The sequence below is a fragment of the Lissotriton vulgaris genome, unplaced genomic scaffold, assembly GCF_964263255.1.
Source record: "Lissotriton vulgaris unplaced genomic scaffold, aLisVul1.2 SCAFFOLD_3215, whole genome shotgun sequence".
NCBI lineage: Eukaryota > Metazoa > Chordata > Amphibia > Caudata > Salamandridae > Lissotriton > Lissotriton vulgaris.
In genome coordinates, this window is record NW_028242155.1 from 47,866 (window position 1) to 119,954 (window position 72,089).

The 72,089-nt window shown below is 44.5% G+C and overlaps 1 protein-coding gene and 1 long non-coding RNA gene across 2 annotated transcripts; both read left to right on the forward strand.

The window, feature by feature from the left end:
• Positions 1-24,875: 24,875 nt before the first annotated feature.
• On the forward strand, positions 24,876-37,301 carry LOC147669032 (uncharacterized). The gene is made up of 3 exons (XR_015303755.1): positions 24,876-25,519; positions 30,916-30,951; positions 37,154-37,301. It is a non-coding gene; the product is annotated as an uncharacterized LOC147669032 (long non-coding RNA).
• A 33-nt stretch (positions 37,302-37,334) lies between these two features.
• LOC147669033 (uncharacterized) lies at positions 37,335-42,756 on the forward strand. The gene is made up of 3 exons (XM_086948269.1): positions 37,335-37,591; positions 40,804-41,019; positions 42,460-42,756. Exons 1-3 carry the CDS (start codon positions 37,457-37,459, stop codon positions 42,742-42,744), a joined length of 636 nt encoding a protein of 211 aa, XP_086804395.1. The 5' UTR covers positions 37,335-37,456; the 3' UTR covers positions 42,745-42,756.
• Positions 42,757-72,089: the final 29,333 nt, after the last annotated feature.

Below are 72,089 nucleotides of genomic sequence, written 5' to 3' on the forward strand. Positions count from 1 at the left end.
TCCTCGCAGTTAAAGGGCCAGTCCATAGTGTCCGACTCGGTCCACGTTGTTGCCGGTTCCTGTGGGTGAGACATAGAGAGGGGAGGGGAGGGGACAAAGGTTAAGTCGGACCTCCCCTGGTTCGTTCCCTCGTTGATGGGTAGTCCCGTACCGATATCCTGATGACCCCGTCGGTACACCCCGTTACACACCTCCCCCCTAGGACGCTCCCGATCGGGGAGCGGATGGCGGGATAGGAAGTCCGCATTAATGTTCTCAGTCCCTTTTCTATGGTGTACTGTAAATGAAAACGGCTGGAGCGCCAGGAACCAGCGCATGACCCTGGCATTGTTGGACTTGTTCCTAGACATCCACAAGAGGGGAGCATGGTCAGTGTACAGGTGGAATGGTCTACCCTCGAGGTAGTTTGCCAGTTTCTCAATAGCCCAACGCACAGCCAAACACTCCTTTTCTATGGTAGCATATTTCAGTTCTCTGGGGAAGAGTTTCCGGCTGACATAAACTACAGGGTGCTCTAGCCCATCTTTGCCTACCTGTGACAGAACGGCGCCTATGCCGTATTCGGAGGCATCGGTATGGAGGAGAAACGGGACTGAAAAGTCCGGTGAGGCGAGGACAGGGGTCGTGGTAATGATGCGTTTTAGGTGGGAGAAGGCATCTGTCATACTCTCTGTGGGCTTAATGGGAGTGTTGGAGTTCCCTGTATGGCGTAGAGCGTCGGTAAGGGGGCGGCTATGTCTGCAAAGAGGGGGATAAACCTTCTGTAATACCCCACCAAACCTAGGAAGGCCCTCATCTCTTTCCTGGTGGAGGGGAAAGGGGTGTCCGCGATAGCCCTGACTTTCTCAATCTGGGGCTCGATCATGCCATGCCCCAGTACATAACCGAGGTACTTCACCTTCTGGTATGCCAGTCTCGATTTCTTGGAGTTTACCCTTAGCCCTGCCTTCTCTAGTTCCTGAAACACCAGATGGATGTGTATTAGATGTTCCTCCCAGGTCTTGCTGTGGATGACTATATCGTCTAGATAGGCAGATGCCATGGAAGCTACAGGGGCGAGAACGGCGTTCATCAGTCTCTGAAAGGTGGCGGGCGCCCCGTGTAGCCCGAACGGGAGGACTGTAAACTCGTAATGCCCTTCATGGGTGCTAAATGCGGTCTTTTTCTTGTCCTCCTCCCGTAATGGCACCTGCCAATAGCCTTTTGTAAGGTCGAGTGTCGTGATATACCGGGCTTCTCCCAGGCGTTCTATAAGTTCGTCCACTCGTGGAATCGGGTAGGCGTCGAATTCCGAAATTTCATTGAGGGCTCGGAAGTCCATACAAAAACGCCGACTTCCGTCCGGCTTTGGAATCATGACGATCGGACTCGACCATTGGCTGGTGGAAGGTCGTATCACCCCGAGTCCCAACATGTCCTGTACTTCCTTCTTTATGGCTTGTCTTCGGGCTTCAGGAACTCTGTAAGGTTTAATGTTAATGACTTTTCCGGGGGGAGTGTTTATTCTATGTTCGGCCAGGTTGGTCAGTCCGGGCTGGTCTGAGAACAGTCCCTCATGCTGGTGGAGGACGGTTTGCACATCCTTCCTTTGTGCTTGGGTTAACTCATCGTTGATGTTCAGTTGGTCGTGAGTGGAAGGCGACGTGTTACTGCCAGTCAGGACTCGTACGTCGGAGGCGGGTGGAGCTCCCAACCATTTTTTTAAGGAATTGATGTGGTAGGTTTGTGTTTTCCGGGGTCCGAGTTGCAGCTCATAGGTGGTTTTTCCAATGGTACGTACGACTTGAAAAGGTCCTGTCCAACTGGCACGAAACTTTTGAGTGGAGGAGGGCAACAATACGAGAGCCCATTCCCCTATCTTCAACTGTCTCCACTTCTTGCCTTTGTCGTAGCATAGTTTTTGTTTCTGTTGACTGTTTCCCATGTTCGCATAGGCCAGATCTCGGAGTTTCCCTAATTTGGATTTCAGGTTCTGGGCATACTCCAGGGTGGCTGAGGTTTCTTCTGGAACCTCGTTCTCCCACGCTTCCTTTGTCATCTCCATCAGGGAGCGTGGTTGTCGCCCATACAAAAGTTCAAACGATGACACGCCGAGACTGCTTTGGCGTTGCCCTCTTATCACGTATAGGGCCAACGGCAGTATCTGGTCCCATTCACTCCCATTCACTTCCATCATCTTCCTCAATGTAGTCTTCAAGGTGCGATTATAGCGCTCTACGAGGCCATCTGTCTGCGGATGGTAGGCGGAGGTCCTAATTTGGTGTACGTCCAGACACTTGCACACTTCTTTCATCAACCGGGATACAAATGGCGTCCCCTGATCCGTTAACAATTCCTTTGGGAATCCCACACGGCTAAATAGTTCGATCATTCGGTCCGCGACTTGCTTCGTCGTGGTAGCCGTGAGGGGGAAAGCCTCGGGGAACCTCGTGGCGTAATCCACCAGGACTAGTACATACTGGTGTCCCTTTCGGGTTTTGGGTAATGGTCCAATGATGTCCATACCGACTCGTTCAAAAGGTTTCCCTATAATGGGGAGCGGTTGCAGAGGTACTGCCGGTGGTCGTGTCATGTTCATGGTTTGGCATATGGTGCACTCCTGACAATAGCGTAGAGCGTCTTTATAGATACCGGGCCAGTAGAAAAAACGTAAGATCAGCTGCGTGGTTTTTTCGCTCCCGGTGTGTCCCGCCACTAGATGGGTGTGGGCGAAAAAGAGAATTTGCTCCCGGTAAGATACCGGCACCAACAGTTGCTCGGGTTCGTCCTCCTTCGCCTGCCGGTATAGTAGCTCATTGGAGATGAGAAAACGGGGGTATCTGGGATGAGGTTCGTCCATCTCACGGTGGGCCTGCTCCCAGGCATTAAGGAGGGTGGTGTCATTGATTTGTGCAAATTTGAAACTTCGGTCCATTACCCATGGTTCCGGGGTCAGTAGGGCCGTCTTCACTGACTGCATGCGGGGTTCCCCTGTACCCATACTCTGCCTGAACCAGTGAAGAAAACTCGGATTGTCAGTACCAATGATCAAGGGCTCGGGGAGGGTATTGAGTACACCTACTCTCACTCGCTGTTGGGGCCCTCCCTTGGGAACTATGGGAACTAAGGCAAGGGGGTATGTCCTCACATCCCCATGCACACATCTTATAGCCACGCTTTGGTTCTCTAGATATTGAGACTTTAGCACATGTGGGGCTTGAATAACCGACTGCCGGCACCCTGAGTCTAAGAGGGCCTGTACGACCGCTCCATTCACCTGCACACTCACCCTATAAGTGCTCCCCATCTCCGCGGAGTAAAGCACAGTCCGGGGCAGGTATCCCACCTCCATCGGCTCCTCTTGGGTTTTCTTCGTGGGGCAGAATCGAGCGATGTGGCCCCAGTTACCACAGTCAAAGCATTGGGGCCCAGAGCTAGATGGTCCCTCAGGTTTCCAGCTACGGGGCTTTGGAGGGTCGATTGGTCGCTGGACGGGGCGTCTCTCTGGTTTCATGGGCGGCTTTGGGTGACGCTCACTTTCCCACCCTGTGGAGCGGGGTTGGGCTCTGGAAAAGGTAGTGGCCATCTCGACGGCTTCCGCAGTTGTCAGATTGTGGTGTTGGCGAAGCCAGCGCTGCGTTGCATAGGGAAGGGCTTCCAGGAATTGTTCGAGATATATTCGGTCCATAATCTCGGTCTTGGTGCTAGTGTTAGGCGTCAGCCATTTATCGGCGGCCATTTTCAGCCGCACGAATAGGGTTTTAGGGGTCTCACCGGCGGAGCCCCGTTCTTTCCTAAATCTTATTCGGTAGGCCTCGGTGTCCAACCCTAGGTGATCGAGAATTATTTTTTTGATCTCTGTGTATGACGTATCCCCGTTAGGATTGGCAACCTGGTAGGCTGCTTGCGCCTCCCCTGACAGGAGGGGTGCCAAGAAGAAGGGCCATTTGACTATGGGCCAGCCACAGGCCCTGGCGGCCCTTTCAAAGTTTAATAAGAAAGCATCTGGGTCGTCTCCGGTATGATACTTCTGTAGAGCCACTGCAGAAGAGCCATGTGGGATGGTTACTTCACCTCTAGTACTCCCGGTGGCGACGGGATCCACCCAGGGCTGTTGAGACTCCTCTCTGGCGGCTAGGGCTTTCTTTAGGATCTCCCGGTCAGCCTGGGCGGAAGTCAGTTGCTGTTCCGCCACCCAGCCAAGTTTCTCCTGTCCTTTCACTAGCTCCTGAAGAATTGTTTCCATCTCTGTGTCGAGAGTTAGCCTGCCCGCATTCTCCACCACTGTTACAATGGGAGCGGGCGGCGGCGCAGGAGAGATAGGCAATAGGCGTGCTCTTGGAAGTTTAGGCTTTAATGTGGCAAACAATTGGTCCGTACAGCTTTTGCGGGCGGGGTATTTTCTTGGTGACCGGCTTCTGCTCCGGCGTCGGTGTACGGTCTTTTCTTTCGTCCTGGTCCCTTCCGGTCTTCGGACAGGCAGCTCCTCCTCCTCCTCCGAGTCCGTCCCGACTGTTGGAGTGGCTCTCCAGCGATCACCCAGTCCGAGGGAAAGATAGAAAGACAGAAGTGTCAGGTGCTGTACAACTTCGGGCACGGTGCAATTAGGGGGGGGAAAGTGAGGGGACTCCCGGTGCTCAGTTTAGCGCGTGAACGGCAGTGAAGGGTGATTTCCTTATCCCGTTAAACTAAACGTCCCTCGGGGTTGTACCTAAAGTACGCGGCCCTCCTACCCAGCCCCTGAAACGATCACGTACCTGGAGGAGCCACGCACCTCCCCTGGGTGAGTGGCTGGGCGGCTCGTGGAAACGGTGGCCTCCTGGCTTTCCTCCGTCCTGGGCAGGCGCCGACTCTGCTCGCTTTTCGTCTCCTGACGTCCGACTCTCCACCTCCTCTCCTGCTCCTCGAGGCTCAAGACCTTCCGAGTCGTCTCGCTCTCTCTCTTTCTGCTCCTTGATCTTCCTCCGTTCGAATCCTTCCTCCTTCCGAATCTCCGTCCTCCTTCCTCCTTCGCCTTCCGTCCTCCAGGTGAACAAGCACACCTGAGAGGCTTCTGGTTCTCCTTTTGATGGGCCGGGCGGCCAGGCTGACTCCTCCCACTCTGTATTCTCCTCGCAGTTAAAGGGCCAGTCCATAGTGTCCGACTCGGTCCACGTTGTTGCCGGTTCCTGTGGGTGAGACATAGAGAGGGGAGGGGAGGGGACAAAGGTTAAGTCGGACCTCCCCTGGTTCGTTCCCTCGTTGATGGGTAGTCCCGTACCGATATCCTGATGACCCCGTCGGTACACCCCGTTACACTCTTCTTCACTGAAAGAGTTCAGGCGTTCCACTCCCACATTTCCAGCCATCATTTCTTCTATTTCTATTCTCAATTTATATATTTCTAATGCTTTGGGTTGGGGAGTGGTCTCTTTCTCCAGCTCCTTGGTCCATCTGTCTAATTCTTCTGGGGATACTACTGTGGCACTCCTAATTCCCGACGTGCTCCCAATCAGAACCTCTTTTGCCTTATTCTGACTTCTGGATCCTGACATGCTAGTTCTGTTTTCCCTGATGGGCATATCCATCAGAACCACGGATTCACATTCACTTTCTTGATCATCATCTATGAGCATTTCTTTTCTCGGGAGTGGAATGCTAGGAGTTGGCATAATTGGGGTGATAACAGGAGGACGAGGACTAGTCAGGTCATCCCTATACAGTGGAATAGCAGGACCAATAGTTACTGGAATAGTCAGGGAATCAGGATGGGGATGTATCTGGGCAATGGTTCGAACTAAATCATCTCGCTGCCTAGCCAGGGCCTCTTTTTCCTTCTCTCGTAAAGCCTTTTTTTCCGCGGAATTGTCATGCAATACCTGAGGTACCAAGGGAGGATAAATACTTGGAGCAGTCGGAGTGACCAACCGAGGTGGATCTTCTCCGAACGGCTGATAATTTGGGACTGTAGATTTTGGTCTGCAAAACCCATCCCCATTGCTTGTTTTACTGTCTGTACCCGTTCCATCTGTATCACTATCCCTCCGACATCTGGGATATTTCGAAAATGGGTTTGGAGATTGCACAGGTTCTGATTCGGCAACATAGGGAGGTGGATTTTTCATTAACAAATCTTCTAAGTGCTCATCCTCTGAGTCTCCTACAGGCATTAAATGATGGGTCTTTTCTATACATTTTCCTTTCCTTTCTTCTAACACCCCCATCATTGGAAACAATCCCTCAGTCATCATATTTTGCCTCCACTGTTTCATTTTCTGCTCTTTGGTTTGCGCTTGAACCCTCGGATACCATTTACTTACTCCCTTGTCCATCCGGGGTCTATCTCTTTCTAGAGCCTCAATCTCCCATTCTTCCAGAGCTTCATACTGGGTCAACCTAGGTCTAGGGTGTAATTCATTCATGCGGGTCCTTAGGTTAAACAGGATCCGACAATTAAATGTACCGTCAACAGGGAATGCTAGGACTCCGTCATCAGCAGTATACTTTGCCCAGTTTTCTAGCCATACACAGGTATGGTAACCTTTATCAAACATCATGAAAGAGGCAGGAGTATTTGGCGGGGGAATGAGCACACCTTCCCTCGTTCTAATGGGTTTATCAGTTTTGAAAAAATTCTTTATTTTATCAGTAAATGACATTTTCCTTTTTATTCCATACATCATGTGTGGTCTACCTCGTAAAATCTGATCCTTATGAAATCCTAGGTACTTTGGATTTGGTATAAAATCTGGATACCACATATAATTTTCCAGACTCTCTTCAAACTCGGCCTGATTAATTTTGTTTACCTTTGTGCTTCCAATGCTAGCGCGACTTTTATTTCGCAGTACCCAATCAATTTGGAGAATACAAAATCCTTAACCAATGGGTGCGCGGCCTTTTCGCAAGACAGAGTCTCACGCTTCGGCACTCACCCCTCCTTCACAAATTCGGCTTCACTACACACCCGCTGTTTCGACCAATACCAGCGCGGCACGGAGTGACGTCAGAGCAGTCTTCCGACCGACTCCCTCCTTCACAAGGTAACGGAAACTTTTTACTCTCTCTAAAGTGCGAATGCAAATCTTAGTCAACAACACGCAACGTTTGCCACTATGTCTGAGTGTTCTAAAGAGATAAAAGAATTTTCTTTCGCTGCTAGTAAACCACTTCTGTCTACTTTTCATTCACTCTAGGTAGACTTCTTTGCCTAACCTTTCACATACGTAAAATAGAACCTGTTATTCCCCTGACTTATCCACTTCTTCCTGGGATATATACTAAGTCAGGCTTTCACCAGCGGACTAATTTACTTACCATTCAAGCCTCGGAGACCCTACTACTCCTTCCGTCTGCGACCCTTACTAGGTGATATCGCAATGAAAGTTTTATAACGGACTCGTAGCTATCATTTTCTCAGATGCAAACAAAAGGTCCTAATTAGTGCTTCCAGTTATTCCTAACCCTGCACTAATGACTCAAACCAGTGACTTCAACAGCTAACCGGATTCTGCTCACCATTAGCTAAATACCTCCCCGGGGATTCGGACTACACTGAACACTTACAAACAATTCCTTTGTTAATATAGCATACACACTAATAGCAGCAATGCAAAATTCATATACATAGACATATATATTCTTAAAACATTTTCGAAATCTTTAAATCAATGTAATAATAAAAAAAAAATCAGCAGCATAGAAATTTCAGCAGCACGTTTTATTTTCACGGTTTATTTATCAGCTATCCTGTCTACCTAATCTAACTAGTCCAAACCATCCTCTGGTTACCAGAAAATTACTGATAGAGCGCGCAGTTCACCCAGGTCACCGAGTTTACCAATTACCTACACGCACTGGGCCCTGGCGTGCAAATTTTAATGCACCACTGACATTTGGGGTGAACCGGGTGATGGTTTCTGTTTATCCACCTGCACGCTTCTATGAGCAATTAAGGTTTGGTTTTACACCTCTGCTTACCATGTACCTGACTTACCACAGGCACAAATACTTATGACAGATCTGGAGCTATCAGGGAAAAAATAGACAGGGAACCTAGAAAAATACCCTTTATACTTCAGAACATACTTATCCACAATTTTCTGTAAAATGACCACAGACACCTGATGAAGTTAAAAGCTTTATGTAGAAGTTCAAAGAGAATATGCCAAGGCAATAAGCGATATGCAGAATAACACGTCAAACATCAAAATCGAAAACACAAGATAACTGTGAATTAAGACTAGGACCATATGAGTATATGGGAAGACTAAAGGTAGGAATTTTTTAGAACAAGACTAGTCACTGCAACTCAATACTAGGACATAGGATATGAATGGGACCTAAAACATGTACTTAACCTAAGTTCTTTAGACTATTCTTGCTAAGTTCACTGCAATCGTACTAAAGGAAAGGGAAAAATTGGAACATACTAATAAATTCGACAGTTCAGCAAAGTTCTAAAGGAAGGGAGAGAAGTGGAACAAGTCTAATAAGCAAAACATATATGGTTTGGCATTTCAAGAACAAAGATCAAAGTCAAGAATATTTCCCTTTAAGAGGAAGGAACGGACATGAGATTTAGTGAGAGAAGACTATAAGAAAACGCAAACCCACACCTTATATTTACCTAAATAGGAGTGAAGACTAACCCTGGCCACGGGTCAGTTTGGGAAGACGGGGACAGGACCCTCAAGGAATTGGAATACCAGAATGTGAGCAGGTACAGCCCACGGACAGTTCAGGACAGGATACCCCTCAGGTTTCGGGTCAAGACTGGGCCTCCCAGGGTACGACCAACACCTACAGCTTCGGACAGCAACGCCTGCGTTACCCCCTCTCCTGCAAGTAATCCGCCAGTAACCCCGATTGGGTTTTCGAATCTCCCAGCAAAGTGCCTCGCCAGCACTTAGGATTATTTCCACCCCTTAGGAGTTTGTGGAAAGTATGGACAGAGTGCTCCGCAGCACTCTCAGATTGAGCACCTATAGAGTTCGTAGGGTCAGTGACAGGTCTGCTACTCGGACAAGTCGGACAATTTTCCTAAGCTAAACCAGGGCAGTTATACTGTTTTTGGGGTACCTCAGACCACCCACTAATGTTGCAAGTGACAGTTTCCCACATTATGATTGGTCAGGAGAGGTGGTGCGGTCATTACCACCTCCTAGAATTCAACTTTCTCACCCTAAATATTATAATTTTCCTACCCGCCCCTTGGGTTCACGTTCCCATGCATAGGCATACAGAATACAATACAAGAATATGAAGTGTAGCAACAATGTAAATCAATCTCAAGGTAAGTTCTAGTCCCTTGCGAGGAGTTCTCAGGCGCATCAGGCTTCAGGAGCCAGCTGGCTTGTTTCAGCTTCTGCGCGGTAGAATTTCTCCCCGGTCACATGATGTTGCCCAGCAGAGCTTCAAGTATGGCTCCGCTCCCGATTTCCCAGAGACGCGGTACATGAAAAGTAAGCGAAAACAAATTAAAATCACATATAAAATGATCACACTGTATACCATGATAAATTCTAAACATCCCTTATTTTATAATAACTATAGCGTTACGTTTTAGTGCGAAAGGACAGATAGGCTGAAGCAGCTGCAGCAAGCACAGAGCGTGGTAAAAGGACAAGCGGCCATGTTTGCAACAGTGCGCATGTGCCATAGATTCCCTCCAGAATGCGAGTGCGTCACATCACATGGGTATGACCGACGCATGCGCAGACTGAATTTCAGCGAAGCAGCCGATTCTTTAGTGCAAGCTTCGTTAGTATGGAAAAGACATACGAGCAAGCATCCTGGGGACACCCGCGTGTTTGGGAAAACGTATAATAAATGACGAACAACTAGGTTAATAGGATTATACATTAGGCGAGGTTCTTGTATGAGAGCAAGGCGCTTTACATGCGAATCCTTGCTCCATCAGTCCTACTGCCTTCAAAAATGTCTTTTGTTGCACGTTTAACAAATGATGTCAGATTGAACGCAAGTTTATTTACCGGATTTGACATTAGGGGGCGAAGGCTCTTTCTGTGCAAACAGTCTTCTCTTAATTGCAGGATTAGAGACTCAGATAAGCCACCACAAGGCAGAGATGTTTTGTTTTTCGCAAGAAGTAAAGATCACCAGACGTACATTGCTCAATTCAAGGATTAAACATGATTCGGGACACCCTGGTGCTTGTAAACCAGTGCTTTCTGGAAGAGGTCTTCTTGGTTCAGTTAAAAAAATAAACCACTGGAGGAAGGCACCTGAAAATAATGCTTTGAAAAAGTAAAAACCTTGTTTGCAAAAGTTGTGTTATGGTGATAGGGGGTCTTATGGTGACCCTAGTACTGGTTCCTGCCAATAGAAATCTAGTACAGTTGGGACTGATATCGCCTTTGCGCTTTAAGCAGGACATTTCATATCATAAATGCAAGCCAAGCATGAATTCAAACTGCTTCCAAAACGCAAGCCGGATATCGCGTTAGACAAAAAGTACAGTAAAAAATATATAGCAAATATCTCATGAAATACGTTAAGAACAATCGGGGTACGTGCTGGGCGTGACAAAAGGGTCTACTGGAAGTTGGAAAATATTGCTTACATTTGGTCCAATACTGCAGTTGGGTACTGCAGTTTTATTAGAAAAAAAGTATCAGTACAAGCAGCTGTGACTATTCCATATTTTTGAATGCACAGATGTCAGTGTATGTATGGAGTAACACCGGAGGAGTTTCGGAATGGGCTGGCACAGGTGTTAAGACGTTCCCTAAGAAATGAGGCTGCTGAAGGATGGGTGGGGTTTTGAGTGTTGAAACGTGTCGAGAGCATTTAAGAGCGATAGGGTTAAGTGTGGCGGCGAGGACTTAACGAGAGTACACATATAAAGTTGCCATTTAAAAATAATTTTCTCTTGCCTTTGAAAAAAACGTTCGCATATCCCCTAGTTTTACTTCCTCTCGCGAAAAATATCCATCTCTTCACTGCAAGTCAAATGGAAAATAAAAGTCATGCATTTCCTGCAGTAAGATCTCTTTTCTGTGGTGACTGAAGCCGTAGTATATTTTGGGGTGTTGGGGGTGGAATATTCATCGGTTTGACACTGAATCTCAGTTCTAAGGTGTAGCTGTGCGAGCGTCTGATGAGTGCTTAGTAAAACTGCTGAAAGTTAGTGCTGGGACACATTTTGTTGGAGAGGAGGGGTGCTGGCTTGAGGCGGACGCTGAAGGCAGCCAATGGAGTGGTTAAGTGCCAGAACAGGGGTGCAAAACAGGATGAGTGCTGAAACAAGGCTGTGGAAATGTATATAAAACAGGTGGCAGCTGAAACGACTGTGGATAGCGCCGAAACAACAGTTTAAGAAGAAAGAGGCACTGAACGGGAGAAACAAAGTTGGGGCTGCTGGGGTAAAGGATTGAAAATTGAAAGCAGGCGGGTCCTTGGTGGAGTAGGGCATACTTGAATGGGGCTTCAAAGAGGAATAAGTAGATTTGTGAATATTGGGGTTGTGGGCTGAAGTACAAGGATGGAACACGCTGCAAAGAGCAGGTTGGCTGCTGGAATATAGCACCACTGGTAAAATGGTATCAAACAAGGGGATTGGGGGTGGACGATTTTTGACTGGGGTCCAATGTACTCGTCCTGAGAAGTAGCAACAATCGGGTTGTACAGAGTTCCCCAGGGAGAGCTAAGGAATTTTAGCTCAGCCTCTCTTCTTTCTCACTCAATAAAAAAGTGGGGGTTAAGTGCATGGTGTAGACCCTTTTCAGAATGTAAGGATACCTCACACAGGCTAACGGCAGGACCACAACTGTTGTCCCAGCCGATGACCGTCCAGCGTCATCATCGGTATCCTGCTCCTACGACAGGCTGGCGGTGCAATGCCCGTCGGGCAGCAAGATAAGCTGCACTTTGGCGGAGATCTTCTATTCCGAGCCAATGGGTGTGTGGGTGTGAGGGGCCTATATAAGGTGCAATAGTGAGCGTGGTGGTGTATCTTAAAAAAAGTCAGTAGAGTCCTAAAAAGAGAAGACTTTATTGGTCAGGCTCACTGCTTTATTAAAAAGTAAAGGGGTATTAAGGAGTGGTAAACAATGAGACCAAACCTTTATTCAACCCTTTTGTGAAAACGGTCAACATGTTTCTCGCCCTAAGGGCGATTCATCAGGACCTTGTGCTCATATGATTGCTAGCATCCCCCAGGGTATGGGAGGACACTGGTATACGACCTGTATAGTGTCGTTCGGAGTTGATTCCTTATGATGGACCTCCTAAAGAAAAGAGATAAGTAACCAAACAGCGATGTCAAAAGTAAATATGGACCGTAGTACATCATTATGGTGCCTATATCCAGGGTGTCAGAGGATACGTGCCCAGTGGTTAACGTTCTGTTTAGTGACAGGGTCGGGTGGTGCTGTGAGTGAGAACTGTTATACAATGTATAAAACCAAAATTAATTATATATACAGTGCGCCTAGGTGAGCTGCTCTGCATAGTGCTGCCATGCTGCGTCGCTATAGCATGCATCTAAGTGAAGGCGTCATATTCTCGCCTATGCATTTATGCAGGGAAGTGGTGCATCCGCATTGGTCAAGCAGTGGATTGCGCCAGTGATAGAGTATCAGATGAGCATTTGTAGGCTATGGTTTAAGCCACAAACGCTGAAGAAACCGCACAGTTGGAAACCATTAGAGAGATTATCAAATAATTTGACACTCTTTATACAGGTAAGTTCAACGCTGGGGGAGAGCCTTTATCCCAGCGAGGAAAAAATACTGATAATAATAAAGTAAGTCAACATGCCATGCTGAGCGCGTGCGTTTAACGAGACGCTAGTATACGAGTCACTGTTCTGCTTACCCAAAGGAAATCCTGCTTAGAGCCTCACAAGCTGTCCAGGTGGGGCCAGCAGCGATTGAGGATTCCTACGAGGAAAGTAGCGTGTTATAGCAGGATCACAGGAAAAAGTGCCAAGCCGGTCAGTCAACAACATGAAAGGGCTGGCTGCGTGTAACGGAATAATGCAGGCTGCCCAACAGTGCTCGGATCCCCACCTTACCTCTGATCTTGCTGATGGCAGGCTGGTCTGCACCTACCCCTCCCACTCGAACTCCGGTGACTGGACAGCCGGCACCATGATAACGCAGAATCCAGTGTAGATAAGGGAGAGTAAAGCGCGCGAAGGGGGAGTGTCACTCCAGTTGCTGGATTGGTGACGCGCGCGAGTGGAAACCAACGAAGGGTTCGTTGAAGGTAGCGCGCACCGAGTTACCATATGCAGGGGCCATCTTGGAGTGGGTTAGGAAAGGTACTCGGAGCATTTGTGGAGCGCTGGAGAGTGGACAACTGGTCCAGATAAATAATAATAGTAATAACTCTCTAGCTGGTTGCACCTAGATAGCGCGAGTATGGAGCAGTGGGGGCATCGCTGGAAAATTTACCGAGGCCATCTCAGAATGAGTTGAGAAATTATATACAGTGAGGCATGTATTAAGGCACTTAGGAAAGGACATCTAGTCCAGATAAATCGTGGCTGACTGGCGTGTATCGCCCTCGCCCGCGTGAGTCATGAGCCCGGGCTGGGCTAGAGATAGCTTTGCCCAGGACAATAAGCCCAGAGGCCATCTATAGAAGGGTATGGAAGTACAGCCAGGCATGTTAAGTCCAGAGGCCATTCATAGAAGGGTATAGAAGTACAGCCAGGCATTTTGACACACTAGTAATTGGACAACTGGTCCAGATTGATCACTATCTGGCGAGTATCGCCCAGGGCACCCCATCATTCAATCCCAAGTCGTCGCTCTGAAGACGATGTATCCATCTCTGTTCATATCTGAACAGGGCTTGTTGGTTCAGGTTCGGTAAAGACTCGATGACAGTCCAGCGCATGTTCTCTGGAAAGTGATTGTTGTCATTGCAGTGTTCGTACAGCTTGGTTTGTGTTTTGTGGCATCGGATATTAATGTTGTGCTCCATTATTCGTTGCTTAACAGGACGCATTGTCATCCCGATGTACAATAAATCGCAGGGGCAGATCAAAGCATAAATGCATTTGGAGCTGTTGCAGTTGGTATGTCTGCTCATTGTCCACGTAAAGTTTTTAGGTCTCGCCTGTCGATGCGCATGCGCATCGAGCTTGCGAGACTATGGGGGCTTATCCACTCTTTATCCAACGTGCAAGGAATCGTGGCGATTCCTTGCAGTGCACGAGACATTTAAGGTCAATGCGCATGCGCAAACAGCTTCAAAGCGCGTGCACAAGCCCCCATCCGCCTGCATTGCCTTCTTTCTCTCTGACAGCCTCCCCCAGCTCCGCCTCCTCACTTTTTGATTGCACGGCTGTTAGGCTGTGCCTCCCCTACTCTACTCCCCCCTCCTTCTCCACTCCTCCTCACGACGCACCTCCGGATCCGCCCCCTCCCCATTTTGTCTACCACCGTGAAAGTGTTTGGCACATGAAAGTCTTATCATTCCCACGGCCTATTTCCTTTCCGAAAACATTTTCCTCTTCAACTCTAAGTTCGGCAAATTTATTTTACGGGACAATCAAACATACTTATTTGTTACCAAACATTTGTACAGCCTTCCACATTTCTTCTACAACCCACTAACGCCCGAACCACCCCCCTCTGTTCCCGTACACAGCCATGCTCGCATTTCAACTCCCCCTCTCCAGACGCACCTCTGGATCCGCCCCCTCCCCATTTTGTCTACCACCGTGAAACTGTTTGGCACACGAAAGTATTACCATTAGCACGACTTATTTTCTTTCAGAAAACATTTTCCTCTTCAACTCTAAGTTCCGCAAATTTATTTTAGTTGACAATGAAACATACTTATTTGTTGCTAAACATTTGTACAGCCTTCGACATGTCTTCCACAACCCACTAACGGCCGAACCACCCCCCTCTGTCCCCGTACACAGCCATGCTCGCATTTCAACTCCCCCTCTCCAGACGCCAGGACCTCCCCTCTGTGTTCCTGCACCCATCCAGTCTCTCCGAACACAAAAAAAGACTTTAAACTCAAATGGTCGACAAAAAGAAATCATGAGAGACGCATTACAAGCTACATCGTAGCATTGGACCTAAAAAAGTTAAGCTTACATCCCACAAACGCACGAACCTCCCCCCTTTGTTCCCGTACACAGCCATGCTCGCATTTCATCTCCCCCTCTCCAGACGCCAGGACCTCCCCTCTGTGTTCCTGCACCCATCCAGGCTCTCCGAACACAAAAAAAAGACTTTAAACTGAAATGGTCTACCAAAAAAAATCATGACAGACGCATTACAAGCTACATCGTAGCATTGCACCTAAAAAAGTTAAGCTTACATCCCACAAACGCACCAACCTCCCCCCTCTGTTCCCGTACACAGCCAGGCTCGCAAATCAACTCCCCCTCTCCAGACGCCAGTACTTCCCCTCTCTGTCCCTGCACCCATCTATGCTCTCCGAATACAAAAAGACTTTAAACTGAAATCGTCTACACCACGAAATAAAGCGTGCTACGTTAAAAATACCGATTGTATCTGTAGCATTGCACCTAAAAAAAAAAAAATCTTTATTCCCATTTACATGAACACAAAGTCAGGCCACAGACTGCAAGGCTTTCGTCACGAAAACTACAGGATGCTAGACTACTTTAAGCGCTGTCGCCAAGATTGTAATCACATGTGAAGTTTCTTTGGGGATGTGCTAATTTAGAACAGCAGGATGCGACCCGGGTGTTAGCTCGATAACAACAACAAAGGCCCCCCCCCAACAAAGGCCCTACTTACACTAGAAACGTGAATCTTTTTTGCAGAACGTAAGCAATGTGACTGTACGCAAATATTAACACTAGAAACGTGTAGTTATTTTAACAATACTTATTTACTTTACATAACCACGATTATTATTTGACAACTTTCCTCGACAGCGTGGCATGTAAAATCGTCTTATTTTACGTTTACGCTTTTACAGACTAAAGATTTTCTATGTTGCCTCAGCGAAACATTTCCGATTTTTCCTTCTTTTGGATAATCACCATATTTCTTATACACACACATTAAGGGAGCCATCCGCAGCAGCCTCACTCTCACTCACCCTCAACCTCTTATTTTCTATTTAGTTAAGGGTAACTTGCAGACAACCTCTCTTGCTATTTTGTTAAGGGTCACTTGCAGCACACATTTCAATACGAATTACAGTAAGGCAGAACATGGCGTCTGGAAACGTTATGTTTTATTATATCAAAACTCCTATACTTTAAAGACAAACTACCACTGTATTTTAACATTTCGCCACACCTACTCACCATCAACCTCTCTTTCTATTTTCTTAAGGGTAACTTGCAGCCAACCTCTATTCCTAGTTTCTTGACTATGGCGCTTTTACAGACTAAAGTTTTTCTATGTTGCCTCACTGAAACATTTCCTATTTTGCCTTCTTTTGTATAATCACCACTGTATTTTAACGTTCCCACACACACATTAATGTAGGCATGCTAGAACAAAAAACAACACAACTTTGGTGGGAAATACATCAGCTCAAAACATTTCGCCACACCTGTCTCTAGATTTATTTTTTGCCATAAAAAAATATGTACCATCTTCTAAATACCCCACTCTATTTTAACGGTCCCACACACACATTAACCACTCACCCTCAACCACTCACCCTCAACCACTCACCCTCAACCAGTCACCCTCAACCACTCACCCTCAACCACTCACCCTCAAGCACTCACCCTCAACCAGTCACCCTCAACCACTCACCCTCAACCAGTCACCCTCAACCACTCACCCTCAATCACTCACCCTCAACCACTCACCCTCAACCACTCACTCTCAACTACTCACCCTCAACTACTCACCCTCAACCACTCACCCTCAACCACTCACCCTCAACCACTCACCCTCAACCACTCACCCTCAACCCCTCACCCCCAACCCTCACCCGCAACCCCTCACCTTCCACCCCTCACCCTCACTCACCCTCCATCACCCTCAACCCCTCACCTACATCCTCAACACTTCACCCTAAACACCTCACTCACCCTCAACACCTCCCACTCACCCTCACTCACCCTCATCCTCACTCACCCTCAACACCTCACCATCACTAACACTCAACCCCTCACCCTCACTAACTCTCAATTACTCAATCACCCTTACCCTCACTCGCATTCAATATCTCACCCATACTAACACTGAACGCCTCACTCACCCTCACTTTTACCCTCACTCACACTCAACACTTCAACCTCACCCTCACTCACATTCACCCTCTCCCTCAACTACTCATGCCATTTGTTAAGCGTAACTTGGATCAGACAGTTACAGTCAAATTACAGTAAGGTTGAAATTGGCGACTGTAAAGTTTATCGTTTTTTATCAAAACTCCTCCACTCACCCTCAACCACTCACTCTCAACTACTCACCCTCAACTACTCACCCTCAACCACTCATCCTCAACCACTCACCCTCAACCACTCACCCTCAACCACTCACCCTCAACCCCTCACCCCCAACCCTCACCCGCAACCCCTCACCTTCCACCCCTCACCCTCACTCACCCTCCATCACCCTCAACCCCTCACCTACATCCTCAACACTTCACCCTAAACACCTCACTCACCCTCAACACCTCCCACTCACCCTCACTCACCCTCATCCTCACTCACCCTCAACACCTCACCATCACTAACACTCAACCCCTCACCCTCACTAACTCTCAATTACTCAATCACCCTTACCCTCACTCGCATTCAATATCTCACCCATACTAACACTGAACGCCTCACTCACCCTGACCTTTACCCTCACTCACACTCAACACTTCAACCTCACCCTCACTCACATTCACCCTCTCCCTCAACTACTCATGCCATTTGTTAAGCGTAACTTGGATCAGACAGTTACAGTCAAATTACAGTAAGGTTGAAATTGGCGACTGTAAAGTTTATCGTTTTTTATCAAAACTCCTCCACTCACCCTCAACCACTCACTCTCAACTACTCACCCTCAACTACTCACCCTCAACCACTCATCCTCAACCACTCACCCTCAACCACTCACCCTCAACCACTCACCCTCAACCACTCACCCTCAACCACTCACCCTCAACCACTCACCCTCAACCACTCACCCTCAACCACTCACCCTCAACCACTCACCCTCAACCACTCACCCTCAACCACTCACCCTCAAACACTCACCCTCAACCACTCACCCTCAACCACTCACCCTCAAACACTCACCCTCAAACACTCACCCTCAACCACTCACCCTCAACCACTCACCCTCAACCACTCACCCTCAACATCTCCCCCTCACTCACCCTCAATACCTTACCCTCAACCCCTCACCCCCAACCACTCACCCTCAACCACTCACCCTCAACCACTCACCCTCAACCACTCACCCTCAACCACTCACCCTCAACATCTCCCCCTCACTCACCCTCAATACCTTACCCTCAACCCCTCACCCCCAACCCTCACCCGCAACCCCTCACCTTCCACCCCTCACCCTCACTCACCCTCCATCACCCTCAACCCCTCACTTACATCCTCAACACTTCACCCTAAACACCTCACTCACCCTCAACCCCTCCCACTCACCCTCACTCACCCTCACCATCACTCACCCTCACTCAACATCAAGCCCTCACCCTCAGTCACACACACTCACCCTCAACATCTCACCCGCACTCACGCTCAACTTCAATCAACCTCAACAACTCACCCTCCATCACCCTCAACCCTCACCTACATCCTCAACACTTCACCCTAAACACTTCACTCACCCTCAATCCCTCCCACTCACCCTCACTCACCCTCACCTTCACTCACCCTCAACACCTCAACATCACTAACACTCAACCCCTCACCCTCACTAACTCTCAATTACTCAATCACCCTTACCCTCACTTGCATTCAATATCTCACCCACACTAACACTGAACGCCTCACTCACCCTCACTTTTACCCTCACTCACACTCAACACTTCAACCTCACCCTCACTCACATTCACCCTCTCCCTCAACTCCTCATGCCATTTGTTAAGCGTAACTTGGATCACACAGTTACAGTCAAATTACAGTAAGGTTGAAATTGGCGTCTGTAAACTTTATGGTTTTTATCAAAACTCCTCCACTCACCCTCAACCACTCACCCTCAACCACTCACCCTCAACCACTCACCCTCAACCACTCACCCTCAACCACTCACCCTCAACCACTCACCCTCAACCACTCACCCTCAACCACTCACCCTCAACCACTCACCCTCAACCACTCACCCTCAACCACTCACCCTCAACAACTCACCCTCAACCACTCACCCTCAACCACTCGCCCTCAACCACTCGCCCTCAACCACTCGCCCTCAACCACTCACCCTCAACCACTCACCCTCAACCACTCTCCCTCAACCACTCTCCCTCAACCACTCACCCTCAACCACTCACCCTCAACCACTCACCCTCAACCACTCACCCTCACCCACTCACCCTCACCCACTCACCCTCAACCACTAACCCTCTTCCACTCACCCTCAACCACTCACCCTCAACCACTCACCCTCACCCTCAACCCTCACCTACCCTCACCCTCACCCTCAACACTCACCTACCCTCACCCACCCTAAACCCCTCACCCTCACTCAACACCTCAGCCTCGCCCTCACTCGCCCTCACCCTCAACCCCTCATGCTATTTTTAAGGGTAACTTTGCGCTCACACTTCAAGTCGAATGACAGTAAGGTAGAAAAATTCTATAGTCACTCACCCTCAACGCCTCACCCAACATCTCACCTTGACTCACCATCAACATCTCACCCTCTCTCAACCTCAAAACATCAGCCTCAATTCCTCACCTCAACCCCTCACCCTCAAACATTCACCCTCACTCACCCTCCCTCACCCTCACTCACCCTCCCTCACCCTCAACCCCTCACCCACACCCTCAACACTTCACCCTACACACCTCACCCTCAGTAACTCTCAATCCCTCTATCACCCTTCCCCTCACTCACCCTCAATACCTCACCCTCACTAACACTCAACCCCTCACTCTTACTTTCACTTACACTCAAGACCTCAGCCTCACCCTCACTCATCCTCACTCTCAACCCCTCATGCCATTTTTAAGTGTAACTTTGAGTACACAGTTCAAGTTGATTTACATTAAAGGAGAAAATGGTGTCTGGAAACGTTAAAAAAACTCCTATAGTTTACATACCACGCCGTACACACACACCAACATAATTGCTAGCATTTAAAATTACCAACAGACACATTCAAGGGCCGCATCCTCAGCAATGCTCACGATTTTTATACAACAAATAACAACCCAACTTTGATGGCAAATAAATCAGCTCTGAACATTTCGCCACACTTATCGCTACATTTATCTATTGACAAACAAAATCATCGACCAACTTTCTCAGTGTCCTACTGTATTTTTATGCTGACACTCACACATATTAATGGAGGCATCTGCATCAATGTCTTGTCTTTTCATACTAAACATAAACGCCACAACTTTGAGCCTGTATATTACAAAACTTACATTAAGGGACTCACCCGCAGCCAAATTCTGTATTTACAACACGTACACACACAGTCAAAATTATCCTAGCATTTAAAAATACCCACAGACACATCTTTCTCATTCGCCCACTGGACGGCTCCACAGCAATGTTCAGTATTTGCATACTAAACATAAACGCCACAACTTCTGCACATCTTTCAGGCTGTATATTACAAGAGTTCTATTTTTAAAAATGAAACTTTGTATACTTTACAAGCTTTAGATATTCCATTTTTAAGGGTACCTTCGAGTAAACCGTTGAACTTCAATGACACAAACGTTAAATAAAACAAACGAAAAATAAAAAAAGTTTACTTTGTCAGTTCCCAGCTAACTCTTATGTGCGCTTAAGCGAGTTGGCCAGGGAAGTCTACTGGCGCGCCAATGTCGAAACTCCATTTGCATACACATTCAAACATTCACACTTCCAATTCGCGCACATCAGCTAGTGTGACTTTTCCTTGGGGCAAGGGAAGGACTGCAAGCCGGGTGTTAGCTCGAGAACAACAACAGACATCCCCCCCCCACCCCAAATTCCAGTAGAAACGTGAAGTTTTTTCGCGAAACTTAAACAATCCCACTGAACGTAAATACGAACATTAGAAACGTTATTTGTTTTAACAAAACTTATTTAGTTTACATAACCAGGCCTAGTATTTCACAATTTTGAGGTACAACGTAGTATGTAACATCGGCCTATTCTACTTCGACGCTTGTACAGACTACAGATTTTCAATGTTGCCTTCAGTGAAAAAATTATGATGTTGCCTTCTTTTGGATAACAACCAAATTTCTGATACACACACATTAAGGGACGCATCCGCAGCAGCCTCACTCTCACTCACCCTAAACCGCTTTTTTTTTCTATTTAGTTAAGGGTAACATGCAGCCAACCTCTCTTGCTATTTTGTTAAGGGTCACTTGCAGCACACATTTCAAGACGAATTACAGTAAGGCAGAAAATGGCGTCTGGAAACGTTTTTTTTTTTACATCAAAACTCCTATACTTTAAATACAATCTACCACTGTATTTTAACATTTCATTACACCTACTCACCATCAACCTCTCTTTCTATTTTCTTAAGGGTAACTTGCAGCCAACCTCGATTCCTACTTTTTTGACTATGGCGCTTTTACAGACTAAAGATTTTCTATGTTGCCTCACTCAAACATTCCCGATTTTGCCTTCTTTTGGATAATCACTACTGTATTTTAACGTTACCACACACACATTAATGTAGGCATGCTATAACAAAAAAAAACACAACTTCGATGGCAAATACATCAGCTCAAAACATTTCGCCACACCTGTCTCTAGATTTATTTATTGCCATAAAAAATTATGTAACATCTTCTAAATCCCCCACTCTATTTTAACGTTCCCACACACACATCAACCACTCACCCTCAACCACTCACCCTCAACCACTCACCCTCAACCACTCACCCTCAACCACTCACCCTCAACCACTCACACTCAACCACTCACCCTCAGCCACTCACCCTCAACCACTCACCCTCAACCACTCACCCTCAACCACTCACCCTCAACGCCTCACCCTCAGCCACTCACCCTCAACGCCTCACCCTCAACCACTCACCCTCAACCACTCACCCTCAACCACTCACCCTCAACCACTCACCCTCAACCACTCACCCTCAACCACTCACCCTCAACCACTCACCCTCAACCACTCACCCTCAACCACTCACCCTCAACCACTCACCCTCAACCACAGCCTCACTCACCCTCAACACCTCACCCTCAACCCCTCACCCCCAACCCTCACCCGCAACCCCTCACCTTCCACCCCTCACTCTCACTCACCCTCCATCACCCTCAACCCCTCACCTACATCCTCAACACTTCACCCTAAACACCTCACTCACCCTCAACCCCTCCCACTCACCCTCACTCACCCTCACCTTCACTCACCCTCAACACCTCAACATCACTAACACTCAACTCCTCACCCTCACTAACTGTCAATTACTCAGTCACCCTTACCGTCACTCGCATTCAATATCTCACCCACACTAACACTGAACGCCTCACTCACCCTCACTTTTACCCTCACTCACACTCAACACTTCAACCTCACCCTCACTCACATTCACCCTCTCCCTCAACTCCTCATGCCATTTGTTAAGCGTAACTTGGATCAGACAGTTACAGTCATATTACAGTAAGGTTGAAATTGGCGTCTGTAAACTTTATGGTTTTTTATCAAAACTCCTCCACTCACCCTCAACCACTCACCCTCAACCACTCACCCTCAACCACTCACCCTCACCCACTCACCCTCACCCACTCACCCTCACCCACTCACCCTCACCCACTCACCCTCACCCACTCACCCTCAACCACTCACCCTCAACCACTCACCCTCAACCACTCACCCTCAACCACTCACCCTCAACCACTCACCCTCAACCACTCACCCTCAACCACTCACCCTCAACCACTCACCCTCAACCAATCACCCTCAACCACTCACCCTCAAACACTCACCCTCAACAACTCACCCAACACATCACTCACTCACCATCAACATCTCACCCTCAACACCTCACCCTCAACGACTCACCCTCAACGACTCACCCTCAACACTTCACCCTCAACACTTCACCCTCAACAACTCACCCTCAACAACTCACCATCAACACTCACCCTCAACCACTCACCCTCAATCACTCACCCTCAACAACTCACCCTCAACAACTCACCCTCAACCACTCACCCTCAACCACTCACCCTCAACCACTCACCCTCAACCACTCACCCTCAACCACTCACCCTCAACCACTCACCCTCAACCACTCACCCTCAACCACTCACCCTCAACCACTCACTCTCAACCACTCACCCTCAACCACTCACCCTCAACCACTCACCCTCAAACAATCACTCTCACCCTCAACCCTCACCCTCAACACTCACCTACCCTCACCCACCCTCAACACCTCACCCTCACTCAACACCTCAGACTCGCCCTCACTCGCCCTCACCCTCAACGTCTCATGCTATTTTTAAGGGTAACTTGGCGCTAACAGTTCAAGTCAAATGACAGTAAGGTAGAAAAATTCTATAGTCACTCACCCTCAACGCCTCACCCAACATCTCACCTTCACTCACCATCAACATCTCACCCTCACTCACCCTCAAAACATCAGCCTCAATTCCTCACCTCAACCCCTCACCCTCAACCATTCAACCTCACTCACCCTCCCTCACCCTCAACCCCTCACCCACACCCTCAACACTTCACCTTACACACCTCACCCTCAGTAACTCTCAATCCCTCAATCACCCTTCCCCTCACTCATCCTCAAGACCTCACCCTCACTAACACTCAACCCCTCACTCACCCTCACTCTTACTTTCACTTACACTCAAGACCTCAGCCTCACCCTCACTCATCCTCACCCTCAACCCCTCATGCCATTTTTAAGTGTACCTTTGCGTAGACAGTTCAAGTCGATTTACATTAAAGGAGAAAATGGTGTCTGGAAACGTTAACAAAACTACTATAGTTTACATACCATGCCGTACACACACACCAACATAATTCCTAGCATTTAAAATTACCCACAGACACATTGAAGGGCCGCATCCTCAGCAATGCTCACTATTTTTATACTACAAATAACAACACAACTTTGATGGCAAATAAATCAGCTCAGAACATTTCGCCACACCTATCGCTACATTTATCTATTGGCAAACAAAATCATCGAACATCTTTCTCAGTCTCCCACTGTATTTCTATGGTGACACTCACACATTAATGGAGGCATCTGCAGCAATGTCCTGTTTTTTCATACTAAACAGGAACGCCACAACTTTGAGCCTGTATATTACAAGACTTACATTAAGGGACGCACCCGCAGCGAAATTCAGTATTTACAACACGTACACACACCGCCAAAATTAGCCTAGCATTTAAAAATACCCACAGACACATTTAAGGGCCACTTACGCAGCAATGTTCACTATTTTCATAATAAAACGAAAAACACAACTTTAATGGAAAATATTGCATCCGGCCTCTGACCCGTTCAGCACCACACCTGTCTTTCCATTTCTTTTTTGCCAAACAAAATCATCGACCATCTTTCTCATTTACCCACTATTTTTTCACGTTGCCACACACACATTAATGGACGAATCCGCAGCAATTTTCAGTATTTTCATACTAAACCTAAACGGCACAACTTTGAGCCAGTATATTACAAGAGTAGTATGTTTTAAAGTGAAACTTTGTATACTTTTGATGCTTTATATATGCCATTTTTACGTGTAACTTCGAGCAGACAGTTGAAGGCCCTTTGCTTTGTTAGTTCCGAGCAAAATCTTATATGGCCTTAAGGGAGTTGCCCAGTGAAGTCTACTGGCGCGCCTATGTCGAAACTCCATCTGCATACACATTCAAACATTCACACTTCCAAGTCGCGCACATCAGCTAGTGTGACTTTTCCTTGGGGCAAGGGAAGGACTAAAAGCTTTGATCCTTTCTTAAACACAAAAAAAAAAAAGATTCTTGCATCGTTACCCCCTATTTAAGCAGAGGGACGGGTCACTTTAAGTCATACTCTCTTTTTACCAGCGAGGACAGAAGTTCGACTTACAGAACGGCGCTGTACTTGCTGCTATCGACCAACAGCCACTGAAAAATTACGGCATTCAATCTTAGAACGTAAGTGCATGCAAGTGTTATTTTTATACATCTAAGGGACAGTATTGATATATTTACTTGCGTTTATTAGAACTGTTACTATATCAACATTGCACCTGTGTTAAATTATTCTGCCACATGTGTGTTTGCTAATCTACATTTTCTATGGTAATACTTAGCAAAGGACTACGTAATTTCTTAAACAGGTCATACCTTGGTTTAAACCAACAGATACATATTGCTTTTTTTATCGTTATCTCTTGTAGGTTATTGGTACGCTTTCAACATTTCCTTGATAGGGGGAAAGAAACTGCGCACCAACATATATCATGTAAGTACAGCCAACTGTTCACTCTTCTACACAATTTTTACTTTCGTTCCTAACACTCCGACGTGGGGGTAGGGTCAGTCGTTAAGGGTCGGGTCGACAGCAACAACATAAAACTGACCATGAGGTTATTCACAGTACCCTGCAGGCGAAGGCTTCGTGCACTGAGCCCTCCCGGCATACACATAATTTTGTCGCTCTCTTTCTCTCTTCGTCTCCCTCCCTCTCTATAGCACACTAATCACACACACCCTGTCACATTAGGCAAGACACTGCATCTTACACTAATCACACACAGCCTGTCACATTAGGCAAAACACTGACTGCCACCCTTATACAACACGTGCAACTCCTACGCAATGTAACATCATAGCACTTCGCCACTACAGCACCAAACTTTCAGTCAGAACTTCGAATTGCACATTAATTTGCACGTAAACAGGCAACACTTTACAACATTTATGCACAATGCATTCATTCGTTGCTTTACTTGCACAGTTAGTAATCCAAGTTACAAGCTGACACACAGAAACAGCCACTCGTACAACTACTAGTATTACATTTTCACAAGCACACATCCAATAACACATTAGCCAGGATTAGCTGCCTACCCAAAAAAAAAATGGACCTTACACTTACTACACTATTCACAGGCACATTGGAACATTAGGGGGAATAGTACAGTCATAATCCGTTCTCAACACTTCGCCACACCACAACAAACTTTTCATACACACAATCCACTATCAAGGGGACTTTCGCCCACACCCTCTATTACATGGCTACTCACAATCTTTCAAGCAGGTGAAAAATGTACAGTTTACTTTGTGTACAAGGACCGCATCGGTGGGGGCAATGTTAGTTGTTAAGGGTCGGGGCGACAGCAACAACATTAAACTGACCATGAGGTTAATCACAGGACCTTGCAGCCGAAGGCTTCGTGCACTGAGCCCTCCCGGCATACACATAATTTTCTCGCTCTCTTTCTCTTTCGGTCTCCCTACATCTCTATAGCTCTCTCTCCCTCTCTATAGCTCCCCCTCCCTCTCTCCTGTCTTCCTCTGTTTCACTCTAACTGTGTTCCTCCCTCTGTCTCACTCTCCCTCTTTTCTTCCTCCTCTCTCCCTCCCTCTCCGTCTCCCTCCCTATCACCCTTCATCTCACTCCCTTTCTCTTCCTCTCCCTCCACTTCCCTTCCTTTACCTAACTTTCCCTTCCTCTCTGTCTTTGTACATAACTCTCCATTTGTCTCCCATTTACTCCCTCTCTATCTTTCTACATTACTTGCACACTAACTGGGTACACCAACACTCCGCCACACCACAACAACATTTTCAAACATACATTCCACGAACAAGGACACTTTCACACACACCTTCTATTACATGCCTACTCACAATCTTTCTCTCAGGGGCAAAATTTAATGTTTACTAAGTGTCCAAGGACCGCATCGGTGGGGGCAGGGTCAGTGGTTAAGGCTCGGGGCGACAGCAACAACATAAAACTGACCATGAGGTTATTCACAGTACCCTGCAGCCGAAGGCTTCGTGCACTGAGCCCTCCCGGCATAGACATAATTTTCTCGCTCTCTTTCTCTCTTCGTCTCCCTCCCTCTCTATAGTACACTAATCACACACACCCTGTCACATTAGGCAAAACACTGAATCTTACACTAATCACACACAGCCTGTCACATTAGGCAAAACACTGACTGCCACCCTTATACAACACGTGCAACTCCTACGCAATGTAACATCATAGCACTTCGCCACTACAGCACCAAACTTTCAGTCAGAACTTCTAATTGCACATTAATTAGCACGTAAACAGGCAACAGTTTACAACATTTACGCACAATGCATTCATTCGTACATTTCCTTGCACAGTTAGTAATCCAAGTTACAAGCTGACACACAGAAACAGCCACTCGTACAACGACTAGTATTACATTTTCACAAGCACACATCCAATAACACATTATCCAGGATTAGCTGCCTACCCAAAAAATAATGGACCTTACACTTACTACACTAGTCACAGGCACATTGGAACATTAGGGGGAATAGTACAGTCATAATCCGTTCGCAACACTTCGCCACACCACAACAAATTTTTCATACACACAATCCACTATCAAAGGGACTTTCGCACACACCCTCTATTACATGGCTACTCACAATCTTTCAAGCAGGTGAAAAATGTACTGTTTACTTTGTGTCCAAGGACCGCATCGGTGGGGGCAGGGTTAGTTGTTAAGGGTCGGGGCGACAGCAACAACATTAAACTGACCATGAGGTTAATCACAGGACCCTGCAGCCGAAGGCTTCGTGCACTGAGCCCTCCCGGCATACACATAATTTTCTAGCTCTCTTTCTCTTTCGGTCTCCCTACATCTCTATAGCTCTCTCTCCCTCTCTATAGCTCCCCCTCCCTCTCTCCTGTGTTCCTCTGTTTCACTCTAACTGTGTTCCTCCCTCTGTCTCACTCCCCCTTTTTTCTTCCTCCTCTCTCCCTCCCTCTCCGTCTCCCTCCCTATCACCCTGCATCTCACTCCCTTTCTCTTCCTCTCCCTCCATTTCCCTTCCTTTCCCTAACTTTCCCTTCCTCTCTGTCTTTGTACATAACTCTCCATTTGTCTCCCATTTACTACCCTCTCTATCTTTCTACATTACTTGCACACTAACTGTATACACTTTCAATATTACACGCACACCGCATTCATTTTCATATTCAATGCAATATAGGAAGTAATCTAAGTTACACGATGACACACACACACATTTTTCGGTACGTCTCGCACTATTAACTCTTCACGCACACACTCACTCCCTCTCCATCCCCAACAACAATTCCAAGCCAGGAGTAGCTGCCTACCCAAAAAAAAATGGACCTTACACTTACTACACTAGTCACAGGCACATTGGAACATTAGGGGGAATAGTACAGTCATAATCCGTTCGCAACACTTCGCCACACCACAACAAATTTTTCATACACACAATCCACTATCAAAGGGACTTTCGCACACACCCTCTATTACATGGCTACTCACAATCTTTCAAGCAGGTGAAAAATGTACTGTTTACTTTGTGTCCAAGGACCGCATCGGTGGGGGCAGGGTTAGTTGTTAAGGGTCGGGGCGACAGCAACAACATTAAACTGACCATGAGGTTAATCACAGGACCCTGCAGCCAAAGGCTTCGTGCACTAAGCCCTCCCGGCATACACATAATTTTCTCGCTCTCTTTCTCTTTCGGACTCACTACATTTCTATAGCTCTCTCTCCCTCTCTATAGCTCCCCCTCCCTCTCTCCTGTTTTCCTCTGTTTCACTCTAACTGTGTTCCTCCCTCTGTCTCACTCCCCCCTTTTTTCTTCCTCCTCTCTCCCTCCCTCTCCGTCTCCCTCCCTATCACCCTGCATCTCACTCCCTTTCTCTTCCTCTCCCTCCATTTCCCTTCCTTTCCCTTCCTCTCCGTCTTTGTACATAACTCTCCATTTGTCTTCCATTTACTCCCTCTCTATCTTTCTACATTACTTGCACACTAACTGTGTACACTTTCAATATTACACGCACACCGCATTCATTTTCAGATTCAATGCAATATAGGAAGTAATCTAAGTTACACGATGACACATACACATTTTTTGGTACGTCTCGCACTATTAACTCTTCACGCACACACTCACTCCCTCTCCATCCCCAACAACAATTCCAGCTTTTAAAACTAACAACAGACACATTCAAGTCCCACATCCTCAGCAATTCTAAACTATTTTCCGAATACAAATCACTACACTACTTTAAGGGTGTCTTTACTTTTTGAAGCCACACACACACACTCACCCTCACTTACCCGCAACGCCTCACCCTCTCCCTCACTCACACTCAACACCTCACCCTCACTTACCCTCAACGCATCACCCTCAGTCACCTTTAACAGCTCACCCTCACTCACCCTCAACGCCTCTCCCTTTCTCACCCTCACTCACCCTCAACGCCTCACCCTCACCCGCACTCACCCTCATTCTCACTCACCTTCACTCACCCTTAATACCTCACCAACACTCAACATCAATGCCTCGCTCTACCTCACCCTCCCTCACCCTCAGCCTCACTCACTCTTAGTCACCCTCATCCACCATCACGCTCATCCTCACTCACCCTCACTTACCTTCACTTACCTTCACTCACCCTCAGTCACCCTCAGTCACCCTCACTCAATCCCTCACCCTCACTCACACTCACTCAACCTCTCACTCAACACCTCACTCTCACTCACCCTCAACACCTCACTCACCCTCAATTTCACTCACCCTTAATTTCACTCACCCTCACTCATCCTCAACACTTCACCCACCCTCACTAGCCCTCAACACCTCACACACACACCCTCAACACTTCTCCTTCAACTCCTCACTCACCCTCACTCTCACTCTCACTCAACACTTCAACACCTCAGCCTCACTCACCCTCAACACCTCACTCACCCACAACACCTCATTCCCACTCACCCACACTCACCCTCATCCTTACTCACCCTCAGCTTCTCACCATCACTCACCCTCAATCTCTAAGCCTAACCTACCTTCACTCACCCTCAACCCCTCACCCTCACTCACACTCACTCACACCATCCTCACTCACCCTCATGCTCACTCACCCTCATGCTCACTCACCCTCATGCTCACTCACCCTCATGCTCACTCACCCTCAACATGTCATCCTCACTCACCCTCACCATTACTCACCATCAAACAGTCACCCTCACTCTCACCCTCACTCATCCTCAATACCACTCACCCTCACTCACCCTCATCCCCTCCCCCTCACTCACCCTCACCCTCACCACCTCACCTCAACAACACTCAACACCTCACCCTCACACTCACACCCTCAACATTTCATCCTCATTCACCCTCAACCCCTCATCCACACTCACCCTCTCTCTCCTTTTCTAGCTCCCCCTCCCTCTCTCTTGCCTTCCTCTTTCTCACTCTAACTTTGTTAATCCCTCTGTCTCCCTCTCCCTCTCTCTCCCTCCCTCCATCCCCGTCTCCCTTCCTATCACTCTCCCTCTCACTCCCTTTCCTTTCCTCACACCTCATCCATTCTCTGATTCAATGCAACACATAACACACACACACATTTTTTAACGTCTCTCAGTATTAACTTTTCACGCACTCACTCACTCTCTCTCTGTCCCCCTTTTCCTCCCACTCCCTCTCTCTCCCTCTATCATCTCATCCCTGCCTGTGTGCCAGCCGTGGCACATACACTCACAGCAGCACTAGAGCTCTTAACAGGTCTTTAAAAGACTAATTACATGCTAATGTGGCCTTTATGGCAAAAATTCGAAAAAATGTATTCTAAACAAAATTTTTCTTTTCTCCTTTCAGATTATTAAAACAACAACAAAAGAAACAGAAGTTAAGGTAAATACTACTTTGCCACTTAGTTTAAAATTTGTTAAAAGTTCATACCTTACAGTCCCCTAAAAAATTTGTTAGTTCACAAACCTTCTTAATTTACATTTGTTGATAACAACATTTCAGTATAACTTATAAGATGCAGAAATGCTTGAAAGCAAGTTACCATCAAGGGAATAGCAAATTTAATAGCAAATCACAAGGTAAGCAATGCTTACCAAATAGTGCTTTTGCTGTCTTGCACAATTTATGCAAGCCAGTAACTACTTGGAACTCTAATGATCTGCATTATATAATGGACCGTGGGGACGCTTTATATCTCCAAATGCATTCTATTAACAAAGAAACACTTATGCATCCAGATGACCTGCCAAGGTATATAGACCACAATCAAGAGATATATTCACTTTTGCTACGGAATGCTTACTACGGTGATGTCCTTAAACGTTTTGATAAAGCCTACCCAGATATTAGCACAGCATTAAATGTTACTATTAATAAGCACTGTGGTGTTCTACTTTGTATGAATGTTTATGTAATAGCTATTTTCAAACATATGCAATCATACTTTGTATTTGATTCACAAAGTAGGGACCATGAAGGCATGCCTCATTCAAACGGAACATGTGTTACAATTGCATTTAATTCGTTTGAAGGGCTAATTCAATATGTTATGAAACTAGCATATAACTTTACACATCAGGCTGAGCAATGTGTCCAATTTGAATTAACACCAATAGATATAAAAGTCATTCAAAGGAAATCCTTTACAAAAGCACTTACTGTGCACAAAAAAAATAGTCACCTGCCGCAAGAAAGAAAAATTTGGGTACATACTACTGAATGTACTCCTAATCAGACGATAACATCAACATCAATGTCTTCTTATCATTTACAGAATACAAGTAAGGGAGGGAATAGCAATAGCAATCATTTAGCACAATTACCAGGTAATAGTAAAGCTATCCAGGGAACAAATAAACAGTCTCGGAAAAGAAAAAGGGATTCAAGTACATGTCCAACTACAGTTGTACAAAGAAAAAAAGTTAATACAGCTGAAGAAGATATTACCAACAGTCAACTAAGTGCTACTGATAATAACATACCCATCTTCACGCAGGCCCAAAGACAGAAACGAGGTAAACAAATCCATACAATCATTCGCAAATTCCACCGGGAAATATTGCATGGGCCAGAGTACATTTGTACTCTTTGCAATCAACTGTGGCATAAACAAACGTTGCAAAATATACGCAGTGTTAGCCAATCCGAAATTTTCAACAAGTGTAACATTAGTAACAAGAAAACAAATTTTATTTGTAAGACTTGCTATTATTACATTAGAAAAAACAAAATACCACCATGTTCAATTGTAAATGGCATGGGCTTCCCAAATGTACCAGTTGAATTAGAATTATATGATTTAGAAGAAAGATTAGTTTCACCTAGGATACCATTCTTACAAATTCGGAGTCTGCCACGCGGTTTTCAAAAATCATTATCAGGTGCAGTAGTTAATGTACCTGCAGATGTTATGACAACTGTTACCATTTTACCAAGGCAAATTAATGACGCCATGACAATCCCAGTGAAATTAAAAAGGAAATTAATCTATAAATCATATACACATTATGAGAATATTAGACCAAATACTGTAAAAAAGGCAGCTACATGGCTAGCTAAAAATAGTACAATGTTTAATGAATATGGTGTTACCATTAACCCTGACTGGGAGTATATACCTCCAGAAATAGAATCTCACAATGAGACTTCTGAGACAAACAATTCATCTGATAGTTCTGACAACATAGAAGCTGGGAATTTGGATACTATGTTAACAAATGAAACTATTACTAGTAATTCGCTGAATGTGTTAAGTTTCGCTCCAGCTGAACATAACACGCCAAGAGGTTTATATGAGGATAAAGATTCAGAGTTTTTGGCTTTCCCTACTATTTTTTGTGGTGAACGAAGGCCTAACAATAAGGAAAGACACATACCGGTACATTATAGTACTATTTGCCAAGCAGAGTTAAGGAGTTATGATAGAAGAGTCGCTAAATCTATTACTAATGTCTTTTTTAAACTGAAGAAATTACATATTAAGCAGATCCATGGTAAAATCAACATTTCCATCAGAAAACATTTTACAGATGGGAATAAAATAACTGCTAAAGACATTAAATGTAATATTGCCAATGTTTTACAGTTTAATGAGGGGTACAAAATATTAAAAACTATACGCAGTTCACCTCCATATTGGGAAGGTTGCAAAAAAGATATTTTTGCTATGATAAGGCAACTTGGCATTCCCACTTTCTTTTTGACATTATCTGCTGCAGAAACAAAATGGCACCATTTAATAAATATACTATTGAGAGTTAGAAACTTAAAGGAATGTACAGAGGAAGAATTCTTAAACATGTCTTGGGAAACTAAAAGTAAATTAATACAAGAAGATCCAATAACATGTGCAAGACAGTTTGACTATCAAGTTAGGAAATTCTTTAATTGTGTTTTGCTGAATGGCACTAATCCAATTGGGGAAATAGTAGACTACTTTTACAGAGTCGAATTCCAACAAAGAGGTTCTCCACATATACATGCATTACTCTGGGTAAACAAAGCACCATTATATGGTGTTTCACCAGTGGAAGAAGTCAATAGCTTTATTGACAAATATATCACTTGTCAGAAGTCTGAGAACCCTGTTTTACAACCGTTAATAAATCTACAAAGGCATGGTCACACCAAAAATTGCAGACGTAAACAGCAACGGACATGCAAATATCAATATCCCAAATATCCAATGTCAAGAACGCTCATATTAGAGCCATTAACACTGGAGGAGACAAATAACCAATGGCAAGATAATATGAAAATAATACATGAAGCTATGAATAATACTACTTTTAATACACTTTCTTTTGAGGAATTTTTGGACTTCATTAAAATGGATGATAAAGAATATATTACTTCTATACAAACTAGCTTACAAAAAACAACTATTTTTTTAAAAAGAACACCAGCCGAATGCTTCATCAATAACTACAATAGTACTCTTTTAGAAGCTTGGTGAGCAAACATAGACTTGCAGTTTATACTAGACCCTTATGCTTGTGCAGTCTATATTATCTCATATATCAGTAAATCGCAAAGAGGAATTAGCAAACTTCTAGCGCAAGCTGCTAAAGAGGTAACAAGCAATAGTAATATCAAAGATCAACTTAAACACATAGGGAACAAATTCCTCAACTGCACAGAAATTAGTGCTCAAGAAGCAGCATATCTAATTCTTCAAATACCATTACGGAAAAGCTCACGATCATTTGTATTTATTAATACTAGCCGTCCAGAGAAAAGAACTTATTTAATGCGTGATATCGAAACTATTAATAACTTGCCCGAAAATTCAACTGACATTCAATGTGAAAATATTATTATTAAGTACTGCAAAAGGCCACAATCATTAGAGATGTGCACTTTAGCAGACTATGCGGCTAATTTCAACTATGTGAAGAAAAAAACACATGGGAAAGAAATAAATGATTGCGAAGATTTACTAGCAGAACAAAACTTTTACAGCTCAGATGAGGAAGAATTAGAAATAGAATGTAGTGACGGAAATAAACAACAACAGAAACATAATTATGATTATGCTTTAAATAAGCGCAGACAAGGGAAAATAATACGCTTTTGCAGATTTAGCAAAAATAATGAACCAGAAGAGTATTATAGAGAAATCTTAATGTTGCACTATCCATGGAGGGAAGAAGAAAAAATACTAATCAACAAGGAAACTTACTATGATAGGTATCTGGAAGTTAAAACATTTGTTGACACACAACTAAAAATCTATAACAAACAGCATGGCGAACTTACAAACATTATTCATGAACAGTCTCATGAAAATGTAATTTCACCTCCTCTATCACCAACTGTGAATATACAGACAGAAGACAAAAATCCAGAACATAATAATAGATATGATTTGGCTCTAGATTTAGGAATTAGAACTACAACTGAAGAACAAAGCTCAACTAACGTTATTTTGCCCAATGAAAAATACCAACAACTTATGCAAAACTTAACGGAAGAACAACTTAAATTTGTTTACCATCACTTGCATTGGTTTAAAACTACTAGCACTCCATGCTATACTTTTTGCACTGGAGGGGCTGGTGTTGGGAAAAGTTTTGTAATATCTGCACTATATCAAACTTTACTACGCTACTATAACACTAAGGCCGGTGAAAATCCTGATAATGTTTATATCTTACTTACTGCTCCAACAGGAAAGGCTGCCCATAATATTAATGGCAAAACACTGCATAGCACTTTCAAAATACCTGTGTCGCAAAGTTTGACTTATAAACAACTGAGTCATGAACATAGAACTGCTCTACAAATGGAAATGATGCATGTTAGAGTTGTTATTATTGATGAAATTTCAATGGTAGGACACAATATGTTGAATTTTATACATAACAGGCTTCAAGAAATTAAATCATCTAATGAACCATTTGGAGGAATTTCTATTTTAGCCATTGGTGACTTTTACCAATTAAAACCTGTATTTGACAGATACATTTTTCAGGATTCTACACAAATGTATGGTCCTTTAAGTGCTAACTTATGGAAAGAACATTTTAAAATTTTTGAATTAACAAAAATTATGCGCCAAAAAGAAGATCTACAATTTGCTGAATTACTAAACAGATTGAGAGAAGGCAAGCATACTGAAGAAGATATTTCACAAATTAAGCAAAGGGAAATACAACCTGATGAGACTTTATTAGAAACAATTCCATATATCATGTCAACTAATCTAGAAGTTAATGAAATTAACAAAAAGGTTTTAGAACAACATTGCAAAGATTATCCTGTCTACATAACAGTAGCAAGCGATACTGTTAGTTCTGATTTGTCTGAAAGTGTGAAAAAAACGATTCTTAAGCAACTGCCCAAAGATCCACAGAAAACAATGGGCCTTTCACATACATTACACATTGCCTTACAACTTCGTTATGATTTAAGTTGCAATGTGGATGTCAATGATGGTTTAACAAATGGCGCAACTGGTGTTGTACAATTAGTAGAATTGATTAACAATACACCTATTATTGTTTGGTTGTTATTTGACAATCCCACTATAGGACAAACAACCAGACAACAATATAAACACTTATTTCATTCACAAATACAAAATACATGGACACCAATACATGCTATAGCTAGACATTTCCAATACACTAAGAAATTTATTACCATTATACGGAAGCAATTTCCTTTACGCCAAGCATCAGCACGCACTATACATCGCACACAAGGTGCAACTCTCGAACCACTTTATATACACTTTAATAACAGCAAGATTCATCATTTGCATTATGTTGCTATTAGCAGGGCAAAATCAATACAAAATGTCTATGTACACAATTTTGATGAACGTAAAATTGTAGTACATCCACAAGTTAATGAGGAAATGCACAGATTAAGGACAGAAATGCCACTTGAAATACATATCCCACAGTTACATACATACAGTGCACATTTCAATATCATTGCACACAATATAAGATCACTACAGAAAAATTTTTCATGTATGGTAGCGGATAGGAATATATTACAAGCAGACATTATTTGCTTAACTGAGATCAACACTACAAGAAATGCTACAGCTAATGATTTCACGATAGAACAATATCATCACATTATATTTGATAAATTTCATACATACAACACAAACCATGGAATGATTATGTACTACAAAAAAGATTTATTTATATTGCCTATTTATGAGACACTTGAAGGGATAGACATTTTACATTTTACTCTACAGATTGATGACACAGATTACCTTATTATTATTTTATACAAACCACCCCTAAAAATTATAACTTCTCTTTTTGATTTCATCACAAATATTACGGATTTTTACCCCACGCACAAATTGATTATTATAGGGGATTTCAATGTGGATGTATCTCAAACAAATGCAAACAGCAAGCAATTACTTGGATTCTTTGAAACAAAATTACAATGTCAACAACTCATTAACAGTTACACAACTAACTACCAATCCATTTTAGATCATATATATACAAATGACCAACTACACAACTATGGTACTTTAGAATGCTATTACAGTGATCATAAACCAATATGGGTTTGTATTTAACATGTTATATCACATTTTCTATTTCAGATGATGTCTATTGAAGAAATAATGAACATTAATACTGATGACAACAAACCATACCAGAAACCAATAAGAGTTAATGTCATCAGCTGCTCAGGGAAAACTACGTACAAAAATGCTAAACAAGAGCAGAAAATATTATTCCATTTGGCTTTAGCAGATAAAACTGGAACAATTGAATGTACTTGTTACCAAGAAAATTTATATGAGCAAACGAAAATAAACTGTGGACTACTGATACGAAACTTTATTCTCAAAAACAAAACAATTTTAATTACAAAACAAACTAAAGTAACCAAATTTCCCGCAATGACAATCGAGGAGGGCCTGATCCAACAAGCAAACAACATTTTGCATCCGCCTGCACCATCGGCTTCTCCCATCAAGGAAATAAAACGGGCAAGTTTAAAAAGCCTGATGACCGTTTCAGGGACAATAATTGCCGTAAGTATGAACACAAACAAGTTATCATGTCAACTAAAAAAAACTATTGTCTTGCAGTGGAAAAGTTGGACTTATTAGTATTGTAAATGACATATCTTATGTATTTTTGCTTTTTCGAAATTGCAAGTCTAAATAGTCTGATGACTGTTTCAGGGACAATATGTGCCAGAAGTATGAACACAAACATGTCATCATGTCTACTAAAAAAATGCATAGTTGGCTTACACACAAATTACACATTTAGGGGCACTATGTAGGTAGCCCTTTAGCGATCCCAATCGGCCAAAAATACCGATTTTGGGCCGTTTCAGATCGGTAAAGGGCTATTGAGATGTAGGGGCACATTTTAGGTAACTTTAGCAAATCTGTTTAATTACCGAATCGGTACTTTTACAGATTCAATAAAATTAACTGAAATGTAATGTAGGTATGCAATTTACCTTCTGCACATGGCTTACACGATTGGTATTTTACCATGGAATACAAATCCAGGGTAAAATACCTATGGCATGTGACAGGCAGACCTGCCCTTAGGGCAGGTATGCTTGCCACATGGCACCTGTGCCTTTTTTGGGGGTGCCAGAGGGTGTCAAAGTGACACCCCCTGCACCCTTCATAATTCTTTAATTACAGATTCTGTAAATACCGAATCGGTAAGGCCTAATCATTCCTATGGGCTTCAAAGCCCATAGGAATGAATGGGCATTACCTATTCGGTATTTACCGATTCGGTAATTAAAGATTTGTTAAGGATTCTGTAATGAATCCAGATGTTGGTACCTACATACAAAAATGGGATTTACCTACATCGGGCCCTTAGGAACTTCACTAACAACCTCAAAAAAGCTTGCATTAGACACTCTTTCACACTATGTATAAAGTAATAGTTTTGAGAAATATAATAGGCCAGTGCTTTGGGGTATAGTACAAATTCAAGTACTCTCCACAAAGCCAATTTTTACTAAAACAAAAATGCACTATGGTAGAAAGTATGTTCATTTGGGTCGTGGAATATAATACATTATATTACCAGTCATACAACGCACTACTACTATGTGTTTTTACTGTCACTATTTTGTAGAATTGTTCTTTTTGGGTTTACCAAAAGTACGCAAATACTGTCTTTACATCAATGCCTCACCGTCAGTCAACATCACTCAGCCGCACCACCCAACCCTCACTCTCCCTCAACACCTCACCCTCAACAATTTGATCTTAATGCCTCACTCAACCTCAATCTCACTCACCCGAGATCACCCTCAACACCTCCTCCTCACTCACCCTCAATCACCCTCACTAGCCCTCAACACCTCCCACTCTAAAACTCTACCCTTCTCCCTCAAATACTCACTCACTCTCACTCAACACCTCAACACCTCAGCCTCACACTCAACATCAATCACTCACCCTCACTCAGCCTCATCCTTACTCACCCTCAACTTCTCACCCTCAATAACTCTCAACACCTCACCCTCACTCACCCTCAACACCTCACCCTCAACAATTCACCCTTAATGCCTCACTCTGCCTTAATCTCACTCACCCTCAATCACCCTCAACACCTCTCACTCAATCACCCTCACTCGCCCTCAACACCTCCCCCTCAAAAAGTCAACACTTCTCACTCAACTCCTCAGTCACCCTCACTCTCACTCAACACCTCAACACCTCAGCCTCAACATCAACACCTCACCCTCACTCAATCAATCACCCTCACTCACCCACACTCACACTCATCCTTACTCACCCTCAACTTCTCACACTCAATCTTTCACCCTCAACACTCCCTCACTCTCACTCACCCTCAACCCCTCACCCTAACTCTGCCTCACTCACACTCACCCTCATGTAACACCTCGTCCTCACTCACCCTCAACCCCACCCTCACTCACCCTAACCCTCAACACCTCACCCTCAATCACTCACCCTCACCCACACCCTCACTCATGTCATCAGGTCTACTAAAAAAATGCATACTTGCCTTACACACACAGCACACATTTAGTAAGTTCATTAACAATTAAACAAAAAACACGCCTTTTGAAAACTATAATATGGCAGCACTTTCCGGTATACTACAAATACAAGTACTCTCTACAAAGCCAGTTTTTTCAAAAAATATTGCTATCATTTAGGAAGGATGTTCATTTGGGTCGCTAAATATAATACATTATATGGCCATTCATACAACGCAATAGTAAGATGTATTTTTACAGTAAATATTTTATACAATGCTTAGTTTTTGTTTAGGAATAGAACCAAAACACTGTCTTTACCTCAATGCCTCACCCTTAGTCACCCTCACTCATTCTCAAAACGTCACCCTGACTCACCCTCAACACCTCACCCTTAACACCTCAGCCTCAACGCCTCACTCACCCTCAATCACACTAAACTCCTCACCCTCACTCACCCTCACTAGCCATTAACACCTCCCCCTCAAAAACTTAACACTTCTCCCTCAACTCCTCAGTCAACCTCACTCTCACTCAACACCTCAGCCTCAGCCTCACCCTCACCCTCACTCACCCTCAACACCTCACCCTCACCCAATAACTCACCCTTTCTCACCCACACTCACCCTCATCCTTACTCACCATCAACTTCTCAACATCAATCACCCACAATCTCTCACCCTCAACACTCACTCACTCTCACACTCAACTCCTCACCCGAAATAACCCTCACTCAGCCTCAGTCACACTCACGCTCATCGTTACTCACCCTCAACTTCTCACCCTCACTCACCTTCAATCTCTCACCCTCACCCTCTCACCCTCACCCTCACTCACCCTCACTTACATTCAACCTCACCCTCACGTAACACCTCATCCTCACTCACCCTCACTCCCCATCAACTCCTCACACTCAACACCTCACACTCAATAACTCACCATCACCCTCACTCATGTCATCATGTCTACTTAAAAAATGCATAGTTCACTTACACACACATTACACCTTTAGTAACTTCAATAACTAACTGGAAAAATTTTGAATTATACACTCTTCAAAGATAGCAGTGCTTTGGTGTATACTACAAAAACAAGTACGATCTACAAGGCCATTTTTTACAATAAACAATTCAATCTTTTAGAAAGGACGTTCATTTGGGACGTTAAATATGATACATTATATAGCCTTTCATACAATGCACTAGTAATATCTGTTTTTACTATCACTATTTAATAGAATGCTTTCTTTTTGTGTAGGAAGAGGACGCAAAAACGGTGTTTATCAATGGGCAAGATACCCCACTCAAATCCATTACAATAAAAGATGCAACTGATGATATAAAAGTGACACTGTGGAGAGAAGCGTCACTATTTAAAATACATCTTGGGAAATATGTGACCCTGACTCATGTCACTGTACATGAATTCAATTGCCAAAAAATATTGAATACAACGCGCCATAGCAAAATGGAGGTAAGCACAACAAACCAAACCTTTTGCAATTATCTCTTTTCAGCCACTCTTGGAATTTCACCCAGTCTTGCCCTTTCAACCACTCTGCCCCTTCCACCCACTCTGGACATTTTACCCACTCGGGACATTTCAGCCACTTGGGACCTTTCACCCACTCGGGAGCTTTCACCCACTCGGGAGCTTTCACCCACTCGGGACCTTTCAACAACTCTGGCTCTTTCACACACTCTAGGCCTATCACCCAATCTAGACTTATCACCCACTCTAGACTTATCACCCACTCTCATACTCACTCACCCTCAACAACTCACCATCAACACCTCACCCTCATACTCACTCACCCTCAAATCCTCGCGCTCATTCACCCTCACTCACTGTCAACACACTATCACACTACAACAACAAACAAATACTTACCACCACAGCAACACTTCATTCACCCTCAACACCTCACCCTTAACTCCTCACCCACCCTCAATCTCAATCATCATCAATCACCTTCAACATCTCACACTCAACACCACTCTCATACTCACTCACCCTCACAACATCACCCTCATTTACCCTCACTTACCGTCAACACACTATCACACTACAACTACAAAAAAACACTTACCACCACAGCAACACTTCACTCACCCTAAACACCTCACCCTTAACTCCTCACTCTCACTCATCCTCAATCACCCTCAACACCTCACCCTCACTCACCTTCAACGCCTCACCCACACTCACCCTCACACTCAGCTTCTCACCCTCAGCCTCAACACCTCACTCTCACTCACCCTCAACGCCTCACCCTCAGTCAATCTCAACACATCACTCACCATCACTCTCACTCATCCTCAATCACATTCAACACCTCACCCTCAACACCTCGCTCACCCTCAGCCCCTCACCCTCACTCACCCTCAACTCCTCACCCTCACTCATCCTCACTCACCCTCAACACCTCCCCCTCATTCTCACTCACTCTCCCTCTCACTCACACTCATACTCACTCACCCTCAACACACTATCACACTACAACCACACACAAAAACTTACCACCACAACACCACTTCAATCACGCTCAACACCTCCCCATCAGCCCCTTACTTACCCTCACTCTCACTCATCCTCAAACACTGACTCACCCTCAATCTCACTCACCCTCAACGCCTCACCCTCACTCACCCTTAACATCTCACCCTCACTCACCCTCAACACACTATCACACTACAACCACACAAAAAAAATATTACCACCACCTATCACCCACTCTCGACCTATCACCCACTCAAACCCTATCAACAACTGGGACCCTTTCACCTACTCAGTCCATTTCACCCAATGTGTCCCTTTCAACAACTCTGTCCCTTTCAACCACTATAGGCCTTACACAAAAAATAAAGTATACAAATTTAAAAAATAATTGTTGCTTTTATTTTCTCTCAACAGGTAACAGCCCCACCAGAGGAAAAGATGGACATTCTAATTTATGGCGTTGAAAGCTCTACTGAGCAAACCAGTATTATCACAATAAAAGTGACAAACACAGACGAATTGCAATCGATGCCCATCGAAAACGAGATCTTAATTAAATGGTTTATGTTAGATGAGGAAGTTGACAACATCGGAGATGCCCTTGTCCATTTTTTGCCACAAACTTTTGAAGTTGTCTTTTGTAATGGGCAAATCATAAAGATTTTGAAAGAAAAAGACGATGAAATATTTTCTGACTAAATTTTGCATGTTGCCAGGATATCTTTTTTTGTACAAAGTTAAACAATAAATATTTGTGATTTTTTTTAAAAAATAAAAAAGTGTGTAATACAAATTTTACAACTTCTATGGTAATTTTTTCTATACGAAAGGCAAATTATAACTAAGACACTCAATTTATACAACATAGTCACACCCACATACAACATTCAGCCAATCCATTTGACATTACAAAAACATATACAAAATACACATACTTTGTAGCTTCCACGCACTACAGTATTAGGTATGAATGAGACTGTTGAGCTAAATACGCCTGTGCTGGTGCAGAGTTATGCTGTGTTGTTGAGCAATGTTACTGTGGGGGGCCGAATGTTAAGGTGGTATTGATGCGTGTTCCATTGGTGGACATCACAAAGTAGGTTGTTGGGAGAAGTGCAACTGTTGTTGGGATGAGTTATGCTGTGGTGGTAATAGTTGAACACTAACACAGCACAACTCATCATCAACACATCACAACAACAGCATTAGGAAGCACCACACTAACAACACTCATCAACACACCAACATCACTCTACACCACCACAACAGCATCATTCTACAACAACAACATACAAAAACACAAACACACTTACTTTACAATAACGAGTCACACATGCAAAACACTCACATTTGCCAATCACACCCTCACTCACACTCACTCACTCTTAACTCATCACCCACCCTAAATTACACTCACTCACCCTCAACACCTCATCCTCACTCTCCCTCAACACCTCATCCTCACTCACCCTCAACACATCACCATCACCCTCACCCACCTTCACTCACCATCAACACCTCACCCTCACTCACCATCCACCCTGCACCCTCAAACACTCAATCACCCTCGCTCTCAACACCTCTCCCTCAACGCCTCACCCTTAACCCCTCACTCACCCTCACGCTTAACAATCCTCAATCACCATCAACACATCACCCTCAACGCCTTACCAACACTCACCCTCAGCCCCTCACCCTCAGCAACAACACGTCACTCTCACTCACCCTCAACACCTCACCCTCAACAACTCATCATCAACACATCACTCACCCTCACTCTCACTCATCCTCAATACTCTCAACACCTCACCCTCAATACCTCACTCACCCTCAGTCCCTCACCCTCAACTCCTCACCCTCAACACCTCACCCACACTCATCCTCACTCACCCTCAAAAAATCACCATCAACACCTCACCCTCATACTCACTCACCCTCAACACCTCACCCTCATTTACCCTCACTCTCCGTCAACACACTATCACACTACAACAACAAACAAATACTTACCAACACAGCAACACTTCACTCACCCTCACTTCACTCACCCTCAACACCTCACCCTTAACTCCTCACTCACCCTCAATCTCAATCATCATCAATCACCCTCTACACCTCACACTCAACACCTCACTCTCATACTCACTCACCCTCACTCACACTCAAAACATCACCCTCATTCATCGTCAACACACTATCACACTACAACTATAAACAAACACTTACCACCACAGCAACACTTCACTCACCCTAAACACCTCACCCTTAACTCCTCACTCACACTCATCCTCAATCACCCTCAACACCTCACCCTCACTCACCCTCAACGCCTCACCCACACTCACACCCTCACCCTCAGCACCTCACTCTCTCTCATCCTCAATGCCTCACCCTCAACGCCTCAACCACTCACCCTCAGCTCCTCACCCTCAGCCTCAACACCTCACCCTCACTCACCCTCAACGCCTCACCCTCAGTCAACATCAACACATCACGCACCCTCACTATCACTCATCCTCAATCACACTCAACAGCTCACCCTCAACACCTCACTCACCCTCAGCCTCTCACCCTCACTCACCCTCAACTCCTCACCCTCACTCATCCTCACTCACCATCAACACCTCCCCCTCAGTCTCACTCACTCTCACCCTCACTCACCCTCATACTCACTCACCCTCAACACACTATCACACTACAACCACACACAAACACTTACCACCACAACACCACTTCAATCACGCACAACACCTCCCCATCAACACCTTCCTTGCTCTCACTCTCACTCATCCTCAATCACCCTCAACACCTCACCCTCACTCACCCTCAACGCCTCACTCACCCTCATAGCCTCACCCACCCTCAACACCTCACACTGACTCACCCTCAATCTCACTCACCCTCAACGCCTCACCCTCAATCACCCTCAACACCTCACCCTCACTCACCCTCAACACACTATCACACTACAACCACACAAAAAAACAATTAACACAACAACACCACTCATCACCACTGCAGCAAACAAAGGTCATACAATCAAAACATGTACCCTTTTAACAGTCACACACACAACAACAGCTATTAATGGCCACTTTCACCAGGCATACACACACAACAGTCATCAGTACTGCAGTACTATGTCTAAATGAGACTGTTGGTGTGCAAAATACGGATGTGGAAGTGCAGAGTAATGCAGTGTAGTTGCTCAATGGTACTGTGGGGCTGCAGAAAGATAAAGTGGTATTGCTGCATGTTGCATTCGTGGACATCAGTGATGCCATTGTTGGGAGAAGTGCAACTGTTGTGGTGCAAAGTTATGCTGTGGTGGTAATTATTAAACATCAACACAGCACCACTCATCACTAGCACAAAACAACACATCACAACTACAGCATTACTAAGCACCACACACTAACATGCCCACACGCTCACACACCACCACCCTCACACACATCCACACTCAAACACTATCACACATCCTCGCACACCCACTCACATTCTCAATAAGCCTCATACCCTCACGCTCGCCAACAATCACTCACCCTCACCCTCACACCGTCACCCTCACACCATCATCCTCTCACCCTCAACACCTCACCCTCAACACCTCACCCTCAACACCTCACCCTCACTCACCATCAACACACTATCACACTACAACTACACACAAACACTTACAACAACAGCACCACTCATTACCACTACAGCATTACACATCAGACAAACTACATACAATCCAAACATGTGCGCTTTTAACAGGCACACACACTAAGAGCTAGCAATGGACACTTTCACAAGCCGTACACACACAACAGTCATCAGTGCATCCTTTCACCATGCATACACCCACACAAACAGCCATAAAGCCACGCTTTCAACAGTCACACACACCAACTGGCCAAAGTGCACGCTGTAGAACAACTTTTGGTACGTTGCACACACAATCACAGCAATACAAGCATGCTTTGGTGCTATACAGTACTGCAGTTCTATGTCTAAATGAGACTGGGGGAGTTCTAAATACAGCTCTACTGGCAAAGAGTGATGATCTCATGTTGCTCAATTGTAGTGTGGGGGTGCCGAATGTTAATAATGTGCTATTGCTGGCGAAATGGACATAAGGGAGGCCGTGCAAGAGAAAATTACTACACACAAGGCAAGTGCGACCGTAAAACACGTACGGCAAAACGAAACTCAATCCATGTCAAAGAATAAAACTAAATAGCAGCCATTGATAACATACAAAACACACTCAAATGAGAGGAGCCAGACAGGAAATACGTCCTAGCAAAGCAAGACCGAAAAGAATAATTACAGTAACATCAAGAAAAGGAAATGCATAAACAAATGTATAAGAACTCATAAAGGCACTCTTTCATAATAAGGGAATAAAATTGTCATTACCTGTCGATCGTAGCAGCTCATTCCCTGAAATGAAGAAATTATAAAAGAAACACAGCAAAAAAGAAAACATACACAGTGCATACATAATACTTTTAACTACAACAAGCAAAATAAATGAATAGCGGCGAAAGAAGTCACATACGGGTACAAATGACACAAGAAAAAGCTAAGTCAGAGGGAAAATAAACATCACAGTGCCACCTCAGGCGAAACGAAACTCCGGAAAATACATTCAAGGAAGACACTAGCAAAGATTACACAATGCATCCCGAACTATCAACTTAAACACGAGCCAACATTCGCATAAAGATCAAGAAATATTGCAAAACACAAGGAAAGTCAGCGCGAAATCACAACGGACGCAATGTCAAAGACATAATACATAATAAAATAAACATTGCTTTATGTAACATTTCGAAAAAAAAACATTTTACAAACATATATCTTTTACAACAGTACTAAAGAATATTGTAACTCGAAAATCGATAATACACAAGGCGCAATACAAATAAAACACTCATACATCCTAATAAAACATTATGAATAATACGTATATACACACAAGTATTAATACATTCAAATTCATGTACTCAATGTTAATAAATGTACATCTTACCAGTCCAACGACGCAGCAACAACGACGGAGGAATAACACACCTTTACCGCACGAACATTCACACCAATGTAGAAAACGCCCCGTTAACGCACGTCAAATGCAACGCTACGTCACACAACGTAGAGCTGCGATTGGCTAAAAATTACGTAGCGCTCAACATTACATCACCATCAACTAAAAAATAGAACGCTAACATCCCTTACGTAACAAACGTAAAGGGAATACATTGCGTAATACCCTTTACTACAACAGAAAAAAAACACATTTTAAGGACATACACTAAATAATTTTACAAACGTATACACATACGAAAATAGTTTTTTTTAACATTATAATCAACATTAACACATGGCCGAGACTCACATATGCCAATCACACCCTCAGTCACCCTCACTCACATTCACTCAAGCTCACTCACCCTCAGCACCTCACCCTCACTCACCCTTAACAACTCACCCTCACTCACCCTCAAAATACACCCTCACTCACACTCAATACCTCACCCTCACTCACCCACAATACCTCACCCTCACTCACCCTCACCAACTCACTCGCACTCAGCCCCTCTTCCTCAACTCTTACTCACCAGCACTCACACTCAACACCTCACCCTCACCTTTACTCACCTTCACCCTCATTCACCCTCAACACCTCACCCTCAACAACGCAATCACTCACTCACACTCATTCTCACTCACCCTCAAGACCTCACACTCACTGACCCTCAACACCTCACCCTCATTCACCCTCAGCCCCTCACCCTCAACACCTCAGCCTTACTCACCCTCAACACCTCAAAACAATCACTATCCCTCACTCACACTCAGCCCCTCACCCTCAACAACTCAATCCTCACTCACCCTCACCCTCAAAACCTCAACACAATAACTAGCCCTCACTCACACTCAGCCCCTCACCCTCAACAACCCACCCTCACTGACACAATAAACCTCACTCACAACACATCACCCTCACTCAACTTCAACACATCACCCTCAACAAGTCAATCACCCTCAATCACTAACGCTCAACAAGTCTCACCATCACTCAGCCTCAACACCTCACACTCACTGACCCTCTACGCTTCACCCTCAATCTAACTCACGCACCCTCACCCACCCCCACCCTCACACACATTCACACCCTCAACATAACAAATCCTCACTCACCCTCACACACCCTCACTCAACATCATGGCTTCAACAACACCCTCACATGCCCCCACCCTCACACACCCCCCACCCTTACACACACCCAAACTCACACACTATCACACATCCTCATACACCCACACACATTCTCAATAAGACTCACACCCTCACCCTAACACACAATCACTCACCCTCACCCTCACACCATCATCCACTCACCCTCAATCACCCTCAACGTCACTCACCATCACTCACCCGCACTCACCCACAAAACATCACCCTCAACTTCACTCACCCTCACACTCATTCACCCTCAACACCTCACCCTCATTCACCCTCAGCCCCTCACCCTCAACACCTCACCCTTACTCACCCACAGCCTCAAAAACTCAACCACAATCAGCCTCCCTCACTCACCCTCAGGCCCTCACCCTCATCACCTCACCCTCACTCACCCTCAACTACTCACCCTAACTCAACCACAACACATCACCCTCACTCAACATCAACACATCACCCTCATCAACTCAATCACCCTCACTCACTAACGCTCACCCACCCTCACCCTTACTGAGCCTCAACACCTCACCCTCACTCACCCTCAACGCTTCACCCTCAATCACACTCAGGCACCCTCAACCACCCCCACCTTCACACACCTTCACATCCTCAACATCACACATCCTCACTCACCCTCTCACACTCACACACCCACAATCAACTTCATAAGCTCTACCACACACTCACATGCCAACACGCTCACACACCCCCACCCTCACACACATCCACACTCACACACTCACACAATCTCACACATCCTCGCACACCCACTCACATTCTCAATAAGACTCAGAGCCTCACCCTCGCCAACAATCACTCACCCTCACCCTCACACCGTCACCATCACACCATCATCCCCTCACCCTCAACACCTCACCCACACTCACCATCAACACACTATCACACTACAACGACACAAAAACTTACCACCACAGCACCACTCATCACCACCACAGCATGACTCAGCAGACAAAGGTCATACAATACAAACTTGAACGCTTTTAACAGTCAGACACAACAACAGCTATCAATGTGAAATATCACCAGGCATACACACATAACAGTCATCAGTACTGCTGTAGTAGGTATAAATGAGACTGTTGTTGTGTGAACAACACATGTGGTAGTGCAAGGTGATGCTGAGTTGTTGCTCAATGGTACTGTGGGGGTGCAGAAAGATAAAGTGGTATTGCTGCGCGTTGCATTCGTGGACATCAGTGATGGCGTTGTTGGGAGAAGTGCAACTGTAGGGGTGATGAGTTATGCTGTACTGGTAATTATTAAACACCAACACAGCACCACTCATCACTAGCACAGAAAAACACATCACAACAACAGCATTACTAAGCACCACACTAACATCACTCAGCAACACACCAACATCACTCTGCCCCACCACAACAGCATCATTCAACAACAACACACTATCACACTACAACTACACACAAAAACAATTACCACAACAGCACCACTCATCACCACTACAGCATTACTCAGCAGACAAACTTCATACAATAAAAAAATGGATTCTTTTAACAAGCACACACACACACACATCAATGTACTCTATCACAAGGCGTATATACACAAGTCATCAGTACTGCTGTAGTATGTATGAATTACACTGTTCGGTAGCTAAATGGGGCTGTGGTGGGGCAGAGTGATGCTGTATTGTTGCTCAATGGTACTGCGGGGGTGCAGAATGATAAAGTGGAATTGCTGCGTGTTGCATTCGTGGACATCAGTGATGCCATTGTTGGGAGAAGTGCAACTGTTCTGGTGCTGAGATATGCTGTGCTGGTAATTATTAAACACCAACACAGCACCACTCATCACTAGCACAGAACAACACATCACAACAACAGCATTACTAAGCACCACACTAACATCACTCAGCAACACACCAACATCACTCTAGACCAACCAAACAGTATCATTCAACAAAAACACACTATCACACTACAACCACACACAAACATTTAACACCAAAGCACCAATCATTACCACTACAGCATTACTCAACAGGCAAATGTCATACAAAAAAAAAATGTGCTCTTTTAACAGGCACATACACCAATAGATAGCAATGGCCACTTTCACCAGGCGTACACACACATCAGTCAGCAGTGCATCCTTTCAACATGCATACATGCACACAAACAGGCATCAGTCCACGCTTTCAACAGTCACACACACCACCAGCCAGAAGTGCACGCTTTAGGACATTTTTTTTTACCTTCAACACACAATTACAGCAAAAGAAGCATGCTTTGCAGCTGTACAGTACTGCAGTACTATATCTAAATGACACTGGGGGTGTACTAAATACGGCTCTAGTGGGCAAAAGTGATAATGTGATGTTGCTCAATGGTACTGTGGGGGTGCCAAATATTAATAATGTGCGATTGCTGTGTGCTGCAGAAATGGACTTCAGGGATCCCTTGGACAAGAAAAATACTAAATACAAGCCAAAACTGACCAAAAAACACGTACGGCAAAACGGAACTCAATCCATGGCAACAAATACACCGAAATAGCAGCCGGTATGAAAATGCACAAAAACAGTCTAATGCAAGAACGAAGTCAGAAAGTAAATTTCGAGCACAAAGACCTAAAACTATAATTACATTAGCTTTACAATAAGCAAATGCATAAACACAAGTATCAAAGTCACAAAGACACTCTTTCATAATTTAAAAAATTAATTGTCATTACCTGTCGATCGTAGAAGCTCATTGCCTAAAATAAAGAAAAGAAAAAAAAGAAAACATACAAATAGAACATAAACTTTGCATACATTACAATTTTCACTACAACAAGACACACACACAAAAAAATGCATCATGGCGAAAAAAGTCACATACTGTTCAAAAAAACACAAAACTAAGCAAAATCACACGAAAATAACACATCAACGTGCTAACTCACTACATCACCCTCACTCACCCTCAACACCTCACCCTCATTTACCCTCATACCCTCACCCTCAACACCTCACCCTCACTAACTTCACCCTCAACACCTCACCCACAATTCAACACCCTCACTCACCCTCACCATCACTCACCCTCACTCAACATCAAGCCCTCACCCTCAGTCACACACACTCACCCTCAACATCTCACCCGCAATAACGCTCAACTTCAATCAACCTCAACAACTCACCCTCAATAACACTCAACACCTCACCCTCACTCACCCACAACACCTTACCCTCACCCTCACTCACCCTCAACACTTCACACTCATCTACAATCACTATCACCCTCAAATTCACTCACGCTCACTCACCCTCAACACCTCACCCTCTTTCACACTCACCCACACTCACCTAAATGACCACTAAAAAACACCTGCACATGCTACAACACTCACACACCCCCACCCTCACACACACACGGCCTCACAAAGAATTACACTTCCGCACACACCCACACACATTCTCAAAAAGTCTCACTAACTCACACTCGCCCACCATCATTCACCCTCACCATCACACCATCATCCCGTAACACTAACTCACCCTCAACATCAACACCTCATCCTCAACTACTCATTCAACACTCATCCTCAATCACCCTCAACTCCTCACCCATCTGCATCATTCACCCACTCTGCAGCATTCACCCACTCTGCAGCATTCACCCACTCTGACATTTTACGAATGTTAGCCCTTTTTCTTACACATAAAGAAATTTCAGAACGGAAAACAATGGGGTCGACCGAGTACTGCAGCACATACGTTAGACACAAAAAAAAATTAACATAATTGACCTAAAAGGATGCAAGGATGTTAATGAGTCTTCGGCCCAAAAACAAAATCTAATTCGTACGATATTACAACAATAATACACAAAGGAAACAATTATAAATATGTGTCAGTAAGGGAGAACGAGGATGTACAAAGACACCAGTGAAACAGCCAACTTTTTCGCCGGACAAGAAAGAATCACTATTCATCCGGAAAATGGGACGGATTAAAGACAATAGTCAACAGTTACACCAACAAAAACCGGACGCATACAACAATAGCACTTCTTCACACGGAATTCCATGTAATAAAAATATAATATGACTAAAAAAAACACATTCAGAAACAGTCAAATTTTTGTGAGGGAAACAAACAAGAACGATTCATCCGGAAAATGGGACGCATTCAATACAATAGTCTACAGTTACACAAAAAGAGATACGCATATCACAATTGCATTTATCCTGACAAAATTTGTTCGGATTGAAGAAACATATTACAAACATAGAACTATTTAGTCACAAAAAGCAAACGAATAACACATTACTTCACTGTACATGTCGTTCATACATTGCTAAAAATACTACAGTCAGCAAATACACAAACTTTCATTTCATACTTCAAGTACGTCACTAACAAATTATCCGACTACTTCACCATCACATACATAGATAATGCAAACACAACTTACATCAATATATTAAAACACATTTAGCACTTCAAATTAAAAAAACACCTTATGTACGTCAAATTACCAACAAAAAGCAAAATAATACATTCCATTACTGTTTAAGAATACATATCACATCGATTATGCAAACACAACTTACATCAATATATTATAAAACACATTTAGCACGTGAAAAATAAACAAACACCTTTTGTTCGTCAAATTAGCACAAAAAACAAATTAATACTTTACATTACAGTTTAACAATACATATGCTTTACATATCGCCAATAAAAAACAAATTTTTACGTTACATTACAAACATTTTATAATATTACGAGCTAAATAAATACATTTCGCAAATAATTAACTTTAACATACTATATATACTACAGTACATTACATTAAAAGAAACTTAGAATTACATTCTTACCTGTCAAACGACGCACCAACACCACAGGAACAAGAACACGCCTTCCGCGCACCAACATTCGCGATCTATGGGGAATTCCACAGTTGACGTATGCAAATCGGAACGCTACGTCAAAAACGTCGCGCTCCGATTGGCTAAAAAAAACGTAAACAAAAAACACACACAAGTCAAAAAAAAACTAGACCGCTAAACATAGCAGACGTCGACGTGACGCAATACGTCGGCCATTTTAACATGAAAATAAAAAAGGGACTCCACATACACGTAAACACAAAATAACACACTTACTACAATACATACACACGTACATTACATACTAATATACACATTAAACAGAAGTCATACAAAGGGGACATGTGACACCTTTTATTAAAAACAGCACATAACTTTTTTAATATTAACATAGACACACACTCATAACATCACCCTCACACAACAAAACAATCACACTCTTTCACACCCGCTCAATAACGCTAACACATCTCCCTCATACACCCTCACACACCTTCAGCCTCACACACACTTACTCACCCTCACACTCACACACTCACACACTCACACACTCACACCCCCTCACCCTCACACCCCATCACCCTCACACACCCACTCACTCCCAATGACTCAAATTCACACTCACACAACCTCACCCTCACACACCGTCAAACACCTTCAGACGCACTCTAAAAAACAACTCCACACACACCCTCAATGACCCTCACACACACACACCCCCTCAGCCTCAAAAAACGTACCCTCACACAAACACGCTCCCCTAAAAATCAGCACAACACTCTCACACTCACAACACTTCAAACACTCTCTAACGCAAACAACTTCGCTCATCCTCACCCCCTCATACCCCCTAACACTCACCCCCTCACACTCATCCCCTCTACATCACCCCTCACACACTCACACTCACTCCCTCAACACCCCACCCTCACCCCCCTCACACCCCCTCATTCACCCTCATTCACCCTAACACACACTCACATTCTCACACACCCTCTCACACACCCCTCACACACCCCATCACTCACGCTCTCACACAACACCTCACACACTCCCTCACTCACACTCTCAAAAACTCCCTCACTAACCCGCTCACACCCGCTCAGTCTCACCCTCACTCTCCCTTACACTCCCTTACCCCCTCAACATCACTCACTATGCCTACCCTCCCATCACACTCACCCTCACCCCCTCACCCTCAAATACCTCATACTAACACCCCTCATACACAACACCCTTAACACTAACACCACTCACCCACACACTCTCACACACAACCCTCACACACCCGCAACATCTCACCCTCACTAAGACTCAAAGACTCACCCTCACTCACCCTCACTCACCCTCAAACTCTCACCCTCACCCTCACTCATCCTCACACTTATCTCCCTATCACTCACCCTCACCCTCACTCACCCTCACTCACCCTCAACACATCACCCTCACTCACCCTCACCCTCACTCACCCTCAACGCCTCGCCCTCAACACCTCACCTTCAACACCTCACCCTCAACACCTCACTCACACTCACTCTCAATCATCCCCACTCAACAACTATCAACAACACTCACCCTCAACAGCTCACCCTCAACACCTCACCATCAACACCTCACTCTCAACACCTCACTCTCAACACCTCACTCACACTCACTCTCAATCATCCGCACTCAACAACTAGCAACAACACTCACCCTCAACAGCTCAACCTCAACACCTCACCCTCAACACCTCACCGTCAACACACCACCCTCACTCACTCACGCTCAATGCCTCACACTCAAAAAATCTACCTCACTCAACCACCCTCAACGCCTCACCATCACTCACTCACCCTCAACACCTTACCCTCACTCACTCACCCTCACTCACCTTCAACGCCTCCCCTTCAACTGCACACCCTCACTCACCCTCAGTCACCATCAACCCCTCACTCACACTCAACACCTCACCCTCAACACCTCATCCACCCTCACCCTCAGTTACCCTCAACACCTCACCCGCAACTACTCACTCACCCTCACTCTCACTCTCACTCAACAACCCTCAACTTCACTCACCCTCAACGCCTCACCCAACACCTCACCTTCAATGACCATCAACATCTCACCCTCACTCACCCACAAAACATCAGCCTCAACACCTCACCCTCAATCACTCACCCTCAAACATTCACCCACAATCACCCTTCCTCACCCTCAATTCCTCACCCACACCCTCAACACTTCACCCTAAACACCTCACTCATCCTCAACGCCTCAACGTCCCCCTCACTCACCCTCACCCTCACTCACCCTCAACACCTCACCATCAATAACCCTCAACACCTCACCCTCACTAACTCTCAATACCACAATAACACTTCCCCTCACTCACCCTCAATACCTCACCCTCACTAACACTAAAAAACTCAATGACCCTCACTCTTACTCTCACTCACACTCTACACTTCAGAGTCACGCTCAATGACACACCCTCAACACCTCACCCTCACCCCCTCAACACCTCACCCCCTCAACATCAGTCGCCCTCACCCTCAAACACTCACCGTCAACACCTCACACCCTCACCCTCAAATCCGCACCCTCAACACCTCAACCTCACTCACTCACAACACCTCACCGTCACTCACTCACCCTCAACACCTCACCCTCACTCACTCACACTCAATAACCCACAAGACCTCACCCTCAACACCTCACCCTCAACACCTCACCATCAACACATCACCCTCAACACCTCACACACAACACCTCACCCTCACTCACTATGACTCACCCTCACCCTCACTCACCCTCACTCATCCTCACTCACAATAACTCACACTCAGTCACCCTCACTCACCCTCACTCACCCTCGACCCCACACTCACCCTCACTCATCCTCACTCATCCTCAACACCTCACCCTCCCCCTCATCCACCCTCAACCCCTCACCCTAAATCACAATAACACTCTCTCATCCTCACCCTCACTCACTCTCACTCACACTCACCCTCAACACCTCACTCACCCTCAACACCTCACTCACACTCAACTCCTCACTCACCCCCACCCTCACTCACCCTCAACCCCTCACCCTCACACAGTGCTATAGGTCTCGCAGGATTTTTAGTTAAAGCTTTTACATTTGCTTATTGCTTTTTTGATTTGTAATTCTTTTGCATTGCCTAAAAAAAAAAAATGCAAAAGATTTACAACAAAAAACCTAATAACAATTCTAAAAGCACTAACTCTAATGCTGCGAGACCTATTGCATTTCTAATGCTTGTTATTCAGTGCAACGGTCTTGCCCTGGATGGTCTGGGGGCAGACAACACAGGAACCACAGCGATAGTGTCCAGTAACTGGGGGGAGATCCCAGAGCGTGTTAACAGGTTGAGTGCTGGTTTTCTTGGGACGGGTGTGGATGAGAGTGTCCTTAAGGTTAGCCGTCCTTTTAAATGCAAACCGTGGGTGCGGAAACTCCATCCCTGCGGAGTTGAGAATGCCCCAATGGCTACTAACAGTTTTCTTAATGAATGAGGAATTTCTTGTAAATGAAGTGACACAAGTGATCTTGTCATCAGGCTCCTTGGGGTGTGTCTCAAGTAGGGCCTCTCTGTTGTTGTTGAGGGCTCGTTTGGTAGAGTTTTTCAGAAGACGTGTGGGGTATCCCCGATCGAGGAGTTTGGTTTGCAGGGCTTGTGCATGTCGTTTGTAGTCAGTGATTGAACTACAGTTTCTCCGAAGGCGGAGAAATTGTCCGAAGGGAAGGTTGTCCCTAAGGGATTTCGTGTGGTGACTGGAGTAAGGCAAGAGGCTGTTCCTGTCAGTCTCCTTCGTATAGAGACTGGTGCTGATTGTGGTTGGCTCCAGGGTTATGATGAGGTCCAAATAGGGTATGGATTTGTCGGAGATGGTGCCCGTGAATTTGAGAAAGGGGTCTTGTTGATTTATCCATGTGCAGAAGGCCTCACATGTCGTCCGATCCCCTTTCCAGAACACCAGGATGTCGTCGATGTACCGACGCCAACACGTGAGATTTTCACGGAATGGGTTGTGTTCAGGGGGGTAGATGCATTTTTCCTCAAACGATGCCATGTAGAGGCATGCCAGGCTCGGCGCGAAGGTCGAGCCCATTGAAGTTCCGCGGATCTTTAAACTTTACGTGGACAATGAGCAGACATACCAACTGCAACAGCTCCAAATGCATTTATGCTTTGATCTGCCCCTGCGATTTATTGTACATCGGGATGACAATGCGTCCTGTTAAGCAACGAATAATGGAGCACAACAGTAATATCCGATGCCACAAAACACAAACCAAGCTGTACGAACACTGCAATGACAACAATCACTTTCCAGAGAACATGCGCTGGACTGTCATCGAGTCTTTACCGAACCTGAACCAACAAGCCCTGTTCAGATATGAACAGAGATGGATACATCGTCTTCAGAGCGACGACTTGGGATTGAATGATGGGGTGCCCTGGGCGACACTCGCCAGATAGTGATCAATCTGGACCAGTTGTCCAATTACTAGTGTGTCAAAATGCCTGGCTGTACTTCTATACCCTTCTATGAATGGCCTCTGGACTTAACATGCCTGGCTGTACTTCCATACCCTTCTATAGATGGCCTCTGGGCTTATTGTCCTGGGCAAAGCTATCTCTAGCCCAGCCCGGGCTCATGACTCACGCGGGCGAGGGCGATACACGCCAGTTAGCCACGATTTATCTGGACTAGATGTCCTTTCCTAAGTGCCTTAATACATGCCTCACTGTATATAATTTCTCAACTCATTCTGAGATGGCCTCGGTAAATTTTCCAGCGATGCCCCCACTGCTCCATACTCGCGCTATCTAGGTGCAACCAGCTAGAGAGTTATTACTATTATTATTTATCTGGACCAGTTGTCCACTCTCCAGCGCTCCACAAATGCTCCGAGTACCTTTCCTAACCCACTCCAAGATGGCCCCTGCGTATGGTAACTCGGTGCGCGCTACCTTCAACGAACCCTTCGTTGGTTTCCACTCGCGCGCGTCACCAATCCAGCAACTGGAGTGACACTCCCCCTTCGCGCGCTTTACTCTCCCTTATCTACACTGGATTCGGCGTTATCATGGTGCCGGCTGTCCAGTCACCGGAGTTCGAGTGGGAGGGGTAGGTGCAGACCAGCCTGCCATCAGCAAGATCAGAGGTAAGGTGGGGATCCGAGCACTGTTGGGCAGCCTGCATTATTCCGTTACACGCAGCCAGCCCTTTCATGTTGTTGACTGACCGGCTTGGCACTTTTTCCTGCGATCCTGCTATAACACGCTACTTTCCTCGTAGGAATCCTCAATCGCTGCTGGCCCCACCTGGACAGCTTGTGAGGCTCTAAGCAGGATTTCCTTTGGGTAAGCAGAACAGTGACTCGTATACTAGCGTCTCGTTAAACGCACGCGCTCAGCATGGCATGTTGACTTACTTTATTATTATCAGTATTTTTTCCTCGCTGGGATAAAGGCTCTCCCCCAGCGTTGAACTTACCTGTATAAAGAGTGTCAAATTATTTGATAATCTCTCTAATGGTTTCCAACTGTGCGGTTTCTTCAGCGTTTGTGGCTTAAACCATAGCCTACAAATGCTCATCTGATACTCTATCACTAGCGCAATCCACTGCTTGACCAATGCGGATGCACCACTTCCCTGCATAAATGCATAGGCGAGAATATGACGCCTTCACTTAGATGCATGCTATAGCGACGCAGCATGGCAGCACTATGCAGAGCAGCTCACCTAGGCGCACTGTATATATAATTAATTTTGGTTTTATACATTGTATAACAGTTCTCACTCACAGCACCACCCGACCCTGTCACTAAACAGAACGTTAACCACTGGGCACGTATCCTCTGACACCCTGGATATAGGCACCATAATGATGTACTACGGTCCATATTTACTTTTGACATCGCTGTTTGGTTACTTATCTCTTTTCTTTAGGAGGTCCATCATAAGGAATCAACTCCGAACGACACTATACAGGTCGTATACCAGTGTCCTCCCATACCCTGGGGGATGCTAGCAATCATATGAGCACAAGGTCCTGATGAATCGCCCTTAGGGCGAGAAACATGTTGACCGTTTTCACAAAAGGGTTGAATAAAGGTTTGGTCTCATTGTTTACCACTCCTTAATACCCCTTTACTTTTTAATAAAGCAGTGAGCCTGACCAATAAAGTCTTCTCTTTTTAGGACTCTACTGACTTTTTTTAAGATACACCACCACGCTCACTATTGTACCTTATATAGGCCCCTCACACCCACACACCCATTGGCTCGGAATAGAAGATCTCCGCCAAAGTGCAGCTTATCTTGCTGCCCGACGGGCATTGCACCGCCAGCCTGTCGTAGGAGCAGGATACCGATGATGACGCTGGACGGTCATCGGCTGGGACAACAGTTGTGATCCTGCCGTTAGCCTGTGTGAGGTATCCTTACATTCTGAAAAGGGTCTACACCATGCACTTAACCCCCACTTTTTTATTGAGTGAGAAAGAAGAGAGGCTGAGCTAAAATTCCTTAGCTCTCCCTGGGGAACTCTGTACAACCCGATTGTTGCTACCACTGGTAAAATAACACGTTCTCGGCATTGGGAAGGGGGGGGGGCAGGGGAGCTACAGCCTTTGAAGTCTGATGCCTAGGCACAGACAAATGGTGGTGCGCGATGTGCACGCAGGGAGCGGCAGTCTTTGAAGTCTGATGCAGAGGCACAGACAAATTTTGGTGTGTTATGTGGCTGGCGATGGCGGGCCCACGCATATATCACATGAGCTGTACGTGATCCGCAGTTTGGTAGAGTTTTTGAACTGCTTACTATAATCGTGCCTATCTATCCCTGTGGGATAGAATAGTCAAGACCTAAAAATAATTTACAATGCAATAGGCCTCGCATTTGCAAGCGTTGGAGGTATTGGCGTTGTAAATGTGAATGTCTTTTTATTTATGTGTTTTGGAGTGGAGTGGATGTATGTGGCTTGTATGTGGTTTGTTGTGCAGCTAAATTATGTGGATTGTAATTATTTAGTGTGTAGGAATTATGTGGAGTGGGATTGTGTGTTATGGAGAGTAATTATGTGGTATGGTATTGTGGAGTGTTATGTAGTGAAGTTTAAATATGTGGTGGCTGTTTAATTTTGTGGTGTGATGCAGAATCGTATAGTGTGGATTGTATGTATGTGGTGTGTTATGTAATTATTTTTTTTACATTTATTTTAAAAGTTTTATATAGCGCTAGCTAGACCCGTAGGTATACGAGCACTTTACATACACACTGTGAAAAACAAAAGGACAATTACAATACATAGAAGGCTGGCAGTAAGTAAGCAAACTGGATGACGAATACAACATAAAAAATAAATAACAGAGCAACGGAGGGGGAGAAAACAATAAAAAGATGATTAGCATAGTCCGTTCGCAACTATCCTTGAATGGGAGTCAACTCGGGTATTGAAGTCTGGGTTAGTTGACGTTGGTCAGGAAATTATTTGTTTAGGAGATGGAGTTTCAGGTCCCTTTTGAAACAGGAGAAGGAGGGGTTGCATCTGAGGACTCCAGGGAGAGCGTTCCATATCCTGGGAGCGGTGCCAGAAAACGATCGGTATTGGGTGGTTTTCTTTTTCATTTTCGGCAGAATGAGGAGTGAGTTGGAGCTTCTCAGTGTTCTGGATTGACCTGCTCTTACCAGTTTGGTACCAATGGTGTTGTTGATTTGTATTATGTGGTTTCTGGTTGAATTATGTATAACCCTGGGAGGACTATGCGTAGTGGAGCTCCGCGAAGTTCCACGTAGTAAAAAAAAACCTCTTTAGAACTACGCGGAACTCCGCTCTGCCCCAGGACCATCACCCACACAAAGCAATATAATTGTTTAAAAAAAAACACCACTTGCCTCGTCTTCAGGCTTCCCTGCTCCTCACTGCAGCATCTCCCTTCTTCCCACATCCTCCTCCTTGCATCCCTGTAGGTATTACGTCTTCTGTGAACTGTGAATGCGCAGTTCACCCATGATGTAATACCTACAGGGTGGCGAGGAGGAGGACGCCAGAAGAAGGGAGACACCGCGTCGAGAAGGGAAAAGACAAGGTAAGTAGTGTTTAACATTTTTTTGTAATATGATGCTAGCCTCGTACTCCGCTCCGCCACGGAAGCGGATTTTTGCTCAACTTTGCGTTCCCAGCAGAGTGCGTAGTTGGTAAATCCCGCAAAACTCTGCTTGCGGAGCGGAATACACCGCCCGTGGTTAGGTGTGTAATGAAAAAGCATGGGGTAATTGGTGTTGCTTGGAAATGTGTGGCGCTGAGTGAAATTATGCTGATTGTAATTGTGTGGAGTGTATTTATATGGACTGTTGCTATGTGGTATAGTTTGCTTTTACGTGACAATATTAACCTGATCTATCTAGCTATGGAACTAATAGCCAACAGTAACTTAAAGTTAGTAGGGCACTAATTACATGTCATATTTGACAAATAAATATTATGAAATTTAAATCGCTCTGGAGCCCTTTGTGATTGTCAAATTTGGAATCAGTACGATGAGGGGCTGGGTACTGAATGGTTTAATGGCTTGAAAGGGAATGCAGCTTGGTATTTTAGTACACTATTGAAATTTTCCCGATTCATGCCCTTATATAGGTATAAATCACCATATCCTTATATATGCATAGAAATCATAACCATATTTAGGCATAGCTCATGCAGTCCAAATACGGCAGGGCTACTTCCACTAGTTCTGAAAATCTACAACGATTTCTTGGAAAACTCGGCTTCAGCAGCTAGGGACTTCCCCTTGCTCGAGAACTGACTTGTCCAAGAACTCATGGAGTTTTCAAAGAACCGAGAGTCTTTAATGACGTTATTATGTCCACCTTTGCGTCAAACACGGCACCTTCACAGTATAAATATGCGCACACTCGCCCAAGCAAACACATGGTGGTTTGGTGCAGTTCGACTATCTACTTGCCCGATGCGCCATGCTACAGCAAGTGCCGAAGGAAGCCGACCCTCCAGCAGACGCACTGAGAGAGACGTTATATTTTCTCCTGCCGAGAAATCCAGCTCCAGTGTTTCCAAGCTACCCTTGCGGGATGTTGGGAAATCTAGTCCTGAGACTGACCTTTTCTATTCTAAACTTAGGTACGGAGCTGATTAGACTCGTAGAGAAATCTTGAGCAGATTCTTGGCAAAAGAATACTACATTTACGCTACACCTCACTTCTTCCCTCGTACTAAGCTTAGGTTAGGTACACCGGGGTAGGTGAATTTTAGAAGCACCAGTTGAGTACTTTTATCCTCTGTTATTTATGTATGTATTTATATATGGTTTAGGAACCATACAATGCTCTTACAGTATTATTTTATTCTACTATTTATACTGTATGCATTATATTTTACAAACAGTTTTACTATTGTAGCAGTTAATTTCTTATGCTTGAGAAAGAAGACTGTTCAATAAATCCTTTTATTGAAAACGCCCGTCTTTCTACTTTCTCTGCACCTCTAGTGAAATGAAGCATGCACGATTGACTGAGTGAAATATCTATCTATTGTTCCACGACTCTGAAGATACGTTTTATCTTGGGGAAACAAAGTTGTTATGTTTATGCGGTTGTCAGAGACTAATCCCTTCTTGTGAATTCAAGAAAGTTTCTAGTGACCTCTGAGCTAGCTGGCACACACAATTAAGTGTAGTATATTCGATGGAGATCTAGTCGATCTCAGTCCAACGTCTAATCTATAGGATATATTATTCCAATGCGCAGAGCCTATTGGGAATATAGGAACTACACTACATGGCGCCCAACGTTTGGTAAGGCACTAATTTAACGCTAGATACTAGAGTACCTCAGTCGTGCTTTTCACAGAGACCCCTTTTTCCCCGTAAATACTCCAAAAGACGTCTGGAGTGGGTCAAAGGATAAAATATCCGCCATAACTGAGTAGGACGAAAATCCTATATATTCGTTTTTGGTTTGTTCAACCTTGATGGATACAGTGTTCCAAAATATTGTCCACCTTATCTTTATTTCTTTGAAACTTGCTCTGCAAACCTTCATAAAAAATGACAGGGAGTGACGAAGAGTTGGCTAGAGCTGCAGGAGCAGCACTTGCACAAAACCTAGATACTACTGGTTTTAATGAAAATGACCCGGATGTTATACACATCCCGGCAAATGTAAGAAAAATTATAACTTACAAACTCATAAATAATTGAGTATCATCGAGAGGTGGTAAGGTAATATTTGTAATAGAGGCACATGAATATCGGCAGACAGAGGTATTCTATTCATGGATTGTCTTTCCACAAGCAAATCCAGTAACACATGAGTTCCACTATTACAAGATGGAGGAACATCCAGCGGAATACGTTCCTTTCGAGGACGTTGAAATTCCACTAACTTACCAAGAGCATCAGCTCTGGTTTAATGGCGCCCTACAAAATCAAAATCACATTACCAGGCTCGGTCCACTAGGTAGACCAGGAGCTACATGGCCGATACTAGCCAGCTATACACCACATCCTGACATTGAAAGAATGACAGGACCAGAATTGTTAGCTCAGTTAAAACAATTAAATAAAATACATAGACAATTGGTACAATATAATAAATACAAAGGATGCTGAGCTATTCCTCAAAGGGAGGATGTCCGTGTCACAGTAATGTCTGGATACTGTTGGTCTCAATGAGACCTACAGTTGGGCATCCATTTTGTTGGATGTAATGCCCTCACAATTGGTACAATATGTCATGCAGACCTTAACAGTCCAACCTGCTATTAGAATTCCACAGCAGACCCCTCATCAGGGGAACACATACAAAATCACACCACAGACTATACAGTCAGTAATCGGTAAGGTGCCCGCAAATTCCATTCTGGTTAGCTCAGAAAATTACTCAAATAGAGGCAGTATTTCCCGATAGTACACCTCATGAGAAACACAGGATTCTAACAATCTGTTTACCAATGGGGATTGCTCCATACTTAGAGGACTGTGACACTTGGGGTACAGTCTTTGCTTCAATCTACACAAAAACACATCGTGTCCCATCTATGGCGGTAATACCAGACGTTCTGAGACAGATTCAAAATGAATACAGTCCAGAGCCAGCCTTGAATCTAGGTATGAAATTACTGAAAGATTTCAAAAGGTCTCAGCTATCTTATTAGCTAACATTAAAGGTGAAGCAGCATCAGTGGCAATCCACCAAAAATTAAAATAACTTGATATTACTGAGCAACCATATGAACTTGCCAGAATTATTGAAAAATCCTATGAAGAACTAGGAAGAGATAGTTTGGGAGGGAAACCTGTAAAGCCTGAACTAACAGAAAATCCTGAAAAGGTTTTTATCAAAAACAATCTAACTCCTCCTAAAAAGAAATGGGAAAATAGTAGACCGTCACTTCCTAAAGAGAAGCGTTCTCAATCCAGAGGTAGATCTCCTCAAAAGGAGCACTCTGAAAAGAGATATAACCTTAGAAATAGGGATCATTTGAAAAAAATTGATAGATATCAAGATACTGATACATGATCCTCTCGTACCGTTCATACTTCCTGGAAGAAATCCGAAAGAAGAGGACGATCAGAACACAAAGAAGAACGTGTGAAGTCCAAAGACGAACAACACGTTCCAAAAAATAAGAAAAAACAATTCTCAGAAAAGAAGGTAGCAAGTATTAAAATAAGACATGCCGAGGATCTTGAGGACACAACTCAAGAACGGGGAGTGGGCCCAGACAATGCTGGACAGCGCAGCAGAGGTCACCATAGCTCGCAGGATCCTGAAAGATCATCTGGAGACAGTGGATCTGAATGAATGCATTCAGGTTGAAACTGCCGACACCAGGGTTAGTGCACCCTATAAGTTATATGAAGTAACACTCCGAATAGAAGGGGACATAACTAGAAAAATAAAAACACTCTTTTGGGAAAAATTATCTAAAGCTTATGACATCCTTCTAGCTGAAAAAGGCTGGTCACCTGAATTTGTCAGGGAGTGCCCACATGGCAAAGAGATCATTATGCCAGCCTTCTCTAATCATATTCCTATTCATAAAAAATACACCTATGCCAGAAAATAGGCTGTTGCCCAGGCTCCAGTATTATACAAAAATCACGTGGGATGGGATGAGGATTCTCCTCACCATAAAATACAGTTAAAAAATCAAACTACTGCTCAGAGTGTCAGGATCAGGGTGGCACCACGCGGTCTAGGGCCCGCCCCACTCATTACCCATGCTTGTATGCCACTTTACCCTAAACAAATGTGTGGCAAAACACATGCTTTTGCATCCAAAGGGCGTTGGTGGTTAACGTGTTCCTATATATAGTAATGAAGATATCATTTATAGCAAACAGAACAATGTGTAACTGCTTTTAAGTAGCAATAAGCAAATAATAGCGCAAAATACTTATGTTTTTGTGAACATGTTGAAATAGTTTAAGGTTTCACTGAAATAATGTTTAACAGCAGGTTTAAAAATAATCCTTTATTGTTTTCCAGGCAGTCCTTAAAAGAACTACATTGCCCAGAATCCTTAGGAAAGAGCTTACGAGGAGCGTGGCCGATGTCAGCAGCCACTCCCTAATCCCCGTGCTCACTATTCCCTGCCTCTTGCCGACTGGGGAGCATCTCCTGCCTGCTCCGTCTCTTTCGGCGTTTGTTGGGGGATTTTGCTTTTGTTCCGGTTAGCAGTCCCATTTCTGCGGGACCCAGGATTCCTTTGTTAGCAGTGGGTGAGTCGGAGTCCTTCTCTGGCCCTTCATTGGTTTGTCGGCGATCCTCCGTGGAGATTGCCGATTCGTAGCCTGTTTCTGGTACAGCCCAGCTCCCGCGGAGATCAGCCCGGGTCCTGCGGAGATCAGCCCGACCCCCGCAGCATTCAGTCCGGCTCCCACAGTGATTTACAGTGATCAGCACAGTAGGTCGTACTCTGCAGGTAGGGAGAAAACTAATTAGTATTGTAGAGTAAATGGTTTTATAAGCGTTAAAACACTGAATCAAAAAGCAGACTCTCATTTGCATACCATTGGCTTTTCGAGCGCTTTGTTTATTCTCTTCAATCTAATTTGCATATTTCTCGAACAGTGTGAAGCAGACATCAAGCTAATGCATTATTTTGATGCTAGTTGTTACTAAAGTCAACAGACGTTATTTAATAGAGCAGAGTAGAGTGAAATTAACTCTTTTTGCTAAGGGACCTGAGTTATTGTGATTGTGAGCAAACAATAATAATTCATGAGAACTCATATGCTTATACTAGTTACTAAAAGTTTTCTAGTCTATTATTGCAGTTTTGAATAAGTCTTTCTGGTGAAATTATGAGAAAAGATTCACTACTCAAATAACAAAGAATACAAGAGGAGTATTGACTTTAAATATTCTTCTCATTCAGATGTAACTTCAAAGGGTTATTTGTGTGGTGGCATACTATTTTGTTGTTCTTAACTTTTCCTTTTCAGATCTCCTTCCCAGCTGTTTCCATCCTAATTACCCTTCCCCCCATTTGATCACTTCAAACTTCTCTGTGATTATATAAATCAGAGGTTGAAGGTATCAAGAGGTGGACCATTGCATCATCGCGTCAGACTCTGAGGAAGGGTTCGTCTGACACAGAGGCAGTATCCAGTAAAGCAGGAAGCTAAAAAGCAAGTCAGGGAGATCTTAGATCAACTTGAATACCAAGGGGTGATTGAAACATGCACCTCGTCTATGAACAATCCTTTGTTTCCTGTCTCCAAACCAGACGAAACATATCGTCTAGTTTTGGATTACAGACATTTAAACTCTTGTAAAAAATTCACACAGTGCAGTACTGATGAATAATATAGTTCGGAAAAAATATAAAACTACTTTAGATATGTCAAAACATTGCACCAGAAAGCAGGTACTTGACCGCTTTCTCAATAATGGGGATAAAACAATACTTCTGTCGTCTCCCCCAGGGATTCAAGAACAGTTCTGGGTTATTTTCTGCCAGAGTAACAGAGTTACTACAAATGTACGATGATGAGGCATTATCCTATGTCGATGACATCTATCTTACGGATGATGACTTGGACAGGCACTTGAACAGGGTGAACACCATAGTACTTGGATTTGCCTCTGAAGGGTATAAATTCAACTTTAAAAAATCAAGAATTGCCCACCTCCACGTCCTATTCTTAGGATACGAACTTTCAAGTGAAGGCAAGAGCCTGGCTGCAAACATTTTACAAAAATGTGCGCTGCTCCAAACTCAAAAAATGTTGAAAAACTTGCAGTCAATTCTAGGATTCGTAAACTTGGGAAGAACTTACAATCTGAACAAGCATGGGCGAATTTTGCGAATCTGGCGTTCACGAATTTGCGTATTTGCGAACTCGCAATCTGCAAAATCCGCGAACTCTCGCGAATTTGCGGATTTTTTTTTGTGTTCGCAAGGGTTTCTGCCAGTTCGCGAGGGTTTTGTACCAGTTCGCAATTGCGAACTTACTTGTCGGCTCGCAATGGTCGCGACTTTGTTGTTTCTACGTCTGATTCATCATCACAGGTTCACAGCACCCTCTGTTTCACCACTGCCACCCTCTGATTCACCCATGCCACCCTCTGGTACATCACTGCCACCCTCTGATTCATCACTGTAGATTATGGGGGGGGGAAAGCAAGCACACCTGCCCTGCTTCAACTGACATGAATTAATTTGGGGTTGATTAATGTGTCACTGAATTTAAACTTCCTGTCTGGCACCTGCTTCCTTATCTGTAATTTGCTTTCTGTTGCAGTGCAATTTTTTTTCCGAGGACCTTTGTGGACTACTTGTAGCTATTCTATGAGCCTGCTGTGAGGGTTAGAGCAGGGTCATAGAATAGTTGCAAGTAGGCAACTGAACTCTGGAGGGGCCCCTCAGGAAGCACTACAGGGAATGGTTACTAATGATGAGTTTGAACTTTTGCACCTGCTGAGTGCTTTCAGTTTTGCAAAACTCATTTTTCTGCAGAACAACAACTGTAATGCCCCAAACAAACGTAGGAAACTGAACTCTGGAGGGGCCCCTCAGGAAGCACTACAGGGAATGGTTACTAATGATGGGTTTGAACTTTTGCACTTCTAAGTGCTTTCAGTTTTGCAAAACTCGTTTTTCTGCAGAACAGCAACTGTAATGCCCCAAACAAACTTACTTGTGAAAGTTGATTTCTAATCCAAAAGTGATCCAAAGAAAGTCAAAAAGGCCTCAAATCCAAAAATGTGCAGGCAAATGTCAACCTGAGGAGTTATTCTGATTAAAATCATCATTTTCAGAAGGATTATGCTGGTTGCTGGTGGATTTCTTGTGCAGAATTGCGAGTGCGAAATTGTTGCTGCCCACCGCATCTACATGTTTGCAATTGCAACCTCGCGCGATGCGTCGCCAAACTCCCGCAGGATCCCGCAGCAAGATCCAAAATGGCGCAGTACTCGCAAAATATCGAGAAAAACAACTCGGCAAACGCTGAATGACGGTAAGTGAATGCCGCACGCCGCAATATTGTATCATCAAGCAAAAAAATTGCTGCGTGCAAATTTGCGGATTTTTGGTAAATTCGTGAGAGTTCACGGATTGCGAATTTACCGAAAATCCGCAAAATCCGCGAGCGGAACGGATTTTCCGCCCATGCTTAAATCTGAATTACGCAGAAAGGGTTAAACCGCTCTACGAATTAATCAAACCTGATTTCAAAATAACTAATTGGACTCAAAAACACACAGAAATTTTGCATTCAGTACAAACAGACATGTTGGCAACAACACACTTACAAACACGCGACAATGTACGCAACTTTGTGATACGATTCATCCCAGGGTTATGCGGATTCACGTACCTAACCTTTAATGAAGGTGAAAAGGAACCAATAGCATACAAATCACACTTGTACACACAAGCTGAAATGAAATTCACTTCAACAGAAAAAATTCTGACAGCGGTTCAGACTGCTGTAGCAAAGGAGAGAGCCCTAGAACAGGGTAAACGCATTAAAGTCGTTACACCTGTACCTGCCTTAGAGGCAGTGATGAAGGCAAGCATTCCAAATGCAAAAGCTCTAAATCCAAGATGGATACAATGGGTTAATTCTCTTGCTGCAACAGACGTTGAATATGTTTTTGACCCTTACTTGAAGACACAAGAATTTCTCCAATACGAACAAGAATGTCCTCTGCCTACTGAAATTCTACCTCTGGAACATTACGGCTGTATAATATATACAGATGGATTAGCACAGCCCGCAATTGGGGGTAAACACGCTTACAGTGCTGCGTGCGTGATGGTTAAAGGTCGCTGACACAATGGTAAATTCTAAGTAAGGGCGCAAAATCCGCTCCGCTCGCGGAATTTGCGGATTTTCGGCAATTTCACGATCCGCGAATCTCGTGAATTGCCTTAAAAATCCGCAAATCCGATCGCAGGCAGATTTTTTTTTTTTTTGCACATGCCGGAGTTGAAGCTCAAATTCAGTAACACATTATAATCAGCCCAAACAACTAGTGAGCACAGCACGGTCGAGGCTAGGCAGGTGTGCTTCCTCCCTATATCTACCGTCTACAATTAGATGTAATCCTTGATGGAGGTTTTTGCATCCAAGAGTTTCTCAAGCCCAATCACAGTGTACTTCCTGTGACCAGGAGGTTGCTTTCTTCTCATCTGCTGCTCTGATCGGTCTCTGACCCTTTATAAACAAGAGGCATGTGAACTCGTATAGAAGCCCCACCCGTTTGGCCCTGCCCCACACACTAGGGTATGCAACGTCTTCGCGCCCTTTCCTCACTATGATGGGCAGCTCACTCGAGGGACCTCTGCGCCTTTCGGCGCGGTGGCAAAGTTACAGACACACGTGGTCACTGGAGACAACTCTTCTAGCCCTTAACGCAGCTGCAATGTAGGAAAATAACTATACATTTACCCAACGAGCTATCACTTACTGATTAGCCAGTAGAAACAGAACTCTGTACTACATATTTGTGCAAATCTGCGAGTTCGCCGATTTTCCTGTGAACGCGCAGATTTTTTCGCCATTTTGCGAGATTTCGCGGACCGCAAATCCGAAAATTCGCCCATACTTAGGAAATTCAGACCTATGGTAACAAAAACTGAGTCACTAGGAGAATGTACAGCTCAGCGAGCTGAACTACAGGCATTCAAGATGGCGCTTGAAAATACCGATCGCGAATTCCCCACACTGTGTGCGATTCATATTACTGTGTCCAGTCTTACAATGAATACTTGCAGAACTGGGTTCAAAATGGTTTTAAAGACGCAAAAGGTGGCACAATCAAGCATAAAATGCTTTGGGAACAAGTAATTCTTTTACAGAAAGAACTACAAAAGACTCGCGTGATCCATACACTAAGTCAGCAGCGTGATGGCGTTCACGTTGAAGGGAATTCATAGGCTGGAGAGGTGCTCTAATTTTTGAAGCACATATGGGAGAGGGTCTGATACATCAAGGGATATCTGAATCTCTACTAGAATTAGAAGAGATGTACTGGTGGCCAGGGATGAAAGCTCACGTATACGAATTCGGAATTAATTGCGATGACAAATACCACAGCTGTGAACACCACCAGATTCCTGACTACAGATTAGCCAACCCAGTACAGACACCACTGTTAGAGAGCATAAGGCTATCTACACGTGGACCTCCGAATGGACTGATGTAGTCCCACAAATATTAAGACGAGATTCATTTGGATGTGGCCTCAGTGCTCAGCTGACGCCCGAACTGTTATAAAACATTTGCGAGTCTTTATCGGCACATACGCAATCGGCACGCTACATTCTGACCAGGATCCTGCGTTTAGCTCTAGAGCTTACAAGGAGGCCATGGCCAGCTTGGGCGTTGCATTGCGATTTTCGAGTCCATTCTATCCTGGGGGAAATTCGGTTATGGAGAGAAAAAAACGTGACATAAAGCAAGCTATAACAGCTAGGGTATTAGGTTCGGGTGATGGGTGGGTCAAACATCTAATAAATGTCCAACATAGTCTTAATAACCTGCCAAGAAATTCTCTGGGTGGAATCACTGCATATGAAATCCTTTTTGGTACTAGAATGTTGGTTGAAGACCTCGATCGTCACACTTCAGTGGTAGAACAAAAACCCTTTGAAATCAAAGATCGTTAGTCTGTTTTACAGGACTTAAACTAAACAAGAAGAAGTCTAAGCAATACCAGCGAAAAGCAAACGACCACTGAAGAAAAACCACCTGTCCCAGCAAGACCTGCCAGGATTCCAAAGATTTTGGATCTGGTCAGGGAGGAAATAGCGGACAAGAAGGAATTTGGGCCTTCTTACAGAAAACCAGTACCTGTACTAGCAATCCACAGATCAAGAACAATACTACTGCTGCCCCTTGCTGGATAAAAGGAGAACCGGTCTGTTTCAATTGACCTGGTAAAACCACACCATGTGGCCGATAATAAGTAGTAGGCTCAGTGGACTTCCCACGATGTAGCAGATGACCACATCTTGCTACTGTCCAAGAGGTTCAAACTGAAAGACTTATCACCTTTGATAAACCTGCAGGGAGAAAAGAAAGACTATGCAACAAAGCCATGGAACTTGTGCCTCGTGCAACCCAAATAACAGTTTGTCAAGTAACCTCCGTCTACAATGATGTAGCATCTGACTATACAAACATGTCAAGGGAACAAGCAACTCCAGCGATTTCAAAGAATCTGGATGCAATACCAACAATTGACAGAACTGCCTCTGGCTATTTTATCAACTTTGATAACTTTTCTGAGGATCCAAGTGAACCTGAAACTACGCCAGCAAAGAAATCTTTCAAGGTAAAAGTAAAGGAACTTGGTCAAGAGCTTACAAACACATATCTGGTTTCACCATGGGTTGAACTTTGGATTGTGTTATGTGTACTTTATCTCCTGCTATGGCTCA

Excerpts from the sequence above, each read along its gene's own strand:
- LOC147669033 (XM_086948269.1), top strand. The coding sequence starts at position 37,457 with ATGACAATCGAGGAGGGCCTGATCCAACAAGCAAACAACATTTTGCAT. Across the intron at positions 37,592-40,803 it reads TTTCAGGGACAATAATTGCC|GAAGAGGACGCAAAAACGGT; the intron begins GTAAGTATGAAC and ends CTTTTTGTGTAG. Across the intron at positions 41,020-42,459 it reads CGCGCCATAGCAAAATGGAG|GTAACAGCCCCACCAGAGGA; the intron begins GTAAGCACAACA and ends TTCTCTCAACAG.